The 72,089-nt window shown below is 38.5% G+C and overlaps 1 long non-coding RNA gene and 1 pseudogene across 1 annotated transcript in view; both read right to left on the bottom strand.

Annotated features, from left to right (window-relative positions):
* The window catches only part of LOC119770378, a 6,097-nt gene extending 1,168 nt beyond the window's left edge, over nucleotides 1–4,929 (bottom strand). Inside the window, exons 1-2 of the long non-coding RNA XR_005278796.1 lie at nucleotides 1,842–4,929; nucleotides 1–1,774 (exon numbers count right to left, since the gene is read on the bottom strand). The exon at nucleotides 1–1,774 is cut by the window's left edge and continues 1,168 nt beyond it. This is a non-coding gene — a long non-coding RNA (uncharacterized LOC119770378). The remainder of the gene's footprint in view (nucleotides 1,775–1,841) is intronic.
* A 20,069-nt stretch (nucleotides 4,930–24,998) lies between these two features.
* On the bottom strand, nucleotides 24,999–27,690 carry LOC6036790 (annotated as a pseudogene).
* Between the last annotated feature and the right edge of the window lie 44,399 nt (nucleotides 27,691–72,089).

The following is a 72,089-nucleotide window of genomic DNA, read 5'->3' on the forward strand; positions in this document are numbered from 1 at the left end:
TCAGCATTCTGCGGCACTGGATATTTAACCAGTGATTCATATTTAGAATCATCTGGGAGTATTCCTTTATCTGTGACTTTGTGCCCCAGATAAGTTACTTCAGATTTAAAATTTACATTTTGAAGGATTAAGCTTCAAATTGTAATGTCGCAATCTTTCAAAAACAGTAGTTAAATTTTTAATGTGATGTCTCATTGAGCATCCTATGACAATAATATCGTCAATATAAATAAAAGCTACTTCAGGAGTGAGACCTGCCATTGCAATGGTCATCATCCTTTGAAAACTATTTGGGCTAATGTTCAAACCAAACGCCCGGATAAACGAAAACTATATCGATTCTGGTGAGGAACTTAAAAAAACCTTATGAGATAAGGTCACCATTTGTAATAATGTTATTTGGCGGACCTCGATAACTATTTGTTAAATGGTTACCATACGTAATAGAGTTATTTTATAGTTAGTAATGGTGATTTTTTTTCTTGACGACTTTGAAAAACTATTTAAGTATATTTGCTGAAATGGTTATCGTATATCAAAAGATTATTCTAAAGTTCAAATAGTCATCTCGATACGCAAGAAGCATATGGAAACATAAAATAATTATTTGAAAAATAGTTACGATTTGCAAAGTTTTTTTTTACACAAAACAAAGAGTAAATTTTAATATTATACTTTTTTTCTACAATGATTGTTTTCAACGAATTCTTTAAAATTTATTTAGATTTAAAATAGTTTAAAACATACATCCGAGCAGATGGGCACAAAACATTATTTATTTATAAAATTTTAATTTGCAAAATTGGCACTTATAAACACATTTTCGAAAACCCTGCATCATGAGATGATACTTTGATTTTATTTTGTTTAATTGGAGCAAGTTTTCTTTTTTTGGTAAAATATCAATTTTCCGACACTTTTTTTTACTAATATGTAATTTTTATCAATGTTATGTATTTGTTTTAAATTTACTTTAAAGACAATTTTATTGAGCCTTTTATCATCATTTCAATTGATATGCAAGTATTCATCATAAGCATAAAGAATTGGTTATTAAATTAAGCTTAAATTTGTGTTTGTTCGTAACGATAAAGAATATTTTTCTTAGTACAATGATGCTTTGTACAACCAAAGATTTAAAATGGATTGCCCTGAAATGTCGTTTAATTGATCAACACCATTCGTATACAGATCCGTACTGCAGATACGGATGCGGAACAGTGTGAATGGCTGCATATGAAATGCATTGGAGAAATCGCGTCCGCACTGTGCGTCCGTACTGTCAAATTTTATATGGATGCGGCTGCGGCTGCGGATGCGGTATAATGTGAATACACCTTTACACAACGTATATCAGCACGAAGTGGACACCCTGAGAAGGCTCCTCTAAAAAGTTTTCACTCGATGATCACTCTACGGGTTCCGCTGAACCGGGACGGTTTTCAACAAAAAACATCATGCTGATTCAGGAGGCACGTGAATAGACCGGAATCTTGAGGGACGAGTTCTTCATGAGGTGCAGTCGATTCCCTCTGAGAATTTTGGCTCGAGCCTCGAATTGATCTGGCTCGAGATGCTCGAGATCGAGCCTGAATCGAGTCGAAGTTCGAGCCAAAATTCTTAGTGGGTTGTGGAGCATCTTTGTTACGACGTAGTACAAAACGACGGCTTCGTGCCTTGTGAGGATTGTGGATGAAGTTAGAAGTGGCCACCGGCACAGGATCCAGAATGCAGCCAGAAACCATATTTGATGGGAAAATCGCAGTTTTACAACCTGCCACCAAAGAGAAAAACACTCGTAAATTTTATCGATGTTCAGAAAAGAAAACTCTCACACTTACATAATATGCATTTGTTCAAGTTCCGCTAAGTGATTCTGATGATTTTCAACCCATTTCATTTATTTTTGGGTAAAAACTTCGCGACAACGATGATGTGAAATCTCTTCGATTTCTTTTTAAGACGTTTTATTTTTGTTTGCACTGTTAACCGAATCAACGTAAATTTATTTTATATATTTATAATCTGACACGTTATACACTGTAACTTGAAATCGCACTTCACTGAGTTCAATTACTCCCTCCCCATACTAATTGTTTAGTTCAACAGTTACACTTTTTTGGTAATCGTAGTCGAGCTGAAAAATTCGTATGAAAAAGTGCGAAAACGAACTCAGCAAAGTGCCATTTTAAGTACCAGTTAGCGTGATTTTGCATCACGTAATATAAGAACGTTCCCTTTCCTGTACTGATCGACTTGCATCCAACTTTCCATAATATCGGAGAGTCGACATCGATTTTATCATCGATCGACAAAAATGGCCAAACCCCCTCCTGAAAATCTGTCAACATAAACAGCTGAGTTGTTGCTGTCGTGGTCGACGCGTTGTAAATGGTGTGTTGCTCGATGCGCTCTCTCTTTCCTTCTCACTAATAAATATCTCGCGCAACGACGCCTGCTGCGCTGAACTGAAACAGAAACGTCAAAACATTGTTTTGAGTAATTCCGTCGTGAGTCGCGTTTTTTCGTTCGTTTTGTCCGCGATTTGCTGCTGATTTTGTGCATTTGGTTCCCGGTTGAATCTGGGGCATACGCTGCTAAGCCAGTCCAGCTCGTCGGAAGACTGAGGTTCCGGCAAAACAAGTGCGAAAGATTCGGCAGACATTGGCTTCCAGACGCGCATCCCGGAGACGACGCACAAATCGCTGCGCAAAATTATTGGCCGCGGTCAACTGGCTCGCAACGTTCCGACGATCGGAACGAGTGGGTTGGTCTTGTTCGAGTCGGGCAAGTATCGTTTCGTCGAACCTGGCCGTGGTCGGTCGCAGTTTTGTTCAGGGACTGTTGAATCAGCCGCTTGAGTCAGGCCGATCGGTTCCGACGTTGGCAGATGATTTGGCACCGGCCTTGTCAATTCCTGGTGCAGGGTGTGGCCGATTTATGCAGCAGCTGATGAACACTTGAGGAGCAACGAAAATAAGATTCAGCTGACGGAACAGATGTCGCAAATTACGACCGCGATTAGTTTCAGACCGGTCAAGCGGATGGGAACAAATGGTACGCCAGCTCAGCTCATGTAATACATTAGGATTGCGTGAGATCCAGATCGTGTACGAGGTGCGCTTCAATCCGGAAGTGGACTCGAAGTTGGCTCTATCAAAGTACATCAACCAGCATCGATGGGTGATTGGAAATGCCGAGACGTTTGCCGGTGTTAAACTGTTCCTGCCGATTCGATATTTGGAAGGTATTTTTTTCAAGCGCAAATTACAGTGCTTCCAAGACAACATGGATGATTATTTTGGTAGGGATTCTCTTTAAAAATGACCCTTCGTTTGCGGTAGCGGCTGCGTCCCCCTCGCCAAAATTGTAAGCTTTTCCGTGAACCTGTCGGCTTGGCAATTTCGTTCGGACTGGTGAAGAGTGCCGGTGGTACGTGCTTCTGATGATCCACACTGGTCTCGCGGTGTATGAACTAGCGCGAAACTTGACGGTTTTCGATTCGCGGTGTTTTTTGCGAGTGATCGTATCACTTAGGGTAATGGACTTTTAGGCCGTCATGGAGCTTGCACGAATTGAGGATGGCGCCCAATTTTTGAGTACTTAGGGGCCGAAAAAGAACGGAGTGGGCAAAGGCAGTTTTTCAATACTCTTCGAAATGTTTGCTTCACAATGTTTATATTATTGATGTACCGATACATTATGGCCGGAACATAACAGTTTTATTTAAACTGATTGTTCGTACTAATTGGTGTCTTGGCACCTGTGTCGACGCGATTTCGACTTTCAGCTTGGCAAGCACCGAATGTCTTGAGTATGATGAGCGGAAACTCGACGGTGCATCTCGGTCGGAGAGCTGATCCGGCTGGGAATGCTCTTGTTACACACGGTGATGGTGCCACCGCCTTGTGACATTTTAAAGCTCTGCTGTCCGGTCCTGTTCCGTCGTTGTGCGACGTGTTTATGTACGGCTAATAGGAAAGAAAAATCGCTTCGCCGTTGACGATCAGTTTAAAGTCGATAAACTCGTTTGAGTTGGTAAAAAATAGGGTTTTTACCCCGACGAAGTGAAGTTTCAGGACCCCCGCGAAAGTAATATTTCGCAGAATCTACAACAACCATCAAAGGAAACGCGCTAATCTCGTTGCGATCTTTAAACTTTGTTGCTCGTCTGGTAATAGCCCCTAATTGGAATCGTTTGGACTTTTTTGGGGGACACGGTCAAAACAATCGAGATCGTCAGATTGCAGACTCTCATGTCTTAAATAATTGTTTATTAATTTCACACACACATTTCGCACAAATATTTCTGAATCAATTTATATATTTTGGATTAAGCGCAAAATAATATTTGTTTGTGCGCTCTCTCTTTTCTGCTACGCTCGTTACCTACTCACAGCGCCAATCAACCTGCTCTCATGCAGGCAGGCAGGCGCAGGCAGAAACAGTCTGAAGTGAAACGTTTGTGCGGCTGGTTGTTGTTTACGCTTTGTGCGCAGGTATAATTTTCAAACAAATCTTTTGATTTACCAGATACTTTGTTTAATTTTTTCTTGTTAATCATTTCAGCGCCATGGAGAACTTGAAATAACGAAACAGCTGGTACTGGAGGATTCGATCGAAAATCTTGGCGGCAGCCGACCGACAAAACAAAATCGAAGCGAACGCACGAATGGCATTAATCAAGGAAATCATTTGAATCATTAGATAAGTACATGATTTTTGAATGTTACATTCTACTCGATACTTTGTGATTTTTTTCTTCTTACATTTTCAGGTATGGACGATTTTGGTAGTATGATAAACTAAACAGAATCAACATTCAACTAGAATTTAAGCCGCTAAAGTTAAAATATTATAGTATTATAGTTGTGAACCATCCGTCAAAAAGTGAACAATTCTTTAAAAAATAGGTAGGTAAAAATTGTAGAAAACTTTTAAAAACTGTTTCAAAACTATTTCTCAAAAAGTAGTAAATTTGTATGATAAACTTTAATTTACCATTTGAAAACTATTTCTCAAATAGTGAAACTGGGAAAAAATGTAGGATTAACCTTAAACAACCATATGAAAACTATTTCCAAAATAGTAGCGCTAGGTAAAAATAGCAAGAAAAACCCTAAAAAAACATTTACAAACCCTTTCTTAAATAGTAGACGCAAGGTTAAAATTTTTAAGAAAAACCTTAAAATACCATTTAAAAACCATTTCTGAAACAGTAAAAACCGAGAGAAAAAGGTCGCTTTTTCGCGAAAATTTACTTTATTTTTACCATTACACAAATGGTAATTTGACGAAACGTTGTTCGAGGATTTTTAAGGTTACCGTTGCTAACCACCCTCAATTCAGATGGTCGAACTTTATGATAAATGGTAGGGTACCATTTCCGATATGGTATTTTTAAGGTTTTCCTACCATTTTTTAAATAGTGGTTACGATCTCTGAAATGGTGAGTAAACCATTTAACAAAAAGTTTTTTTAAGGTTCTCGTTTATGCGGGCGGTAATCTTAAAAATTGGAAGTGCCCAGTATCCGTGGAGAATGCAGTAAATTTTCTACATTCCTCCTCTAAAGGAATCTGGTGAAATCCAGATGTCAAGTCTAGGGTGCTAAAATATTTAGCTCTTCCTAGCTGGTCTAAAATCGTATCTATTCTCGGCAATGGAAATTTATCTGCCAATATTTTTTTATTTAACTGACGGAAATCAACGACTAATCTCCATTTCTTAGAACCATCAATTGATTTTTTGGGCACCAATAAAATTGGTGAATTATAATTCGATACAGATGGTTCAATAATTTTGTCATTTATCATTTTTTTAACTTGTTCCTCAATTACGGGTTTTTGTGAATGTATAGTTTTATAATTAGGGATGTATACTGGACTAGGGTCAGTGAGGTTAATTTTTTGTTCATAGAAATTATTTGTGGTTAGTTTTTCGTCGGGTAAGCAGAAAATATCCGAAAATTTTGTGATTAATTGCTTTAAAGGGTCGTGTGTATAGTTTGGAATTTCATCAAAATTTATTTTTTCAATTATGTCTTCTACTCTGTTTTGGTTGTTTAGGATCAATAATTCAAAATTCCTTAATGGTTCAATTTTCGGTTTAAATTTCTTCAGTAAAATTGGTGAATTCGTTGTATTTATTAATTTCACACAACTTGTGTTAGGGGATATTATTGTGTTTCCGCAGAATAATCCTCGTTGGATTTCCTCAGAAAACACAACAGAATCCTCATCGACACTAAGTTGTGGAATTCTTCTAATTATTTCGCACCTGGGCGGTACTACTATTGAGTTATTTAAATTATCCTCAATTGGTACCTCAACGGTGTTCTCTTGAAAATTAAATGTCAATAACCAATTTTCATAGTTAATTGAACATTTGTATTTAATAAAGAAATCGCGTCCTAGGAGTCCATCTGTTATTATGGGAAAATCGCTAGGGACGACTTGGAACATATGACTGACGATCAATCCATTATCAAATTTCAATTGAGTTTCAGTTTCGGCCAATGTACGTATTGATCCATCTGTAACTCCTGTTAAATTGTACTGCTTTGCGGTATTTACTTTTTGCTCGGGTTTCAATTTACCGGCTTTAAATATTGAAATATCCCCAAGTAACCACAAGCATTTAATCAAAACTCTATACTCACTCTTAATAAACATTCTCAATGCTATGACACTTTAAATAGACTTTCCAAATGTTTTGAAACATTTGTAGCTTGAAACATTATTACCAACTGTATAATGACATATAGAACAGCCAATTAAAGTTTCAAAGCATTTAGCACAATAATGTTTTGAAGCATTAATGGTAAGCTTTATATATCACTGTAAAGTAAGCCATTAATGTTACATCACACTTTGACATTTCTTAAATGTTTCAAAACACTAACTCAACTCTAGTGAGGGCAATAAAAGTTTAGTAGTATTTCGTGGTATTTTTATGTTTATGGTTGGAAAAATCGATCCGCGTCTATAAAAAAGGTGAGTTTATTACATTAAATTTAACTAGGTTTTGTTTAAAATTATTCTTATTTCTAGCTGCGATGGCAAAAACAAAATCCGGAAAGGAGGAGGTCCAGGTTTTGCTGTGTGCTCGAACCGTAGGTCCGCGAGGGCGAGCCGCTTCGTTGGCCGCTCAGGGCGTCGCTGAAAAGTCGCTCAGAATCACCACGGCGCGCACACCGGCGGAAGCTGCATGCCATCGGCGGAGACCGCTCCAAGACGCCAGGACCGGGTGCCTAGTCGGCACTCTGAGCCCTGGCCGCATCGAAGACGTGATGCCGATCCCGTCCGATTTGCCTCGCCGAAGGGAGGTCGCCGCGAGAGAGAGTGCTGACATTTTTGTGGTGGCTTTTTTTGTGACGCTGTGCATGTTTCCTTTTACAAACTCAGGAAATGTAATTAATGAGGAATAAAGGATGAAAAAAGTAAATATACAAGTGCGTTATATCGTGATTAACCTTTGTAGCTAAGTGAAGAATAAATGCTCCTTTTTAACCTGCCAGGTGTTTTTATTTTCCCTGAGTAAAATAAAGTTGTTCTGACTGACAGTATTGAAAAACATCAACTGTTCATACATATTTCAGAACGGACGAGACGGTTGGCGCAGCGCATCAAGGAGAAACATCTCATAAAAATTCAATTCAACACGCCGTTTAAAATCTCCAATCTAGAGGAACTCAACAAAAAATCACAAATAAGCTTTCAAAAACATAATCTCAGCGTGAAAAGCACTCTCCCCAGAAAGAGAGAGCTGCGCAAAGCTTTTTGAATGTTTCTATTTTTATTACTGTCGGTAAAGCAGTATTTTGACATTTTACAACGGTTGAACTTTATATCAACTCTACCCGTCGCCACTTAATTTTACCTCTATGCGTATAAAGTGAATATAAAGTTTTGAGACTCTATTGGAATACTTTATATGTTGATATAGAGGGGACTTAAAGCTACCTTATACAGTCCCGCGGTTACTTGGGTCAGCACCTGTGTCAATTATAAAACTGCATTTTGAGTTGGCCATGCCTGCAGTGATAAATACAAAATTCGCTGAGGCATTGTTTACGGAAAAAATGGATTTTGCGTCTAGTCTAAAAAATGTTGGTTTTCTCTGTTTGACCCGGTTTGGTTGTTATTAACGTTCTGAGTTTGAACGTTTTGTTGATTGTTGGGATCAGTATTTAGTTGAAAAATTTGGTGAGGGTTTCTGTTATTCCCATGACCATTACCTCTATTTGATTGATTATTGCTATTTCTATTATTATAATTATTGTTATTGTTATAGTTATTGTTATTATTTCGATTGTTGTTTCTGTTATTGTTACGATTGCGATTATTATTGTTATGGTTACGATTATTATTGTTATAATTATTATTATAATTATTGTTATAATTGCCATGATAACGGTTGTTACCATTACGATTACGGTAATTATTACCGTTTGTGTTATTATTGTTACCATTATTGTTGCGGTAATTTTTATTTGATTTAGATTGTTGGAATAATAGTATTTCGGCAGGAGTATCAATTGATTCTTCCAATGCAATGTTAATTGCATCAGAAAGCTTCAATATTTTTCCAGCTCCGGCACTGGCTTTTATAATGGTTTTCGCTTCTTTATTTTTTAAACCATTTGCCAGTGCCTTTATGCCAGCTTTACTGGCATATTTATTTGCCGTATCACCGGGCATATCGTCATCACGATACGCTTGCTCGAGAGCAAACGCGTGTTTCTCGATTTCCCGAGTGAAGGTTTTTATATCGCCAGTTTGTTTAGTGGCGTTTAACGTTACTAGGGCAGCTTCTGGGCTGGTTTTTATTTTGCACCCACCCAGTGCTGCCATAATTGTATCTATAGTTGTTGCATTGTCAATTTCTGGCACGAACTGACGCGCTCTACCAGAAAATCTGGACACAATAGATTGCAGGGTAGCTGCTTTATTTGCCTCCGTTACCAGAGGTTTAATGGTCTTGAGTGCATCTAATGTGCACTCAAGTTTGCTCGACTCCCCGTTGTTGCAAAAAAGAGACTCTTCCACACAAAAAAAGCACTACATTTAGTAATTATTAATCATTTATTCGCCCAACGTATTTTTGCCCTTGACCTCGACCGTGCTTCTTCCCTTTCTCACATTGTTCTTCTTCCAACCGTAGCAGCACTTTTCGTGATTGTTCTTCTTTTCTTCCTCGCACACCGTCGCTCCAGCGCTTCTCCGTCACCATCCTGCGCCGCGGCCTCCGAACCAGGTCCGGCCACCGCGCGCCAGTTCCTCGCGGCCTCCCGCCGCGTGTCTTCCCCCCGTCCGTGGATTTTCGGGTGCGCGTGCGGGCCGTGTTGAATCTGCTCCAGAAGATCGTCCTCGCCCGGAGGGTTAAAGTTGGCTTTGCTCGAACGAACGACGTTGAACGTCATCAAACGCGGCAGAACGTTTAAACGGGTTGCTTGGATGGCAGCGAATGACCGAGCTTGACGAGCCGAGCACACGTCGACCCGATTTTCTCTCCTCCCTTTGTGCTGCTCTGCTCTCCCGCGTGCTTGCTCTCGCGCTCTATTTCTGCCGACGGCCTTGCCGGAAGCGCTCTGATGGTATTGGTGCGATCTTTCCAAAGGGCGCCGTGTGTGTGTTTGGTTTAAAGTGGTCAAATTGACGTGGGGTTCTTATAATATTAAGGTTGGAAAATTTATCTTTGATCTTATTCTCACACAAAATACAGCCAAATTTTACTAACGCTACACCGTCGTAAGGAGCGACAAGGGAGGAGACCAATTTTATCATTTCCAACGGTGAAGTCATTTCTTTGCTTCTTTTATCAAAGATTGACCGTTGGAAAATTATTGTAATTTTTACGATTGTCTTCAAGGACAATCGTTTTGTTTGCTTTTGATTTAATCGAAGTGTAATAAAGTCTTCGATTTTTTGAAAAGTGTTTCTAGAAGCTTTTATATAAAAATTAAGTTTACTTGATTCGATCTTCTCTTCGTTAATAAGAAGATATTTTTCTATGTTCGAGTAACTTTTTTGTGCTACTTCCCTTTTGAGTAGTAGTGTGTGTGCTAGAAAATTCCTATAAGGATTTTTTTTCAAGGGTTTCTAAGATCTTATGCAAGGTTTTTATGTTTAAATCTAGTTCTTCCATGGCATTCGTCGGCCATTTTTCATTTAAAAAAAAATATTACTAACTATTTGCTTCAAAAATTTTCATCAATTGTTACTTCTTGTTACTTGTTGTCTCGATACTGATGTTGCTGCGGGTCTGCGGTCCGGGTTGTGGTGGAACCGTCCGTTCCCACAACCGACGCTCCCCTTCTAGATGATTACCGATGTTGAGTCCGTGTAGAAACACCGCGTAAGGATATGCGTCCGCTAAAAGCGCGCTCCCCTTTACGGTTGTTTGTTGTTTTTTTTTTTGATCTGGCTGCATCTGGGTGCTGCTACTGCTGCTGTTGTTGGTGACCTCATTCGATTCCAACTCGTTGCTTGTTGCGATCGCGTCTTAGTAGATGATCGCCAAGATGATTCCACCGGTTTGGTCCTGGATGGCCTGATGGTGGGTCATCAGTCCTCTCGTTGTTGACATGAGTACATGCCCGGTAATGGTTGGGAGAATTCTGCTACTTTTCAGGAAATCCACAATTTTTATTTTTTTTATATATACGTTGGCTTCACCATCACTATTTTTTGTACTTCACTATTTATTATTATTTCACCGTTGGCAGCGTTTTTTGCTAGTTTTTCCGCTATTAAACAACTTTTTAGTTGGTTGTTGTCCAACTGTATTGGTTTCTTTGATTTTAGCGTTGATTGAAGTTTCCGTAAATCGTTTGTTAGATTGTTTTTCGTCATTTTCTGCGCGCACTTTCTATAACACTTTTCACTGAACTTTTTGCATTTTTCGCTTTCGGTGTCTCGGTTGGTTATTGGTCTTCAATTGGCTGTTAACCGAAAGGTTGGTGGTCTTCAATTTTTGTACCACAGTTCGTCTCACTAGTTCGAGTTTCCACAACAGGTCATAATCTGCCACTTTCACGTTCGATACATATTCCTTTTTCATTTTAACTGTGTACTAACTACGCGGACAACATCGCAGCTCATTACGCGGCGTGAAAACTTCCAAACGCGCATCGGGTCGGCGTGGCGCGAAAATTCTGACGCGAAGTCCTGTCACGGTCGCCATGTAATATCTTATAAAACGTTCGGCACTACCGCGGGGAAACCAGCAGGGACTTTCTTTGCATTAAGAGCTATCCAAGGTGTGGTAGACTGCGAGGAGCAGTAACCAGCTCGGAGCTCGAAATAAAGTAGACAAGTCGCCTTGATGTTCCAGCCGAAAAGACTCACTTTTGTTTATTTGAACTCGGGTATTTATACTAGTCAAATTTGTTGCATCACATGTAATTTGAGTGGTGACACTTACGTGCTACAGTATGGACTTCTGGAGTTGGCTTGTACTGGGTTGAACCTTTGCGCTGGCTCAGCAGGAGTCAGCGTCCCGGTAATTGTCGATGAACCGAATTATGGTTCGAAAAAGGCTATACGCAAGCATCAGCAATTATGCTTGCGCCAAGTGGTTCTAACTGTGTGTGGGCTCTACAGCCAGGCAGGGTTTGTGTTTTGAAAGACAAAACCTGGTCTTGTTGTGCGAGGTCCGGGCATGGTAATAAAAATGGAAATTAAGTGTGAATGGGTATGTTGGGAATGCAGTGGTGTTCAGACTATTACATGTGGCTGGGGGGCGAAGAAAAAGTTTCGCTCCGTGTTGACGGGTGCAAGGAAAGTTTCGGCCAAGCCGCTGCACCAGAAAAGTAATTCTCTTGCCCAAGATGCTGCTGTGGATTAACGAGGAAAGGATTTTGGCGGATTCGCCAGGACAAGGGACAAGGGTTTGTTTACGTTTTTGGTGCAGTAGTTTTCCACTGATTAACAACAGCCCGCGAATCGCCGCGGGTTGTAAGTGCGTATTTTGGCCGTGGGAATGTGCGTTCGTTGGTGTCGTTTTATGTGAGAGTTGCGAAATGTTGTTATTTATGTGAAAGTTGATGTTTTTGTGGCTCGTTGGAGAAGAAAAAGTTACGTTAGCGGGTGCATGACAAAGCCGCAGTTCGCAGAATCGAAATCCTCCTGCCTGCATGTCGCTGGTCATCATTCCTCCTCCTCCTCCAGCAGGTGCTATCAAGACGCGGATCAACGTCGGAATGATTTTGGCGAATTTGACAGTTCTCGGTGGAGGAAAACAGCAGTTTCGATTTGTTTTGGTTTGTGTCGTCGCGTCATCAGAATCGCGATTTGTGGAGGAACCGTATTTGGTCCGTGCGTGTGATTGTTTACGTTTCTGAACCTTCCTCTTGTGATTCCGGAGGAGATGATTAAATTGTGTGACTCGCAAGCAGTTTCACGGAGGAAGATGAGTCCACCTAAAGTGGCTACAGATGTTGGTTCTACTAGTCAACCGACAAATATTTTTCGACGATTTTTAAAACTCAGATAAGTATTGCTTGTTTTCTTTTTCTTTGTTTACTATTGAATTTTTAATTATTCCATAAATTTTGTTTGAGAATTGATGCTTTGTGTTTTATTTTCTCTTACAGATCTACCAACGGGCATTTTGTGGACATTCGGCTTCTAGAATTTTGTTTACTTTGACCAATCAGCTGCAAAAATGTATTGTGCTGCAATCATATGCTCTCTGGATGCATTTGAAGAGGATTAACAAGGTAAGTACGAGAATTATTATTTCAAAGTGAACCTATCACTTCAGTTTAGAAATTCTTTCAAACATTTCGATGTTTGTTTAGCAAAGTTCAGTTTTTCATTCTGTTATTTATGCTGATTTTGAATACACATGATTGACTTTTGACAGATTGATATAAAATTCTTAAAATAAATTATTTATTGATAAGAATTGCACATATTTTTTAGTTTCTTTCCTTGAAAGACCATATTTTTGTTTTTTTTAATGTTTGGGAATTTTATAAATTTAAATGTTTGTATAAGACCGAGCCACGTAGCCCAGTTGTAACGCTTCCGCCTTGACAATATTTACAAATTTCTACACTTTCAAATAGAATTGCTAGAATTCAGGAAAATTTTCAGCGGCCAATGCAAATAAATTAGTACATTATTGTACTACTTGTTTAGTTCAATTGTACAGATTTTCGAAGCTTTTACAAAAAGAAGCTTTACAAAAAGTTTGATTTGTTTTAATATTGTTAGTAGTATACAATTTTGGATGTAATTTTTTGTTGCCCCCTGATTTTTCGGGCAAACTTCGAAGGGAGGAGTGACAAAAACTTTAAATAAAATGTGTACCAGCCTTACTTATTCACACTAAACTTTGAATTAATTCGAATTATACGGCAAATGATACAGTCATCCCACATATTCGGAACACTTTTGTGATAATTTGTCAAAAGCATGCCAAATGCATCTTTTCTGTGTACCCTACTATTTTTAGGACCTTTATTTGGACATTCTTTTGCTATTTCATTAATATAAGTAGTACTTTTAATCTAATCTAATCTAATCAGACCCTAGCGCAGCCAATCTTTCGAAGGGATCCTGGAGAGTGCCTTAGGTTAGATGACGCCTAGCACTCTTCTTGTCATTTATTAACATTTGTAGTGCGCCATTGCATCGAAATGCATTGAAACATCACAAGTGTTAAAGCGGCCAGGCCTACTGCGTAAAGCCGTATCGCAGAGATGACTCGTAATTGGGTTGAGTTTGAGCACTGAGTGTTCGAACAACAACACAATTCTGAATCGACAGGGGAGGAAGAAGCGTGGGGACACACCACCATACGCTCCGAGATTTTGGTTGTATTCGTTGGGAGCACCATGCTAAGAAGGTTTGGTACTCCGGGACCCTCTGGGATGGGACATTGTATTTCCACGAATGCCCTGGACACTATTTGCCGTGGTTATAGCGCCACAACTCGCTCTCTGTAACAGTAGTCCTAATTCCAGTCCACGCTCACCAAGTCGTCATGGCCTAGTGGTTAGCATTTTTGCTTACCAATCCAAAGGACGGAGGATCGAACCCCGCCTCGAGCGACTTAGATTTTTCGTTCATATTCATGATTTCAAATTTCTGTGTTATTAACTTTCTCGTTGGGAGCAGGTGGGAATCGAACCCAGAACCATTCGCTTACAAAGCGAACACCGTAACCAGTCAGCCACGGCCGCTCCTTATTAATATAAGTAGTACTTTTAAAACAAAAAACTGCATTTCGAGACTATTTTATTCAGAGCAGCAAATCGCTGCTACCAAATTGCCTGTTCCATAATTGTGGGATGTTATTGTGCCTCCCACAATTGTGGAACACCTGAATTTAACTGATATTTTCACAAAAAAGTTAGCAGACCATTCATAAAACATTACTAAGCATGAGGAGCAATTCTCTACGAAATCGGTCTTTTTTCTTCAATTTTAATTTTTGTATTTTTTAATCCGTCTGAAACTTTTTTGGTGCCTTCGGTATGCCTAAAGAAGCCATTTTGCATCATTAGTTTGTCCATATAATTTTCCATACAAAGTTGGCAGCTGTCCATACAAAAATGATGTATGAAAATTCAAAAATCGGTATCTTTTGAAGGAATTTTTTGATCGATTTGGTGTCTTCGGCGAAGTTGTAGGTATGGATACGGACTACACTGAAAAAAAATGATACACGGTAAAAAAAATTTGGTGATTTTTTTATTTAACTTTTTATCACTAAAACTTGATTTGCAAAAAAACACTATTTTTAATTTTTTTCATTTTTTGATATGTTTTAGAGGACATAAAATGCCAACTTTTCAGAAATTTCCAGGTTGTGCAAAAAATCATTGACCGAGTTATGAATTTTTTAATCAATACCGATTTTTTCAAAAAATCGAAATTTTGGTCGCAAAAAATTTTCAATTTCATTTTTCGATGTAAAATCAAATTTGCAATCAAAAAGTACTTTAGTGAAATTTTGATAAAGTGCACCGTTTACAAGTTATAGCCATTTTTAGGTGACTTTTTTGAAAATAGTCGCAGTTTTTCATTTTTTAAAATTAGTGCACATGTTTGCCCACTTTTGAAAAAAATATTTTTGAAAAGCTGAGAAAATTCTCTATATTTTGCTTCTTCAGACTTTGTTGATACGACCTTTAGTTGCTGAGATATTGCAATGCAAAGGTTTAAAAACAGGAAAATTGATGTTTTCTAAGTCTCACCCAAACAGCCCACCATTTTTTATTGTCAATATCTCAGCAACTAATGGTCCGATTTTCAATGTTAATATATGAAACATTTGTGAAATTTTCCGATCTTTTCGAATACAATATTTTCAAAATTTTCAAATCAAGACTAACATTTCAAAAGGGCCAAACATTCAATATTACGCCCTTTTAAAATGTTTGTCTTGGTTTAAAAATTTTGAAAATATTGTTTTCGAAAAGATCGGAAAATTTCACAAATGTTTCATATATTAACATTGAAAATCGGACCATTAGTTGCTGAGATATTGACAATAAAAAATGGTGGGCTGTTTGGGTGAGACTTAAAAACATCAATTTTCCTGTTTTTAAACCTTTGCATTGCAATATCTCAGCAACTAAAGGTCGTATCAACAAAGTCTGAAGAAGCAAAATATAGAGAATTTTCTCAGCTTTTCAAAAATATTTTTTTCAAAAGTGGGCAAACATGTGCACTAATTTTAAAAAATGAAAAACTGCGACTATTTTCAAAAAAGTCACCTAAAAATGGCTATAACTTGTAAACGGTGCACTTTATCAAAATTTCACTAAAGTACTTTTTGATTGCAAATTTGATTTTACATCGAAAAATGAAGTTGAAAAATTTTTGCGACCAAAATTTCGATTTTTGAAAAATCGGTATTGATTAAAAATTCATAACTCGGTCAATGATTTTGCAACCTGAAATTTCTGAAAAGTTGGCATTTTATGTCCTCTAAAACATATCAAAAATAAAAAAATAAAAATAGTGTTTTTTGCAAATCAAGTTTTAGTGATAAAAGTTAAATAAAAAATCACCAAATTATTTTACCGTGTATCATTTTTTCAGTGTAGTCCGTATCCATACCTACAACTTTGCCGAAGACACCAAATCGATCAAAAATTCCTTCAAAGATACCGATTTTGAATTTTCATACATCATTTTGTATGGACAGCTGCCAACTTTGTATGGAAAATTATGGACAAACTAATGATGCAAAATGGCTTTAGGCATACCGAAGGCACCAAAAGTTTCAGTCGGATTAAAAATACAAAAAATCGAATGACCGAAATCCTAGAGAACTGCTCTGAGTTTTACTGGTTTCAGAATGTGAAGTCATTATTTTTATAAAAATATGTACCCCTGGAGCGATAAAAAAGATTGTTTACATCGTTAGAAAAAAGTGTCCCGAATTTGTAGATTTCAAGGGTCGAAGTTTTTCTTCAAAAACTTGATATAAAACGATAAAATTTGCAGTTGTTCGATACAGCATTCGAAAGATCGCAAAAACAGCTTTCAAATGAAGGTAAAAGCGAATCATTTCAATGTTCAATTATCGATTTTCTATGATTTTTTAATTGTTTGCTATAGTTTTTAATTTTAGGCTTATTTAATAAAAATAAATTTTACTAGAAAATCACATTATATCATTAAATTAATTTGTTTTATTAAAATACAATTGAAAAACAGTCTATATAAAACTTATATCTTCGTACTGTGTATAACGCTTTCTAAAGCAACCAAATTATTACAGAAAAAAATATCTGGAAACATCACAACTTGTTATAATACTTTTATGTTTTTGAATGATACCCGAATAAAATTATATGATGATTTGTATTGTCAAAACCATGAAGTTACAATAGATATTATAATATTTATGGTAAGTTTATGGTTGATTTTTTTTTACTTCATTGGAATGACGATAAAGTTATCGTAGATTTCATGGTTACAGCAAATTTCATGGTTTTGTTATTGGCAATGTTATAAATTGAAACAATAAAACTACTGTACATTCCATGAATACAGCAAATATTATGGTTTTGTTATTGGAAATCTCATAACGCATTTTTTTCCAATTTTTTGTTACAGTAAGTTTCATTGTAATGTTATAGTTGCATAGTGTAAACTTTTTTTGAACGATTTTTTTAAATAATGCGAATCATGTAATAAAAGTATTGAAAATATAAAAATATTAAAATATTAAAATATTAAAATATTAAAATATTAAAATATTAAAATATTAAAATATTAAAATATTAAAATATTAAAATATTAAAATATTAAAATATTAAAATATTAAAATATTAAAATATTAAAATATTAAAATATTAAAATATTAAAATTGTTTAATTGTTTAATTGTTTAATTGTTTAATTGTTTATTTACATTCATCTGACAATGTTTGTCTTAATGAATAAAAGTTTGAGTACGGTTGATTTTATCACGAAAACGGACAGACGATTCACCAAATTCAAACAAATCTTCTACTGCTGTGAAGGCTCGGATCATGCTGGAAACTGTTTCGTTGAAACCATAGGCTGTACGGTGGAATCTGCGGGCTAGTAGCGTTGAGTCACGAAGCGTTCTTTGCGGTGTGCGGAAGTTGATAAGAGAGAGCAGATTCGGAGAGTCAACTTTACCGTTCAACAACTTAGCAACAAAGTTGCCTGCTGCGTTGTACGCCTGGACTGAAGGGGTTGGATGTTCAGCAGCCGACATCGAGCTGGATACGGAGGCAAATTAACTGGATCCCTCCAGGGCAAGCTTCTCAGGGCCCTCCGGATGAACCGCTTCTGCACACGTTAGATTCGCAAAATCCACGTTAGCTGGTAGGGCAACCACACAATGGCAGCGTACTCTAGGATGGGCCGAACGAGGGAGCAGTACAGTGATTTCAAGCAGTACGGATCTCGAAAATCCTTCGAAATTTTGGAAATGAATCCAAGCTGCCGATTGGCCTTGGAAATCACCGAAACTCGTTGGAGGTCAAATGTCAGCTTAGGATCCATCAAAACTCCAAGATCTCTCACTTGGTCAACCTTTTGCAGGACGACTCCATCGATGCTGTAGTCAAAATACTAAAATATTAAAATATTAATGTATTAAAATATTAAAATATTAAAAAATAAATAAAAATATTTAAACATTTAAACTTTTAAACATTTAAACATTTAAACATTTAAACATTTAAACATTTAAACATTTAAACATTTAAACATTTAAACATTTAAACATTTAAACATTTAAACATTTAAACATTTAAACATTTAAACATTTAAATATTTAAACATTTAAACATTTAAACATTTAAACATTTAAACATTTAAACATTTAAACATTTAAACATTTAAACATTTAAACATTTAAACATTTAAACATTTAAACATTTAAACATTTAAACATTTAAACATTTAAACATTTAAACATTTAAACATTTAAACATTTAAACATTTAAACATTTAAACATTTAAACATTTAAACATTTAAACATTTAAACATTTAAACATTTAAACATTTAAACATTTAAACATTTAAACATTTAAACATTTAAACATTTAAACATTTAAACATTTAAACATTTAAACATTTAAACATTTAAACATTTAAACTTTTAAACATTAAAACATTTAAACATTTAAACATTTAAACATTTAAACATTTAAACATTTAAACATTTAAACATTTAAACATTTAAACATTTAAACATTTAAACATTTAAACATTTAAACATTTAAACATTTAAACATTTAAACATTTAAACATTTAAACATTTAAACATTTAAACATTTAAACATTTAAACATTTAAACATTTAAACATTTAAACATTTAAACATTTAAACATTTAAACATTTAAACATTTAAACATTTAAACATTTAAACATTTAAACATTTAAACATTTAAACATTTAAACATTTAAACATTTAAACATTTAAACATTTTTATTCAATAATTGAAACGGCAAAAAATATTAAAGATCACAAAACGAACACACCATGACACCTAAATTGGGCGACGCTCCCTAACGAACGCACCATGACACCTAAACTGGGCGACGCTCCCTAATGAACGTACCATGGCGAGCTCTCATTTGTTTTCAATCGCGCGCGTGTTCGATCATGTTTGTGTCGATCGTGTTTGGCCGCTGTTTAATCGAAAAAGTGTTAGTGAAATCGCGTGTGTTCGTGAAAAAGGCAACATCCGGCGTTTGTCCAACACGGTCTTGGACAAATTTGCCGGGTGACCGAACCGGAACGGCTCTGGGATGGCGGAACTTTTTCATATTTGGGTGAGTATAAGGAGTTTTGTTGAACTTGGAGAGGGCGGAATCGCCCCGCAACAGCAGCAGGCAAATTTCCCAAGCTATTGGTTGATGCACAAAGTGATTTGTTTACCTTTTTTTGGTACTCTCCGCAAACTTCAAGCCATACAAAATTGTTGCCGGATCTTTTACGGGAGAGATCCGGAGAAAGATCCGGCAGCAATTTGTTTTGATTTGACGTTTGCTGAGGGTGCGGACAAGTTTGGTTATGTTCAAAAGAGAATGGTCAAGGTCAAGTTTGCGAGAGCAATGGTCTGAACAAACTGTGTGTGTTCCTCTTTTTAGGGACTTCTTCTACCAGGCCCGGCGCCTGCTGCGGACACTTCCGGCCGGATTTGTTCAGGATGGTCGTTTCGTCTGGAGGCGAAAATCGTTAGGTAAGTTGTGTGTTGATGCTCAACGGTGAACGTCAAGGAAAAGGTCACGAAAAGAATTTTGTTGAGTGGTACGCAACTGAAAAATAATAGAAACAGAAAGTAGCGTTTGACGTTTATTGGCACGGTGCCTGTGTGTGTGTGTGTGTGTTTTTTAAATAGAATTTGCAAATTTGAATGCTACTGATTATTACAAATGTTCATATAATTTTGTTTGGAAATTCGGAAATTCGGAAATTAGGAAATTAGGAATTAGGAAATAAGGAAATTAGGAAATTAGGAAATCAGGAAATTCGGAAATTCGGAAATTAGGAAATTAGGAAATTAGGAAATTAGGAAATTAGGAAATTAGGAAATTAGGAAATTAGGAAATTAGGAAATTAGGAAATTAGGAAATTAGGAAATTAGGAAATTAGGAGATTAGGAAATTAGGAAATTAGGAGATTAGGAAATTAGGAAATTAGGAAATTAGGAAATAAGGAAATAAGGCAATTAGGAAATAAGGAAATTGGGCAATTAGGAAATTAGGAAATTAAGAAATTGGGCTATTAGGAAATTAGGAAATTAGGAAATTGGGAAATAGGGAAATTAGGAAATTAGGAAATTAGGAAATTAGGAATTTAGGAAATTAGGATATTATGAAATTCGGAAATTCGGAAATTAGAAAAATTCGGAAATTCGGAAATTAGGAAATTTAGAAATTAGAAAATTAGGAAATTAGGAAATTGGGCAATTAGGAAATTAGGAAATAAGGAAATTAGGAAATTAGGAAATTAGGAAATTAGGAAATTAGGAAATTTGGAAATTAGGCAATTTGGAAATTAGGCAATTAGGAAATTCGGAAATTAGGAAATTTAGAAATGAGAAAATTAGAAAATTAAAAAATTAGGAAATTAGGAAATTAGGAAATTAGGAAATTAGGAAATTAGGAAATTAGGAAATTATGAAATTAGGAAATTAGGAAATTAGGAGATTAGGAAATTGAGATATTAGGAAATTGGGCAATTAGGAAATTAGGAAATAAGGAAATTAGGAAATTGGGCAATTAGGAAATTAGGAAATAAGGAAATTAGAAAATTAGGAAATTAGGAAATTGGGCTATTAGGAAATTAGGAAATAAGGAAATAAGGAAATAAGGAAATTAGGAAATTAGGAAATTAGGAAATTAGGAAATTAGGAAATTGGGCAATTAGGAAATTAGGAAATAAGGAAATTAGGAAATTAGGAAATTAGGAAATTAGGAAATTAGGATATTAGGAAATTCGGAAATAAGAAAAATTCGGAAATTCGGAAATTAGGAAATTTAGAAATTAGAAAATAGGAAATAAGAAAATTAGGAAATTAGGAAATTTGGAAATTGGGAAATTAAGAAATTAAAAATTTAACATTTAAAAATTACAAAATTAGGAAATTCGGATATTTGGAAATTCGGAAATTAGGAAATTAATAAATTAAGAAATTTAGAAATTTATAAATTTAGAAATTAAGAAATTAAGAAATTTAGAAATTAAGAAATAACTAAATTAGAAAATTAGGGAATAAGGAAATTAGGAAATTAGGAAATCAGGAAATCAGGAAATTAGGAAATCAGGAAATCAGGAAATCAGGAAATTAGTAAATTAGGAAATTAGGAAGTTAGGAATTCAGCCAATTAGGAAATTGGGAAATTAGAAAATTAGAAAATTAGAAAATTAGAAAATAAAAAAATTAGAACATTAGAAAATAAGAAAATTAGAAAATTAGGAAATCAGGAAATTGAGTTATTAAGAATTTAGTAATTTTAGAATTTTAGAATTTAAGAATTTAAGAATTTTAGAATTTTAGAATTTTAGAATTTTAGAATTTTAGAATTTTAGAATTTTAGAATTTTAGAATTTTAGAATTTTAGAATTTTAGAATTTTAGAATTTTAGAATTTTAGAATTTTAGAATTTTAGAATTTTAGAATTTTAGAATTTTAGAATTTTAGAATTTTAGAATTTTAGAATTTTAGAATTTTAGAATTTTAGAATTTTAGAATTTTAGAATTTTAGAATTTTAGAATTTTAGAATTTTAGAATTTTAGAATTTTAGAATTTTAGAATTTTAAATTTTAGAATTTTAGAATTTTAGAATTTTAGAATTTTAGAATTTTAGAATTTTAGAATTTTAGAATTTTAGAATTTTAGAATTTTAGAATTTTAGAATTTAGAATTTTAGAATTTTAAATTTTAGAATTTTAGAATTTTAGAATTTTAGAATTTTAGAATTTTAGAATTTTAGAATTTTAGAATTTTAGAATTTTAGAATTTTAGAATTTTAGAATTTTAGAATTTTAGAATTTTAAATTTTAGAATTTTAGAATTTTAGAATTTTAGAATTTTAAATTTTAAATTTTAGAATTTTAGAATTTTAGAATTTTAGAATTTAGAATTTTAGAATTTTAAATTTTAGAATTTTAGAATTTTAAATTTTAAATTTTAGAATTTTAGAATTTTAGAATTTTAGAATTTTAGAATTTTAGAATTTTAGAATTTTAGAATTTTAGAATTTTAGAATTTTAGAATTTTAGAATTTTAGAATTTTAAATTTTAGAATTTTAGAATTTTAGAATTTTAGAATTTTAAATTTTAAATTTTAGAATTTTAGAATTTTAGAATTTTAGAATTTTAGAATTTTAGAATTTTAGAATTTTAGAATTTTAGAATTTTAGAATTTTAAATTTTAGAATTTTAGAATTTTAGAATTTTAGAATTTTAGAATTTTAGAATTTTAGAATTTTAGAATTTTAGAATTTTAGAATTTTAGAATTTTAGAATTTTAGAATTTTAGAATTTTAGAATTTTAGAATTTTAGAATTTTAGAATTTTAGAATTTTAGAATTTTAGAATTTTAGAATTTTAGAATTTTAGAATTTTAGAATTTTAGAATTTTAGAATTTTAGAATTTTAGAATTTTAGAATTTTAGAATTTAGAATTTTAGAATTTTAGAATTTTAGAATTTAGAATTTTAAATTTTAAATTTTAAATTTTAGAATTTTAGAATTTTAAATTTTAGAATTTTAGAATTTTAGAATTTTAGAATTTTAGAATTTTAGAATTTTAGAATTTTAGAATTTTAGAATTTTAGAATTTTAGAATTTTAGAATTTTAGAATTTTAGAATTTTAGAATTTTAGAATTTTAGAATTTTAGAATTTTAGAATTTTAGAATTTTAGAATTTTAGAATTTTAGAATTTTAGAATTTGAGAATTTTAGAATTTTGGAATTTTGGAATTTTGGAATTTTGGAATTTTGGAATTTTGGAATTTTGGAATTTTGGAATTTTGGAATTTTAGAATTTTAGAATTTTAGAATTTTAGAATTTTAGAATTTTAGAATTTTAGAATTTTAGAATTTTAGAATTTTAGAATTTTAGAATTTTAGAATTTTAGAATTTTAGAATTTTAGAATTTTAGAATTTTAGAATTTTAGAATTTTAGAATTTTAGTAACAGCTAATTTAATAGCATTTGTACCGAAACAAACATATGAAAATATTTCCTATGTCTAATTTAGTGTGTTTCTCTTTTACAGGGGCCTATTCCACTGAGGATTGTGCTTCATAAATACTCGAGTTCATCCCAAGTACGAAGCAGTAGTTCCGGCACCGGCTACAAACATTTCGAACAACGTCAGAAAGTTCGGATTGAAGCAGAATATTAAAAGAAAACGACGCGGAAAAAAAGAACTAATTTTTTTAAATCTACGAAAAAACTATAAAAATACAATAAAACATACCGTATTGACCATTAATTTTAATGTGTAAATATATGTTTTACAGTACAATTTAGTGGAGAGAAAAAAATAAATACAATGCAAATACAATGAATCATACTGTAGTTATTATTTATTTCAATGTACGAATATAGTTTAAACCGTACTATTTAGTATGGAAATCCATGAAAAACTGTGAATTTACTGTGCAAACCATTATAATGGTTACTGTTTTTATTATAAATGTATGATGTTTTCTATGGTCAGGGTAATTTTTTGGACGGAAAAGGCATCAATGAAAATACGATAGAATGTATAGTTTTTGGTTTTTTTTTGTATGGGGAAAAGTCGAAATTTTTATGGTGACTGTGCCTAACAATACCCCTTTTTTATAGTAAATTCCCGAAATAGGATATATTCTATGGTGAAAAAACATAAAGGCTACTGTAGAATCATGGTAAAAATAACCATAGAATTTATCGTGTGATAACCATAAAATCTACTGTAGGTTTATAGTAAATCTTTATGCGGGTATTTTTCGCCCATATTTTCTTTAAATTATCATGCTATGGTGCGGAAAAATATCATCCATAAACATAAAATTATCCCGACCAGTTCATTTTTTTCCTGGAAAAATATGGGGCGAAAAATATCATACAAAAACATAAAAGTTTCATAAAAAGTTGTGATGTTTCCAGATATTTTTTTTTTCTGTAATATTTTGGTTGCTTTAGAAAGCGTAATACACAGTAAGAAAATATAAGTTTCATATAGACTGTTTTTCAATTGTATTTCAATAAAACCAATTAATTTAATGATATAATGTGATTTTGTGGTAAAATTTATGTTTATTGAACAAGCCTAAAATTAAAAACTCTAGCAAACAAACTGCTGGAAGACTAAACATAATGACAATCTAATTTTTTTTAAATATTTGTATACAGTCCCGGGCGGAAAGTGAGTTGGTGGATATAACTTCAAACTATCTTGGCTTGTTTGTTCGCATCTTGCTGTAAACTCCTCGAGTTATGACGACTTTTGAAACCGACTGCGTATCATGGAAAGTATATTCCATGATCCTACTGCATTATCTACAGTTGATATTGAGCTCTTAGTGGTAGTTTTTTTGGACTTAGCAAAAATTTCGAAAATTTTATTTTTTCCAAAATTTTACCCGAACATCATGAAATGATTATTTTGACTTTATTTCAAATTTATGCTGGACTTAGAAAAATTAGCAGTCACCCGGATAAACGAAAACTATATGAATTCTAGTGAGGACCTTAAAACAACCTTATGAGTTATGGTCACCATTTGTAATAATGTTATTTGGCGGACCTTGATAACTATTTGTCAAATGGTCACCATAAGTAATAGAGTTATTTTAATGTTTGTAATGGTAAACAATTTTCTTGATGACTTTAAAAAACTATTTGAGGATGTTTACTCAAATGGTTACCCTAAATCATAAGGTAATTTTGAAGTTCAAATGGTTCATATTGATTCACGAGTACCATATAGAAACATTAAATAACCATTTAAAAATAGTTTGCAATTTGCAAAAGCGTTTACCAAATTTGAATAAATTCTGTTTTCAAATGAAATAATTAAACTTTTTTGTCTATAGCTTAATAAGGGGTTGGGTTGGTACTGGAGTAGGATTTGGGCAACTTCCGGAACAAGATTTTGTCTGACTAAGTTGCCGGAAAAGTGTACGATCTACTCAACGATGGTGGGGCTGATAAAAGCAAAGAATTACAAATAAATATCTTTGATAAATAAATAAATAACTTACTCGATTAATAATTCATTGCATGTTGTCATCAGCCGACGCGAAAAAACGCCGTGAGGTTACCTTCCTGGTCCACTTTTTTTGAGTTGCTGAATGTGCCCGATTTTGTAGTTTGGTGTTCCTTGTTGGTCCTCTTGGCGTACGTCCTTCTTGAGGTTACTTCCATTGGCATTCAGCAGCATCGATCTGCTGTTTCTGCGCCAGCATCATCTGGCATGTCTGATCGTCAGCCGAAAAAAAATCGAGTTGAATGAATGATTTTGCGCACCTTTGGAGAAAGCTCAAAGTAACCAGACTTACCGCGTAAACGTCCTTGTTTTTGGCGCGCGCTATTTTCCAGATTCCGGTAAGCGGCCTCGTACGCTGCGAGGCAGCGCAGCCGACGAATCGGCAGGGCCTTGGTGGCGTTGCTGGTAGTACCGGAGCGTGTCGCCGAGCATGAGGTCCTGGCCGCTGGCGACGCGGCCTTCTATGTTCTGGAAATTAAAGCGGGATTAGAGCGAGCTGAAAGGTTGTTGCTGCTACGAACTTACTCGAATCTTTTCGAAAATATCCTACGTCTTGGCCAGGAACATCTCCAAGGTGCCGTGCTCGGCCGTGGACAGCGTCGTCAGCACCGACGAGAAGCGGATGTGCGCGTTGGCCACCTCCTTGTATTTTTTGGTTATTTTTTCCGTGCGCAGTGCCGGTTCCTTGAGGGTCGCGTGGTACTCGCCGAGGAATTGTAGCTCGTGCTCGAAGAAGTCGTTCACGTATTTCACGGTTGCGCTCAGGAGAATTTCGTCAGTGGTTTTGCCTATGCGGCGCATCAGCCCGCCAAACACGTCAATCTTCTTCTTCAGATTGGCGCACAGATCCTGGTCGAATTCGAGAAAAACTTTTAAGTGGGAATCGTTCCGGAACACCGGATGGGTGGTCATTTGCGTGAGGAACACTTCGTGTATGGCCACCGGCTTCGTGAATGTCGCCAGATATTCCGCCTCGAGGTCCTCCTTCATCTTTTTAACTCCTTAATCATGTTGCCTCAGCCCTCGCCCAGCCGCTCTCGATACTTGCCACGCTGCGCCAGCAATCACATTTCCTTTGGGAACCCGAGTCACTCCTGCAGGTTTCGATCCGGGTACAGAATGTCCAGGTACGCCGGTCTGTAGTTCCGGATGGAGGCGGCACTCCCGATTATAATCAATTTTGTCGCAACCGTCGCAACACATGAACAGTTGAATGTTTTGATCTGTTTTGTATTTGGGTAAATGACGTTTGAAGCCCTGCGACTGAGGGTACAGTAAGCTGGTAAAATACTGAACTAGATAAGTTAAAAGGTTTGAGTCTTGGCAAAAATCACAAACAAGGTTAATAGATCAGATAAGGTGAGGGAGAAACCGCCTTGAGTCTGGGGTATTAAAAACACCCAAAAAGCAAAAACTGAAAATTTTGTTTATTGGACCTTTTTTTAAAAAAAAACTCCAGATTTTCCTTTACGCACACCAAAACTTGGCATTGTTGGCCAGTGTTGACCAGTCTCCCAATTTAGGGTCTCTAGTCCACACCCCCTCTCCCCCTAAATAGCAGACTGCCGCTTTTCAAAATATTTCAAAATAAAATGTGAGCAGGAGCGGAGTGATTATTCGTTTATTTTATTTGGAAAGATCACGATATGTCCGTATTAACTTTTCAATAGGGCGAATCCGTAGATGTAAACAAGCGGCCTATCCTATTTATTACTCAACGTGAACTGTCACTAGAGCTAGTGGGATGATTATTTGTTTACATCTACAGATTCGCCCTATTGAAAAGTAAATACGGAAGTTTTGTTTAACTTTCGTCTAAAACATGTTAATGGGCTTTTGAGGACTTGTGAACCATCAGTATATCCACAAGTAAGTGAATTCATGCATTAGTAATAAGCAGAAAAGGCTGCTTGTTTACAATTCTACATTGGCCCATTTACATAGTTTCGCTTGAATTAATTTTCCCATTTCCCCCAAAATTTCGTTACCTTCAATAAAACCTCCTTCATAATTTAAAACAGTGACTTTTTCAGTCACAGGGATTCTCACCTGACCTGCAGGTTAAACTCGCTGGCTGTCAAAGCTGTCAAACAAGTTTAGAAAACTTAGCTGAAACAAGTTGCTATTTACTTTTATTTTAAATTTGAACAAAAATTTACACCTCAATTTTACCTTTTTCAACGATATGCTGCGAACTAACAGTATTCTGCTCAAACTTACAAAAACCGGAAAGGTTCTGGTTCAAATATACCGACGCCGAGTGAAGCACCAGTCGAGGTTGTAGTGGGCAGTCAAGGGAAAGCCATCTCATCAGGAAGAAAATGCAGAAAGCCGTACGCATTGGCACATCTGGTTGCCGTACCGCCGGAAATCTTCGGAGAGCTTGCAAAACTTTTCTATCTGTGCCCTGTCGGCGAGGAAGGGTCAGATCCGGTTAAAAGCGAGCTGCGCACCTTAGTCGAAGACATTGTCCAACTTGAAGCCGCTGCGAATTAGAAATAGCTTGGAATTCCCGTTGGCGTAAAAGTGCCGTCGAAGCTGGCAAGCATAAAATTCTGCTTAACACCAAGAATGGCCAGCAGATCACTGGTGGCATTGGGCGCCGCTGGCCAGGCACGTCCCGGTTCCTCACTAAAAACGGACAGCAATTATTAAAACGTGAAGTTTGATTAAGTTTTTTGGGTTTCATTTCATGTTGTTTTTATACTCATATTTTACGGTTTTCTGAGCATCAGCCGAAACTAGCAAGTTCCAGTTTGAATCCATGATTGTTTTGCCGAAATCGACGTGATTTTTGTAGCAAAATTCCGAATTTATCTTAAAAACGTTACTTAATCCACCTTTAGGTGGTTGGTGCCTTCCTCATATTCATAAAGTCAATACATTCAGTAAAAAAAGCAACATTCCCCTGGACATGTTTAACAAATCAACTTTATTACTCATTTCTTTTGATATGGTTCGCAGACTATCAATATTTCTGGCTCATCGGCAAGGTCTGATAAAAACCTATCCAACGATAGTTCGCATGGAAGATTCAGACAATATTTTTATCACAATATCTGAAATCAAACCTCTAAAAGTGTATAAATAACACTTAAGTGCCAATAACTTTTAATAGGGTTGTCAGATCCTTGATGTTTTAGGCTCATTTGAAAGGTCTTTCGATTATCTAACTAACGATGGGTCGCATGATGGACCCGGACATCATTTTTACTGAAATATCTGAGATCCGGCCTCCAAAAAGTGTATAAATAACACTTAAGTGCCAATAACTTTTGATAGGATTGTCAGATCCTTGATGTTTTAGGCTCATTTGAAAGGTCTTTCGATTATCTAACTAACAATGGGTCGCATGATGGACCCGGACATCATTTTTACTGAAATATCTGAGATCCGGCCTCCAAAAAGTGTATAAATAACACTTAAGTGCCAATAACTTTTGATAGGATTGTCAGATCCTTGATGTTTTAGGCTCATTTGAAAGGTCTTTCGATTATCTAACTAACGATGGGTCGCATGATGGACCCGGACATCATTTTTACTGAAATATCTGAGATCCGGCCTCCAAAAAGTGTATAAATAACACTTAAGTGCCAATAACTTTTGATAGGATTGTCAGATCCTTGATGTTTTAGGCTCATTTGAAAGGTCTTTCGATTATCTAACTAACGATGGGTCGCATGATGGACCCGGACATCATTTTCATTGAAATATCTGAGATCCGGCCTCCAAAAAGTGTATAAATAACACTTAAGTGCTAATAACTTTTGATAGGGTTATCAGATCTTCAATGTTTTGGGCTCATTGGAAAGGTCTTTTTAATACCTTTCTGAAAATGTATAACATAACTGGGTTTCTTACAAAAACCACCCTTTTTACAATCTTCCGGACATACACCAAAATCGTTTTTTTAGCATAACTTTTGAAGTACTTTACTAAACTTCATAATTTTCAATAGGGACTTATGGGACCCCAAGACAAATCGAATGAAACCAAAACGGTCCAAATCGGTTAAGCCAGTGCTGAGATAATCGAGTGCATATTATTTGGTGCACAGACCCACATCCCTACATACACACACACACACACACACACACACACACACACACACACACACACACACACACACACACACACACACACACACACACACACACACACACACACACACACACACACACACACACACACACAGACATTTGCTCAGAATTTGATTCTGAGTCGATAGGTATACGTGAAGGTGGGTCTACGAGGTCAAATTAAGAAGTTCATTTTTCGAGTGATTTTATAGCCTTTCCTCAGTAAGGTGAGGAAGGCAAAACACTTCCACTTCAATGCACAACAAACATCAGACCATCAACCTGATTTGTTTTTGTCTTCAGCTTGAGGTGTGATTTCGCAGAACAAACTTTTATTGAAATAAGTTTACATTTAGAAAATTTTACGTTACAAATACAATTACATGCCTTTCAACTTTTCAAATTTACGATTTACCAAGTTAGGTGGACATCATTTGGCTTACTTGACCCTGGATTTCACCCACATTTGAGCTGCCAAAGAAAGCCAATCTGGAGTTTACCAATTTTAATTGACAGAATCTATACCAACAAAAGCGAAAACAAACGGAGGAGCTCAAGAACAAAAAGGCTCGAAAATTACGGTTCCTTTTGATGCGCTACAATTCCTTTGAGTTTCGTTAACGATTCAATTTTAAGCATATCATGTTTGTGATAATTGTTACTTTATTTCAATTGTATGAGCGAATTATTTTTCAACAGTTGATAATTTTGGATTTACGGCATATTTGCGAGAGCAGGTAACGAACGTAGCGAGAGAAGAGAAAAGAAAGAGTGCGCCAGGCAGAGTATTATTACTTTGCTTTGCGCGCTCTCTCGTTTCTGTTCTCTCGCTATGCTCGTTACCTGCACTCGTTGCAGGCTGGCGCAGGCAAAAACAGTCTGAAGTGAAATGTTTGTGCGGCTGGTTGTTGTCTACGTTTTGTGCGCAGGTATAATTTTCAAACAAATCATTTGATTTCCCAGATACTTTGTTTACTTTTTTCTTGTTGATCATTTCAGCGCCGTGGAGAACTTGAAACAACGGAACAGATGGTGCTGGAGGATTCGGCGGCAGCCGACCGACAAAACAAAATCGAAGCGAACGCACGATTGGCATTAATCAAGGAAATCATTTGAATCATCAGATAAGTACACATATTTGAATGTTACATTCTACTCGATACTTTGTGATTTTTTCTTATTTTTTCAGGTTTGGACGACTTTGGCAGTATGATCAAACGAACAGAATCGGCAATCAACTAGAATTAGAGCCGAAAAAGTTCAAATATTATTGTTGTGAACCATCCGTCAAAAAGTGAACAAATTTGTATGATAAACTTTAATTTATCGTTTGATAACCATGTATCAAAAAGTAAAAACTGGTCGGCATTGTTCGACAAACCTTAAATAACCATTTGAAAACTATTTCTCAAATAGTGAAACTGGGAAAAAATGTAGGATTAACCTTAAATAACCATATAAAAATTTTTTCCAAAATAGTAGCGCTAGGTAAAAATAGCAAGAAACACCCTAAAAAACCATTTACAAACCCTTTCTAAAATAGTAGACGCAAGGTTAAAATTTGTAAGAAAAACCTTAAAATACCTTTTAAAAACCATTTCTCAAACAGTAAAAACCGAGAGAAAAAGGTCGCTTTTTCGCGGAAATTTACTTTATTTTTACCATTACACAAATGGTAATCTTACGAAACGTTGTTCGGAGATTTTTAAAGTTACCGTTGCTAACCACCCTCAATTCAGATGGTCGAACTTTATGAAAAATGGTAGGGTACCATTTCCGATATGGTATCCCGGATGAACGGGGATGATTTAGTGACCATAAAGAAACATTAAATTACTTTTTGGGAAATGTTGACGATTTGTCAAATTGTTGGTTCGAAAATATGGAGTTATGTTTTCACAAATAGTCAGTATTTGGAAAATTGTTATTTAAATTTTAAATGCTGCAAGACTTTGATCATATTCCTGATTATGAATTAATTATTTGACAGATCTTATGTTTTTAGGGTAAAATGCAAACATGTAAAATTTTAGTGTAACACGTTGTTTGTGTACGTAGGACCTTTTCAGATAAACTCTATTTATATATATATTTTTAAATTTTAATCAAAATTCTATTAAAGAAGCTGTTTTTACAAAATTAGAAATTAATATATTGTTTCTACAAAATAAGAAATATTTATGTTTTTTATTTAATCTACATGAAGTATAAAAATAATTTTAGTTGTAACACATAGTTTCATAGCATCCAACTCGGGCAAAAATTTGTTGGTGACATCAACATTCAATTAGATGGCCTTTTAGTTTAATTATTGCACAAAGTGCAAAAAAAAACTATATAAGACACACACCCTAGTTTGAAATTCTAGAGTTTTTTTTATTAGGTCCTATAAACATATGAAAGACAATAGTTTATTCGTCCTTTAAAAAAACTCTGCAAAGTTTGCAATATTTCTAACTAAACCGATTCCCAACTATTTGCACTGCATTTTCAAAAAAGTTTCATGCGTTTCAATGTCGTTGGTTGCATCCAAGTTTTAATGCATTCCACTTGTATCCAACATTGCATAATATAGATCGACTTAATTAATCAATCGACATGATCGACATAAATGGCCAAACCCCTTTTGAACGTCTGTCAAAACACAAAGTTCGCGAACAACCAAACATTCAGCACAGTTCGTGGAGGAGGAAAAACCTTGTGCGCTCCGTATCCTTGTTCCGGTGGGACCTTTGCGTTCCGTTCCGACCGTGGATCCGCGCGGAATTTGCGACGAGTGAAGATCCCTTTGGGTACTTGCCAAAGTGCACATTTTTGTGATTGTTTTGTGCGAAAATTTTCTCTCCCCACTTAGGGTCAAGGTTGACTTGGCAAGATTGTCCGTATTTTGGTCGGAGTGTCTCGCGTAGACCGGAATTGGACTGTCGGCAGGACAGCGATGGCAAAAGGGGGTGCCGCAGGCGGAATGGGTGCCTGCGCTGAAGGACAACGAGCAGGCTGAGGTGCTGTACAATCTGTTTCAACGGCCGTAAGTTGGAACATGTTTCGTTTAATTATTTTGAGATGATCACAATCTTTCGTTTTCAGCGTAATCAAGTGCGAATCCTGGAGCACTGCGAAGCGTCCATTGTGCTGATCGCTGACGGCGTGATGCTGCTGTACGAAGATTTTGCATCGCTTCGATCTACCTGGTGTTGAACAAGTAATTGATCGAGCGGGTCAACGTGGACACGACCTACAGCCAAACTGCAAAGCACATGAGCCAGTTGCTGGAGCTGGGAATGCTCGCTCCGAAGCTTATCATTCCACATTTGTCCACGATGAGCGACGAACTGAGGAACCTGGAATCTTACGTGATGCGCAACTGTGTCCTGCATATCATGGGCGAAGCCATCGTGACCGAGCTGACCTAGGAGGAACTGGCCGATGAGCTGAAGGAAACACGCGATGACTTCCTGCATGATTTGTTCAACCACACGATGGACGTTTCGGCCCATGTCCGCTCGAAGGTGCTTCAGATTAGGCACTACATTCAGGGCCAGAACGCGGTTCCACTTAGCAGCTGGCAGCACCAGGTGCTGAAAGGTTCTGTCGAACGGCTCGAGGACAAGTCACTGCTGGTGCGCAAGAACTCGATCGCGTTGATCCTCGAGCATAATCCGTTCTCCGCTAAGCTCTCCCTGGCGAAACTTCGCAATGAAGAACGGGACGGAAGACGGTCAGCTGCAGGAAATTCGCAACAAGATGTTCGAGCAGGACCCGGCGCTCAAGAAAACCCAACAGCAGTGGGTGTACTACATGATGTTCTCGAAAGCGTATTACGTCAAGACCCAGCACGGCCCGAACCTGAACGAGGAGTTCCAGAAAAGGAAAACGAGGTCAACTTCCTGAAGGATTCGATCCGTTTCGCGGAAATCGTCTATGCTGCAGGACATGGTGATGTCCAAGTCTCAAACGGATGTGTATGAAGCGATTGATTTCTTCACCTCGGCTTACCTTTTTGGGATCAAGGGAACCGAAAGTGGAATGCAGCAGAATGAGCAGTTCCAGTGCCGAGCGATGGAACTGTAAGACGCGCTGACGCGGCAGGACATGGTGCAGCATTTACGCGGGGTCACGTCAAGCTGGACCTGCCCAAAGAGAGAGTGAGTCGATTTTTTATGATGTCCCGTTTTTGATAAACTCACGGTTTGAAATTTGTCGCAATTTGTTCTTGCTGTTTGGTGGCAACGTAACCGGCCAGAACATTGAAACGATGTGATTTTGTTATATCTAAGTAACTTTAAAAAATGGTACTGAATTAACCCACCGGAGGTCGCGTACGTGTACTTTGTACACAGTTTGTAAGGGCACTTGTAAGAAAGGCGAAAACACGCGACTTCCCGAAGGTTAAAAATGCGGAATTTAGAATTTTGCTTTGTATTTTACACCAAAAACTTGTATGTGGTGAAAGGCTATTCCACAAAGCGCGCGCTCTCTCTCCCTTGTGTTTATATTTCTGTTTTCGCCCGTCGCGCGCAGCGACAGTCAAAAGAGGTCTGCGCTGAAAGTTGACAAGTCCAAACTCCTCTTGTTTTGGTGCGTTTCGTCGTGGTCGTCACGGTTCGTGGTTGTTTATAAGCATCTTCACTATTTTCGCGTTCGTGTTTTGTTTTCAAAAGTGAGTGTAAAAGAACTGCCTTCCATCCTCACAGCAAGTATTGGCTGCGTTTGTTTACTTCCGTGAGCAGCTAGAAAAAAAAAAAAGTTCCATCCTTCCGTCCAGCGGGATCGAAGTCGCCGAGGAGGAAAAACAATACAAAGGTGACAATTGAGTGGTTTTCCGGATCGTTTGTTTACAGAAGTGTTTGCTTCTAGAGTGCTACGTGAAAATCCACCAGGTTTGTTTACTTCCAAGAACCAACCAAAACAAATCAACCGGATAACCACGCAAATTTTTATTAAATTTTAATGCAAACAATCATGTTGTTTCAGATTTCGACGAAAAGTACCTTTTCAGATTTGTGATTCCGACCCCGGCTGCCACCAACAAGGACGCGTTTTTAGCGACAGATTCTCTCGGTGAATCCCGAATTGTGTGGACCTGTTCTTGTGCATTCTAGTCGACATTGTCGAGGATGGTCGTGGGCAAAGTTCGTCGCGGCCATTTAGATAGGTATATTTAGCTTATCTTCCCTCCTCCTCTTCGTCCTCCTCTTGAGTAAAAAGTCTTTTCGAGCGGCCAAGCAGCAGTTGATATTCTGTTGACGGAGCTGGCAATAGAACCAATGCAGCCCGAGAGTTTTCGGCCTAAATGGAAACATCACAAAGAATGTACTGGTATGTATGTCGAGAAGTTTCATTTCTTATTCCCATTTGCTTTTTTTTATGTGAATCTCGTTGTTTGCCCATCAAACATAATTCGAATAAATCAGAAGTACTCTGTTTGATTTGCACTTTCTCTAAATTCTCTCATTTCAAATGTGCAACTCGATTTATTTGCAGATTTTGTATTCAACGTAGAGTGGAATATCACCATGGGACTTGAATATTATATTGTAAATAAATACATTGTGGTTTATTTTGTTTTATTTTTCTAGGTTTGTACCTGAAGCATGCTTTGATCTTAAAATGAATTTCGTCAAGTGCGACAGGTCATCAGGGTGCGACACGCTCTCATCAACCAGCGGTGCCACTTTTATCTAAACTCGAAGCTTCCAAACTACGAATAACCGGCGTTTCCTATCGCAAGCGATTTCAAGTCAAGCAGAGTACCTAATTGACGACGTCCACAGGATGGCGAAGATGGAGCTGGCATCGAAAATGCTACAGTTGTGCTGGATGGGGCGTACGACTTTGATCAACATCCTGCTGTAGCGAAAGTTTCCTTCAGATTTGTTTAACTTAGAATTAGAAATGTATTTTTTTTTGACAAGTCAAACCTTTAGACACACGCAATACGTCTTCCTCCCTAAATTAAACACCAGTTAAAAGGAACCCCCTTTTTTAGCTTAGGATTTTTCGATCATTGTACTACTAAAATGACAAAATAAATTAAAACATTTGGACAAAGTAAAACTGCACTGTTTTTTTGCTCAAAATCCCGAAAACCCTTAAAAAATTGATGTTAATTCGAATTGTTACAACTATTTCTCAAAATGTAACGCGCCATGGAAAATCCCGCATAAAAAAGTACCATATAAAAACTTTTTTTCATATGGTAATTGAACTTTAAACTATATTGTTACTACCATTTCCAAAAATGTTTGACTACTATTTTAAAAATGGTATTTATATGGTTGGCATGAATTTTACTATCTCACAAATGGTTTAACCATCTGGCATAAGGGTGGTTAGCAATGGTAACCTTAAAAACTCAGTACTATTTTCGTCAAAAACTGTTTGTTGTATGGTAAATAAATGGTTTAAGTACTATTTGGCAAAAAGTAACCTTAAATCAAACAGTTCACAAATAGTTTAATATAGTTAAATTTTAATTTTAGGAAATTGAAAAACGATTTCACAAATAGTTACCATTTCTCAAAGTGTCATTGTATGATCCAATATGGTAATCAAATGGTATTTTTTTATCCGGGATCACTCAAATAACTATTTAAAACCATAAAAATACCGTTTGAGAAATGGTGAAATCCCTAAAATATATACGCAAAAATGAACTTTCAAAAAGAATTTGACAAAGTGTCGCTAGAAGAAAAAATCAAATAGTGAATATTGCTAACAACATATATGGGGAATAGTTCACTATTTGAGAGACAGTGAGGAATTAAAAAAAATATTTACCAAATAGTTGCTATACAATTTGGTAAAAGGTTGATTGAATATTTAACAAATGATTTTCAAACGGTTTTTTTCTATGCGATTTTTAAGGTTTTCCTACCATTTTTCAAATAGTGGTTACGATCTCTGAAATGGTGAGAAAACCATTTAACAAAAAGTTTTTTTAAAGTTCTCGTTTATGCGGGCACTGACATAATTTTCAATTTCCGACACTTAGAATAATGTTCATGAGCTGATATTTTAAAGTTTGATTTTATTTATGCTGGACTTTGACATTTTTGCGTATATTTTTCAATTCTTTACTTTTACAGAAAAAGCATTTTTTTTTTGGGACTTAGAAAATTTTTGGGAGTTTGGAAACATGATAAATTATTTTGATGTTTATTTTTGCTTTGAACCAAAATTTCGGAAAAATCGACGAAATTACAGGAAATTTTTGTCCGATTTTTACAAAAACATCAGTTTGTTTCTAAAATAATGTCCCTAACAAAACGTCTTCATTGAAATTTTGAAATTCGAAAGTCGGTTTTTAATAATTATTGATATACCCCTAGAAAAATCGTTCCGGCACTTAGAAAATTTACGGGATCCGTATCACGACAAAATTTTTGGTACAATTTATTTGATTTTTGGACTTAGCAAAATTTTGGCTTTCGACCAGTAAAATATTTTCAACACTTAAAATTTTTCGAGAACAGGAAACTGAAAAAAAATTGGGACTTAGAAATTTTTTGGGAGTTTAGAAACATGATAAATTATGTTGATGTTTATTTTTGCTTTGAACCAAGATTTCGGAAAAATCGTCGAAATTTCAGGAAATGTTCGTCCGATTTTTACAAAAACATCAGTTTGTTCCTAAAATAATGTCCCTAACAAAACGTTTTCATTGAAATTTTGAAATTCGAAAGTTGGTTTTTAATAATTATTGATATACCCCCTACAAAAATCGTTCCGGCACTTAGAAAATTTACGGGATCCGTATCACGACAAGATTTTTGGTAGAATTTATTTGATTTTTTGGACTTAGCAAAATTTTGGCTTTCGGCTAGTAAAATATTTTCAACACTTAGAAATTTTTAGAGATGAGGAAACCGAAAAAATTGGGACCTTGAAAATTTTGGGAATTTGGAAACATGATAAAATATTTTGATGTTTATTTTTGCTTTGAACCAAAATTTCGGAAAATTCGTCGAAATTACAGGAAATTTTCGTCCGATTTTTGAAAAAACATCAGTTTGTTCCTAAAATAATGTCCCTAACAAAACGTCTTCATTGAAATTTTGAAATTCGAAAGTCGGTTTTTAATAATTATTGACATACCCCCTCAAAAATCGTTCCGGCACTTAGAAAATTTACGGGATCCGTATCACGACAAGATTTTTGGTAGAATTTATTAGATTTTCAGGACTTTGCGAAATTTTTGCTCTCATCCAGTTGAAAATTTTTCAACATTTTGAAAAATTATTTTGATAAGAAACATTACCAGGCTTTTTGAAATTTTACTGTGGATTTTTGGACTTATGCAATTTTAGGAATATTTTCATAAACTTTTATTTTTAATTTAAAAAAAATGGAATATAGAGACTTTGGATTTTTCGTGATTTGGAAAATTATTGTGACATTTTGGCGATTAAACGCTTTCTCCACAATTTTTTAATGAGTTTTTAAAGTAAAATAATTTTTCAACTTTGAAAAATCTTGTTTTGATGTAAGTGCGTATATTCCTGCAATATTACTCATATTTGTGAACAGGAAGAAGGGGGTCTGAATTGTGGCGGGGTGCATTAAAACCAATAAAATTATTTTTGGGATCAAAATCTACTTTATGAACTTGATATGATTTTGGAAGATTTCATTTGTTTGCTACTATAAACTCAACTTGATGTGGCATTGTTGGTCAAATAAACTCAACAAGATTTTTCGCAGATACGCCTCGAACAATTTATGTTCGTGGCCATGTTCGGTTATCTCTTAACCATACCCTGGGGTGAACTTGACTTGTTCGTGTTTTTACGAACATGGGTAGATTTTTCCAAGATGCAACTTTCTGCCCGGGGTCATTCCTCATATTCGGAACAGTTTACAGATCGGCCAATATTTAAAAAATCATAGAAAATCGATAATTGAACATAATGATTCGCTTTTACCTTCATTTGCCGTATAATTCGAATTATGTTATTGCAATAACAGAGCAATAACAATTTGAGTTATTTTTCGAACAAATCTTTGTTATGGAAATTTGTTATTTTAACAACTAATCCGATCATCCCAATAACGGATTTTGATCTTCTCACAATATCAAAAACTGACCTTCCCCAGTTATTTCCGTCTGCTCGGGATAGTACGTTGTCGGTAATAATAAGAGCAAAATTTGCAGATTTTAAACTCTGTGTACCGTCATCTTGGGCGAATCGGGACTACAGTCTGAATAGGGACAGCAGTTTTTAGAGAGCGATGCACTATTCTAGATGTTCTGTGTCTGTTCTATCCGAAATTAATCAAAAATATCCAAATATTATACAGTATCAAGGCTTAAACAGCTCTCCCAATTCGTCCCATGTGTCCCATTTCGCCCCAGATGACAGTACAACATCCGGTCGAAAATGTCGATATTATTATACTTACAAGTACAAGTAATTAAGATACTCCACACCTTTACTGTATTCCAACCACACTTCATGGTAACGATGCAACAAATCATTCCCTAGATTGCTTTCTGTTGTACATAACGACGATGGCGTCACCTTAGTGTTTAGCAAGTTTTTGACATGCTCTTCCAAAAACGATTTCGTTACAGCGTATAACTTGTCAGCCAATGGCTCAGGATGAGCGACACATATTGTGTAAATATCACTGAAATACAATTGAAGTCTGGATTAATACGTATTTATGGTCTTATGGGACGTGAGCGTACTGTGAGCCAAAGTTGTTTTACGGTATCGATAATATCTCAAAATGTTTTAATGATTACGGATTTTGCCCTAATCAGAGTAGTAAAAAAGTTGTTGTTAATTCTTTTATTTCTGGTGGCTTGGTCATTCGCTTCCCTACGGAGTTATTGTGGATTGAGGCCAAAATGGAACAAAAAATCAAAAATAATATTACTATAATGACAAAAGAACCCTTCACCAACTTGTTGTCGTTTATTTATTACGGGTACTTGTTGCCCAAATGAACTTAAAACTAATGAAAAAGTTCAATTTGTAGAACAATTATGGATTAAAATTTTCGTTTTTAACCTTCCTACGGTATTTGGGTCCTTTTCGGCCTTTATGAAAATTAAATTTGCCATTACTATTGCTATACAGCAATTCCATTTGAAAAGAGCCTAAACCAAAAAAAAAGTTCTCCGATCGGGCTCAAATTTTTTCTGGGCGTTCCTTGGCCAAAACAATTAGACCCGTATTTTTTTGTTTGGCCATTAGGGTGAACTACATCGTGCTAGGGTGGTCCGAAAAATGGCAATTTTCGTCATTTTTCGCAAAAACCACTTTTTTCGAAAAATCATATCTCCGCGCCAATTCATCCGATTTTAGCTGTCTTAGACGCAAAAGAAAGGTGATGAGTTTGATTTGAGAAAAATAGTAAGAAGTTCCAGAAATCTAGCTTAACTATTGAAAAAGTCGTATGAAAACTTAAAATGGCGTTTTGACCGTGTCTGGACCAAAGAGCCTATGTCTGAAAATATTTTTATCGGATTCCTCGGAAAATTTCACATAAAATATAAAAAAATTGGCGATGTCGAACCGTACGTTTACAAGATATGATTTTTTGAAAATAAAAAACTGAGTTTTTCGACGCGCCATGCGCAAAAACAGGAAAATGACGAAATCGGCAAAAAATCAACTTTTTTCACTAAAACTGCGATAACTTAAAAATTTCAGCGATGACCTATACATGTCTGGGTATCCAAATTTTTGTAATTGAAAGACGCAAAAATTTTGAGCCCGATCGGAGAACTTTTTTTTCGGTTTAGGCTCTTTTCAAATGGAATTGCTGTTATATATATTTTAGAGCATTGAAATTTTCTGACGTTAAATTTATAGTATAAATGCACATTTCACAACACAAATAAACCTCGGACGACCCCCAGAGGAGCGTCCATAACAAAAGTTACTTTAAAGGTATTGGGGGCGTTTTCGACCCCAAACTTTTAAACAGGGCTGTGGAGTCGGAGCCGGAGTCGGTGGAGTCGGGTCTTTTTGGGGACCTGGAGTCGGAGTCGGAGTCGGAGTCGTAAAAACTCGAACAGCTGGAGTCGGAGTCGGAACCGGAGTCGGCTAAATTTTTATGAGCTTGAGTCGGAGTCGGAGCCGAATATTTCTGATAAACCGGAGCACAGTGGATCCTCTTCGAACAAAGGTGTGACAAAATTAAAAAATGTCAGGTATTCTACCAAATATGTCATATTAGGGTAATATAAAATGAAAATGAAAACAGGAAAATTGATGTTTTTTGAGTCTAACCCAAACAGCCCACCATTTTTCAATGTCGATATCTCAGCAACGAATGGTCCGATTTTCAATGTTAATATATGAAACATTTGTAAAATTTTCCGATCTTTTCAAAAACAATATTTTCAAAATTTTCAAATCAAGACTAACATTTTAAAAGGGCGTACTATTGAATGTTAAGCCAAATGTTTCATATATTAACATTGAAAATCGGACCATTAGTTGATGAGATATCGACATTGAAAAATAGTGGGCTGTTTGGGTGAGACTTAAAAAACATCAATTTTCCTGTTTTTAAACCTTTGCATTGCAATATCTCAGCAACTAAAGGTCGTATCAACAAAGTCCGAAGAAGCAAAATATAGAGAATTTTCTCAGCTTTTCAAAAATATTTTTTTCAAAAGTGGGCAAACATGTGCACAAATTAAAAAAAATGAAAAACTGCGACTATTTTCAAAAAAGTCACCTAAAAATGGATTTAACATGAAAACGGTGCACTTTATCAAAAATTCACTAAAGTACTTTTTGATTGCAAATTCGATTTTACATCGAAAAATGAAATTGAAAAATTTTTGCGACCAATATTTCGATTTTTTGAAAAAATCAGTGCTGATTCAAAAATTCATAACTCGCTCAATGATTTTTTGCACAACCTGGAAATTTCTGAAAAGTTGACATTTTATGTCCTCTAAAACATATCAAAAAATAAAAAAAAATAAAAATAGTGTTTTTTTGCAAATCAAGTTTTAGTGATAAAAAGTTAAATAAAAAAATCACCAAATTTTTTTTACCGTGTATCATTTTTTTCCAGTGTAGTCCGTATCCATACCTGCAACTTTGCCGAAGACACCAAATCGATCAAAAAATTCCTTCAAAAGATACAGATTATTGAATTTGCATACATCATTTTTGTATGGACAGCTGCCAAATTTGTATGGAAAATTATATGGACAAACTAATGATGCAAAATGGCTTCTTTGGGCATACCGAAGGCACCAAAAAAGTTTCAGCCGGATTAAAAAATACAAAAAAAATCGAATGACCGAAATCCTAGAGAACTGCTCATCTTCCCTCTTCTCTTCATCCACGACTAGAGCCAAGGTCTGCTCTGCTTTTTATGTACTAAGCTGCACATAAAAATATGTTAGGTAAAAACTGCTTTTAGGAAGACTTTTTGGAAGATTTTTTGGGACAGTTGAAAAAAAATCTTGCATGGTTAGGATTCCCACAAGAAAATCTATCGTACCAAAAAAAAGTATGTACCGTCATCAAGGGTGAGATTGGGTCATAGAAATTTTAGAAATTTTGTATGACTGTATCTCACCCACCAGACCCAATGTCACCCTGATGACGGTATTCATTAAAATGTTTGCAATTGCTCATTAACTATGTTTATCACTGCCCGCATCACTTTGTTCCAATAATTCTCCACGCAGATACACATCGTAGCTTGTGTGCTATCTTGTGACACGTCCTTTCTTTTTCAGCAGACGGGTCAAAAGATAGAACACAAGCCCATGTGAAATTTTACAATAAAAAGTATTTTCGCCGTTGAAGTTTTCAGTGATTCCAAGAGGAATATTTAACCAAGTCATAAAATAGACGCGGGAGAGGGGGTTGGAACACTAAGAAATCCAAAATCCAGTATAATATGAATAAAGATCATAAGGCAAGTGCCATATCTGACTTTTTGATCCGATTCGTGAATAGAGTAGAGTAGATCCACTTTGACTTTTTTTAGAAACGTGCTAATTTTGATCTTTCGAGCAAGTATGCTATACACAGTCTGAAAGTACATTAAATTTCACGCCAGAAACTGCATACGCGACTTTGGTCACACCCGTACAAAATTGTTCCTGAAGGGTTGAAATTCGAAAAAATCTTGAAAATAGTTAATGCTTTCTTTTGTTTGAAAAGCTAAACAGGGGGGAGGGGTCAATCGAAATTTCAAGAACAGTAAAATTAACAACTTTCAAACACCTTTCGAATGCAGCCAGAAGAATCAAATTTGGTTGTAAATTGGCTGAGTTATGCAAGTTTTAAGAAAAAATATTTTTGGCGAATTTTAAAGTTTCAGCTACTAGAAATAACAAAAATGTTTGCACTCTCAAAGCCGCCAAAAATTCAAATTCCATCCAATCTTGCTCAAAATTTGGGAAAGAGTTTTTGAAGGTATGAGAAAAAAAATAGAAAAATATTAACACTACTGAAATTTAACTTTAATTTTTTGATTTTTGTCACACTTGGATCCACTGTGCGGAGTCGGAGTCGGAGTTAGCTAAAATTCAACAAAAATTTTTTTTTTATTGTTTGTTGTTGTTATTGTTATAATGCAGGTTAATTCACAAACCTTCGTATATTTTCAATTGTTCTTTGAGTCGCATGCACTATTATTTATTTTATGAAAGAGATTTATCAATGCTATTATGTTTTGAAGCAATTTTATTATGATTGGAATGCTTCAATTCGTCCCGCCCGTGTGGATCAATCGGACCGCGCACTGGACTCACAATCCAGAGGTCGCCGGTTCGAATCCCGCGGCGGGCGCTCTAAAATTCTTTGTGTAAATATGGGTATTCGGCGCCGTCGCTCCGTGCCATACTTTCATACACTTAGGAGCCCAGGGCGGCGAAGTCCTTGTAGATAAAAAGGAAGACACTAGTGGTTGGTACTAGCAATGGTGGCCGACAGTTATAAAGTCAACTTCGTTTTCATGCTTCAATTGTGTTATTTCACTATGATCATTGAATGATAACCTGTTAATTCTCTCATACCCAAGTATGTAGTATCATAACTAAAATAATAAACAATATTGGTTTTGTAGTCAGAAATATTCAATTGATTCTTGATTACTTCTTTTTGCTTATATTTATGTACCCTTTCAATTCAAATTTAACAAAATTTAAAAGTTTTTTTTTCTGAAAAAAAATCACACACAATCATTTTTTAGGAAAAAAGTTGTGAGGTACATAAAAAGATGGAAAATAATAATCACTATTTGTAACTGTATGTATGTATGTATGTATGGTCCCCATACCCGCAGGCAACTTGGTCCCGAAACACATGTGAGCGCTAGGTGAACAATTCGATCATCTTTTACTCCGTAATCTGTACACCCACGTGCATAAGTTTTTTTGCACGAATTTTAATGCTACAAATACCGGCGCATAGAACAAAATGGTTTCCCGCTTCCCTCCCCAAGCGCCGGAAATTTGTAGCGGGTGTAGGGAGACTTTTCATAGACGCCCTTGTTCCCATCACGTCACTGAGGGTATGGAGCGACGAGAAATTAATAAGCATGCCCCCCCAGTCGAACCTTCATTAGAGAAGCAGGCAATCCACAACTCACAGCGAACGACCAAGGGAACACCCTACCGCGTATTTAGTGGAAATTGGCGTAGTTAGTCTTGAGTGGAAAGAGTGAATGTTAGCGTATAAGTGAAAGTTTTTTTTTTTTGTATTATAACAAGAACGGGCTCACCAAATTATGTATCTTCAATACCAGCTTCATCTTCAGTATCAGGAGTGGTCCGATTTGATAAACTTGAGATCCGTGGACAAACTTGAAACAGCCAGATGATTGATGATACGAATTTTCGACGAGTTGAAATCCGGAAAGCAGCTCAATTTTTTGCAACAGGCTCGGAAAATCCAGAAAGATGTGCTTTGTTTTGTTTGTTTTGTTTGGAGGGAAAAGCCCGTTTGAGTGGATCGCCTACCGATGGGTCCTTCTCAAATAGGCACAAAACCTCTTTTTTTATTGTCAACAGATTTACAGTCCAAATGACAAAAGGCTTTTACATAATTACTTAAACTAACTTATTGGGCCAACGAAAATTACATACAATATAAATAAATAAATAAATAAATAAATAAATAAGCTACAATTGTAAACCTAAACTAGAGGGTTAAGGGGTGGGGGATTTTCTTCTCGGAGAAACGTCAAGAATTTAAGTTTTTGAACAGGACGAGACAAATTAAAATCGAAGGACGAGTAGCACCGATTGAAGACTCTGCACATACTGGAGAATGGTTCATTGAAGGCGTAATTGGTGCGAGCAAAGGGTAGGGTCAGAAAAGCAAACGAGCGAAGTGTTCGCCGGCGAATGTTGATGTTGAGTTGTCCGACCAAGTAAGGACAATCAATGTTGGATCTCAACATATCAGAAACAAACACGGTTTTCGCTAAATCTCTCCTGACAGACAAAAATCAAGATGAAGGTAATCACATCGACTGGCATAATCCAAAGATTGATTGGGAGAGTACCGCAATGCGAATCGAGTGAATTTGCGTTGGACAGCTTCAATTCGATTTATCTCGTTTGCATAAAATGGCGCCCAGACGATAGAACCGTATTCCAAGGTGGATCTGACTAGTGAACAATATAAAGTTTTTATACAATGAATATCTCGGAAGTACTTAGTCATTCTGAAGATCATACCGAGCAGTTTGGATGCCTTAGAAGTCATGTAAGCCACATGATCCTTAAATGAAAGTTCTGCGTCAAGCATGACACCCAAATCTTTGACACAACGATCACGTTTTAACGAGTTTTCAAATAGTGTGTAGTCGAAGCAGACCGGCGACCTCTTCCGTGAAAACGTGATAACTGAACATTTAGTGGGGTTTAACACCATTTGGTTCAGCTGACACCAATCGGAGAAAACATTGATTTGCTGTTGAAGGAAGCGACAGTCTGAGGGTTTCTTGATGATAGTGAACAGTTTGAAATCGTCAGCATAAGAAAGTTTCGAGCACCGAAGTTGATAGCTGACATCGTTGATATAGAGCAGGAATATAAATGGACCTAAGTGGCTGCCCTGAGGTACCCCGGATGTCACAAGGAATGGTGATGAAAGGCAATCCGCGATTTTTACCTGCATCGATCTTCCGGTTAGGTAGGAGTAAACCCAGTCAAGAAAAGTCCCGTGTAAGCCAATACGACGAAGTTTTGCGATTGCGATTCGATGATCGATCTTGTCCAAAGCTGCAGAGAGGTCGGTGTAGACTGCATCGACCTGGTACCCACTTTGGATTGCTCGTTGTATTGTGGAAACATAAGACACAAGGTTTGTGTTAGTTGACCGTTTGGGGAGAAATCCGTGCTGGTCGTACTCAATGCCCGAAGAATAGTTATGCAGAAAAAAAGTTAAGCACGATAACCTCGAAAAGTTTAGACATGGCACAGAGGGCTGCAATTCCGCGGTAGTTGCAAATGTCTCGTTTACAGCCTTTTTTGAATACCGGAAAAACAAATGACTCCTTCCATCGGTCAGGAAACACCCCGGAGCTAAGAGACATGTTATAAATTTTTGTTAGAGGAAGGCAGATGCTGTTAGAACAACTTTTCAAGACAACCGAGGGGATACAATCAGGTCCGGCGGAGTGGGAGCATTTTAGCTTGGCACTTGCAGTTCTGAAGTCTTCGTGCGAGATGACGACGTTCGAAGGGATGGGTAGCGATTCAGGAACTCGAGCCGCAGCGTTGGATATTACTTGTTCAGAAAGATTGTTATATGTGAACACGCTAGAGAATTGGGCAAGGAACGCATCACAAATTTCTCTCGTATTTGTTGCATCGACGCCGTCGCGAACCATGGAATTTGGAAGGCCGGACTCACTCCGCTGTTTTTTCACGTAGTTCCAAAACCCTTTAGGATTTTTCTTCAGGTGTTTTTGAACTCTAATCTGATGCGCGAGAAACAATTTCTTGTTAAGGTGCTTGTACCGATTGTTGATGTTGTTGACCTGGAGACGGTAGAAGCTAGAATGGCTCTTCGAGAAGCATTTCAACGCCGAACGTTTGGAAGATTTTAGTCGTTTGAGAGCAGGAGTGGACCATTCCGGAGTGACAGGAGGTTTCCGACACTTCTTGGGAACGAACTGGTCAATTGCGTACAATAGAACGTGAGAAAAAACCTCAGCAGCAGAATGGACATTCCGTGATGCAAGCAGTTCCTCCCAATTCATGTTGTTCAGGAAGTTGTTCATTCCAATGTAGTCAGCTTTTTTGAAGTTGTAGTATACAGCAGTCTTACTATCGGCGAACTTACAGGGAGCGCTATCGGAAATACTCAGGTGCAACGGAGGATGATGCCGGACATCTTTACCAGAGGTGCAGGCGCGCGGGAAACTCGGTAATATTCCGTAACATCGTTGCTGACAAAACAAAGATCAAGCAAAGCGTTGTTTTCGTTTGTGATTTCACTAATTTGAGCAAGATTTGCCAGATGGTGGTCATCCAAAAGCGCGCTGTCACTGTGCTAACGGTAGACCTGCTAACGTCGACGAAAAGGGAACCATCTTTGTCGGAAGTCCATTTGAGGCAGCTGAGATTAAAGTCTCCCAGGACGCAGATACTGTCATTAGCTTTCAATTTTGAGACGACCCACAAGAGGGACTGGGTATAACGCTTGACAAGCTCAGAATCGTTGACACGGTCCGGTGGAAGATAAACGACGCAAATGTGAACGGATTTTTCAGTCAAAGGGAGAATTACCCAGACGAGTTCGACTTCGGAAGTGTCTGGGACCTTCATTTCACGTGGTTTAAGTTCTTTGCGTACAGCAAGAAGAACACCGCCCCCACTGGATTTCGAACTAGTAGAACTTGACCTATCCTTCCGGTAAACTTCATAAGTGTCATCAAATAGCTGGCTGGATAGGGTATGGGACTGTAACCAAGTTTCGGTAAAGGCATAAAGGTCATAAGAAGCAGCGGAGCACGCGAGCTTGTATTCAGCTAAGGAACTATTCATGCCGCCAAGATTTTGGTAGTAAACAGAAAGAATGTGTCGTCTGGTATTAGATGTTACGGAAGCGGGAGCTGAGCAGGGCTTTGATTGCTATGAACGACGCCTTGAAGTGAACGAATCGACGCTAACAAAGTCGGGCCAGAATGCTGAGTTGGTAATAACATTGGTAAAAGCTACCACATCGGGTACGGTAACTTTGAACGACACGAATGTTAGTGGTCGAGAGTCTGAACGAGACTCAGAAGTCAGTCGTTGACAGTTGAAGTTATCATCGCTGCAGCCGGTACGGCTTTGGATGTAATTAGCGATTTGCTCGGCCGTTGTTGCGGGGTCAAACGGTTTAACATATAAATGCTTGCAGGTAAAAGCCGGGGCAGTTTGCTGAAGAGGAGGAGCCAAATTGTGTTGAGCTATTGGTGGTTGTAGGAAGGGCTGTACGTGGGGCTGTAGCTGCTTCCGGTTCCGGGGACGAGCAGCTTTTTGTTGTTGCACAGATTGTGGATTGTTGTTGAGTGGTTGCACTGTAGTGTTGGCAGCAAGCGAGAATGCCGTACTTCTGTTGGCTACAGGAAGATGGAACCCAGCCAATGTTGATTGTGATGTTTGGAAGGCATTGTAAGCTTGTGGTTGTCCAGACGCTGATCGGGAGCTGGATTGCCGGTTGGTAGTTGATCCGAAACGAAAAACTGGAACGGTTGGAAATCCGAATGAGGGGGCGGCAGCACCTGCGGCTTCGGCCGGACATATACCCGAACGAGCATTACCTGTACGGAAGGTTAAAGATGCGGAAGGCGCGACTAGGTTCGGCGTCGGTAATCCAGGTAGGGTGGTGACAATTGCGGCGCTGGATGAGCAGTGGGTCCCGAAAGCACCGGGTTGCGTCGAATAGTTTGCTGGAACGGTTGGGAATCCGAATGAGGGGGCGGCAGCACCTGCGGCTTCGGCCGGACATATACCCGAACGAGCATTACCTGCACGGAAGGTTAAAGATGCGGAGGGCGCGACTAGGTTCGGCGTCGGTAATCCAGGTAGGGTGGTGACAATTGCGGCGCTGGATGAGCAGCGGGTCCCGAAAGCACCGGGTTGCGTCGAATAGTTTGCTCGAACGGTTTGGAAACCGAATGAGGGGACGGCAGCACCTGCGGCTTCGGCCGGACATATACCCGAACGAGCATTACCTGCACGGAAGGTTAAAGATGTGGAGGGCGCGACTAGGTTCGGCGTCGGTAATCCAGGTAGGGTGGTGACAATTGCGGCGCTGGATGAGCAGCGGGTCCCGAAAGCACCGGGTTGCGTCGAATAATTTGCTGGAATGGTTTGGAAACCGAATGAGGGGGCGGCAGCACCTGCGGCTTCGGCCGGACATATACCCGAACGAGCATTACCTGCACGGAAGGTTAAAGATGTGGAAGGCGCGACTAGGTTCGGCGTCGGTAATCCAGGTAGGGTGGTGACAGTTGCGGCGCTGGATGAGCAGCGGGTCCCGAAAGCACCGGGTTGCGTCGAATAGTTTGCTGGAACATTTTGGAAACCGAATGAGGGGGCGGCAGCACCTGCGGCTTCGGCTGGACATATACCCGAACGAGCATTACCTGCACGGAAGGTTAAAGATGTGGAAGGCGCGACTAGGTTCGGCGTCGGTAATCCAGGTAGGGTGGTGACAGGTGCGGCGCTGGATGAGCAGCGGGTCCCGAAAGCACCGGGTTGCGTCGAATAGTTTGCTGGAACGTTTTGGAAACCGAATGAGGGGGCGGCAGCACCTGCGGCTTCGGCCGGACATATACCCGAACGAGCATTACCTGCACGGAAGGTTAAAGATGTGGAAGGCGCGACTAGGTTCGGCGTCGGTAATCCAGGTAGGGTGGTGACAGGTGCGGCGCTGGATGAACAGCGGATCCCGAAAGCACCGGGTTGCGTCGAGTAGTTTGCTGATCGGAAGGTTGAAGATGCGGAATGCCTGGCTCGTTTAGACGTTGGTTGTCCGAAGGAGTTTGGTGTCTCACCAGACAAATGGCTAGCGTCGGCCTCGAGAGATGAAGGTGTGTTCGAGGCTGTGGGAGGTGCGGAATTTCCTTGAGGCAGTGCGGTATCTTGTCCAGCTTCGGCTGGACATATACAATTTGTGCAATTACCTGTGACAAAATGTTGAGCTGCAGGCAAAGGTGCGCAGGATGAGATTCCACCATCAGCGGAAGCAGCGGGCAGAACAGATTCAGCTTCCAGTGGATGCTCGGCGCTGGTCTGTAGATTGCTCACAGGGCTTGTCGAAACATCCATAGCGAGCTCGATGGTAGGTGAATTCGGAGTGGTGGAGGTCGTTTGGGTCGGTGGGTCGTATGATCGACGAATCACTTTGCCGTTGTCGTCGAATTGAACGTAGTACTGGTGAAATTCGGGATAACTTATTTGTGGTGCAGTATCACGTCCTGCTTCGGCTGGACATATACTTGTTGTGTAATTACCCGTGGAAACTGAGGGTTCTTCAACCACAGGGTCGGTAGCTTGAACAGGTAGTCCAGGTTCAGGTTGAACGGGGGGAGCAGCGAGCGGAGGTACAGCGCTCTGGGCAGGCTGTTCAGGAAGCTCAGTAGGTGAGGTTACACCAGCAACTACAGAAGCGAAGGTAGGAGTGGGAAGGTCGGCAAGATCTTCAGCGGCAGGAGAAGGGCTGTTCCTTTTACGCTTCGAAGGGCATTCTTGAACAGCAACGTCGTCACCGGCAGCAACTTCGGCGTCAACATCAACGCTGCCCTCGCTGAGTTTGCGTTTCCCATTTGCGTCAGCAGCTGATTCGACGGCCTTATCGCCAACCGAACGAATAGAGAGATCCAGGGCAGCAGTGTTGTGTAAGTCACCATGGCAGGCTTCCAGAGTAGCGAACGATAGCTGGTTCAGCTTGGAGAGGTTTCCAATTATGTTGTAGCAAGTTTCGATTTTCGACTCGAGGTTGGTTTCCACACGTCTCAGGAGAATGCGGGTGGCCTCAACTGTTTCATAAATATATCCCACCTTGCGGTGAAGTCGAAACAGAGAGTTGTTCTTGCAATTTTCACAGAACCAAAACATTCCTGGGTTGTCTTTCAGCGCTGAAGAGCCGGCAGCTGTGAGTCCAATACACTTCCAGTGGAAGCTTTTGTCGCAACCGCCGTAGCACTGAATGAGTTTGTTGTTTTGCCTCACGCCAGGGTTACTGCAGACATCGGCCACGCAAAGCTGCGGACGCGTCATGTTTTGCCTGTATCGCCGAGCCCAAGGCTGGCAGCCAGATGATAGAGCAGCCAAGCGATAGGTGACGAGCAGGACAGAAGGTAACAACAGCAGAAATTTCTCCAAAATAAACTTAACTAAATTAACTTAATTGTCACTAATAGTAAAAAAAAACTTCACTTCGCCGAGACGGACTAGAACGCGATAATCACGATAATCACGTCGCGGGTGAAAATGATCGGTTTAAAACACGAAAAAGTTCTTCAAAAGTGTTAGCTAAATTGACACGATGTAAACAGACTTGCTATAAAGTCACGCTGGAAACCACCGTCAGGACGCCTTTTCCGCAACCACCATCTTCTCCACTGGATATCGGAAGAAATAACGGCAATTTTTCGCACTTTTTGAAACGAAATTGTAGGAGGAAATTGACAGCGAATTTTTTTTTTCGATCCTCACACACGCGAGGCTTACTTCGATAATAATCACTATTTGTAACTTAATACAAAAAAATCAAAGTGTCCCATTAAAAATATTTGAAACTGACAAAAAATATCATACAAAGTTGCAACTGATTTTGAAATAATAATTGAATATGGTAAATAAACCGATTATCTTAATGTTTACTATTTCTCTAGAAAAATTGAAACTATTTATCCTTCGGCAAACTATTTTGGTATTGTTGCAAATTATCATTGAACAAATCTCAAAATTTAATTACCGAAAAAGAACCAATAAAATGTATGACAAAAATGATAAAATTTTAATTTATCTATCAAATGTTATTCAACCGTTAAGAATTTTCTCATAATGTATATGTCCCACGCCCACGTCAAGGTGGAAGGTGATAAACATTGCAAATCAATGCACCTAAAAAAAATCTTCTTGGAAAGGTAGCTTCTTTTGAAATAACAGTGACCTTGAAAATATTTTACTGGTGGATTTTAGTTTTTTGTTTTTTAAGTTTTGCATATACTTTGATGGAGGCGCACGATCGTTCATGAAGCTTCGTTTAAGGTGAAGATTAAAAATTTATTGCGCGCCTCTTTTTAAATATATAGAAAATTTTAAAATTAAAAGTAAATTGAAAAAATCCTAGGTAACATATTTTCAAGGTCACGTATATTTCAAAAGGACCCCTTAAGCGTCCATTCCACGAAGAAAATTTGTAAGTATACATTACGTAACTTTTCCCATACAATCTGCAGATTTACCGGAATCGGTTCCTGAGTGGCCAAAGTGTCAATTAGTTAGCGTATAAACCTTACTTGGGCTTATTCGAACTCAACGCAACAAAAAGCACCTCGATCCGACGCTCCGTATTGAACTGATTCGCGTTCGAACAAAACCATCGAAATTTTTTATGCATTGGCATCGATAATAAAATCTGGAGATATTTTTTGAATTTTGTTTCAATAACGTATAAAACTTATATCCTAGAAACTTTTTTCCCTTTTTTGATTCGAACTATCTTTCCTTGAGAAAAACATGACACTTAGAGAGTATATAAATAATTCTATTTATCATGGTTTTCAAAATAATAGTTAACTAACTTTTGAAATATTTAGAAATATGTGGAGTCGGAGTCGGAGCCAACAATTAATTGAAAGCTGGAGTCGGAGTCGGAGTCGGCTAGAGTTGTTAGGCCGGAGTTGGAGTCGGAGTCGGTTGGAGCTGAAAGCCGGAGCCGGAGTCGGAGTCGGCTTATTCAAAAAAGACGGAGTCGGAGTGGGAGTCGTTTGAAACTTGACCCGACTCCGCAGCCCTGCGTCAAAAATCCAGTTTTTGACCGATTTCGGTTCTTTTCGCCACAAATGAAAGCATAGAACGTCCCCTTTCTGAAACCGACCTTGAAAACCGGATTTGGTCAATGTGGCCACCGTGAATCGGCTACATCTAAAAAAAGACCTTTTTGAGACCAAAACTTTGATGACCTGTATCTCCGGCAAATTTCAACCAATCAGGATGCTCCGGGATGCATTCGACAGGTATTTACCTGTAATTTGACCACAAATATTAACCCTCTACAACCTAACCCCGCCTTTAGACGGGCTTCGATCTAAAAAATCGCCAAAAAACAATTGTCTAACCGATTTTTGATCTTTAAAAAGCATTGGAAAGAAGAACTATTAAAATTTTAGAAAAATTCAGTGTTGGAAATTAAGATTGTTTTATGTAACTTTGCCAATGTTTTTTAAAATGTCATTTTTTGGGGGTCATCTTTGGGTGTGTTTTTCCCTAACATTTCCTATATTTTCAGTAAAAAGAAGTATGCAGTAATTTTTGTAGTGTCCCAGACTATGCCTCTACGCATTTTTTTGCAATTTAAATGATGATGGTGCGATTCTATAGCAGAAAATGTGAATAACATGCAAAAAATTGTAAAAGTGACTGTAAAAACATGAAAAAATTAGATAGGCGAAATGTAATTATATTAGGTGGTAGAGTAGGCCAAATACTACCAAAAACAAACATAAACTAAACAAGATAAATGCAAATTAAAATACTAAAAATGAAACAAGAAAAACATAAAACAAGAGAAGTAAAGTTTTTCGTAGAGCAAAAGTTGCTCAAAATGACCTCCTAAACACGGGAAAAATAAATACTTTTGAAAAAAAAATTTGGGCAGTAGAGGGTTAATATCAGGGCCAGGTGACCTACGTGTTCCGGAAATCCGGAACATCCGAAAAGTTCATGTTTTACTGTTTTTTACGTAAATGTGATACCAGTACTCTCATGATTGTTGAAATTGATCCATAAAACTTACTTAAAACACAATAAACGATTGCCAGAACCACTTTGGAGTATTAGTGGCCACTTCAGGGTAACCTGGAACCGGTTCCCGGGTACCCGATGAACGGCCAACTTGATTTTTTTTTGTTGAAAACCCGTCATGTTGCATATCAAACTTAATGAAATTGAAATATATGTCCTTCTTTGGTAATGCCATTGTTCGCTGATCCATACTGGCCAATCTGGAACCGGTTACCCGTGGCCCTTTGGGAACACTTCCGGAACATGAGAGAAACCCTATCATCCGACATACACTCAACTCCCGGTGGTTGGTCACTTTTTCGTTTGACACTATTTTAGTTTGTACCCCGTTGGTTGGTCAAAGTCAAACTAAAAAGTGACGAACTGTCACTTTTTACACGACGCTCACGCACACTATCAAAACAAACGTTTGGTAGTGTGTGTGAACTCCGTGTAAAAGGGGTGTCAAACTTAAAAGTGACCCCGTTCGTTTGACAACAGTTGGTGTCAAACCACCGGGGTTTGAGTGTATCAAACTTCATGAAATTGGAATATATGGTCATGCCGTTGTTTGCTGACCCATCCTGGCTAATCTGGAACCGGTTACCGGTAGCCCCTTGGAGACACTTCCGGAATATAAGAGAATCCCTATCTTCCGACATATCAAACTTTATGAAATTGAAATATATGTCAAGCTACGGTCATTCCATTGTTCGCTGATCCATCCTGGCCAATCTGGAACCGGTTACCGGTGGCCCCTTGGGGACACTCTCGAAATATGAGATAAACCCAATAATCCGACATATCAAACTTCATGGAACTTAAATATATGTCAATTTATGGTCATGCTATTGTCCGTTGACCCATTCTGGTCAATCTGGAACCGGTTACCGGTGGGAGTAGCTCTAATTACTCCAAGTTTCTCCCTTTACCTCTACTTTGCTCCCGTTTGCTCTGAAATTTTGTTTTTGACAGTTTATCTCGGTTGCTCTACATTTCTCCCGATTGCTCCCGTTTCTTCCCGGTTCCTTTGAGAAAAAGAGCAAAAATGAGAGAAGAGCGAAACAAGAAATTGACGTTTTGTTTATTTACAATTTGGATCGGGTTGTTTCGCATGGAAAACTTTTCTGATTTTAGAAAAAAAAAAATGCGATGTCCTTGTTCCTGTGGGTCTTTAGCGGTCCATTTCGGCCAAAAAAGTAACCAGGTGTCCGCATGGAGTATGCGCCAAGGTAAACTACCTTGTGGAATTCGCTTATCCCGGACAGACGGTAATAACAAAATTCATGCCATTTCAATAACAAATTCTGTTAAAATAACAGAAAGTGAATCTTCCTGAAAAATCCATTTTTGCATAAGGGTTTAATAACAGGTTATGTTATCATAACAAAATTTGTTATTGGTCTGATATTGGTTGAAAGTCAAAACAACTTTGGAATAACATTTTTTGTTATGGAAGAATAACTCCAACTGTTATTGGGATGATCGGATTAGTTGTTAAAATAACAAAAAATAATAACAAAGATTTGTTCGAAGAATAACTAAAAATGTTATTAGTCTGTTATTACAATAACAATCCAATAACAAAAAAAAACCATAACGACGAATAACAAATCTTGTTATAAATAACATAAAATGTAATTGGCCTAGTATTTTCAAATATCAAAAAATGTTATTCCCAAGTTATTTCCGTCTGCTCGGGTAGTAAAGAATTTTGTGACGGTTTTGTGCAAAAAATTGTCTCCCTCGGCAGGTTGGTTGACCGGCAGGATTGTCCGACCCCGAATGCGACCGCAGCCCGCGTTTTTCAGCTGTTAACCCAGGATGCGGAACTGTGCGATATTGACCGCTCGAAATTCCCAAACAAACGGCTTATCTGGGGGCACTTGTTCCTCGTCGTCAGGTCGGGAGGAAGTAACGGTGGAAATGTGTTCGTTTAATGATCGTCAGGGTCCATTTCCGGTTGGACTTCTCGACAGTTAGCAACGAGCCAACCTCCGTTGCCAACAGCAGTGCATGTCCGTTCTCATTACGCAACGCATGCACAGGATGCAGTCTGTTTGGATAGAACTTTTTTGATGACCGCGTGCCAACTAGGTCACGATGCTGATCCGTATTTATTGAAACGGCCGGGACGTAGCAGTGCCTTCTCAAAATTGTCCACCCAGTCAGTTGCTGCCAGAACCACGTCTGTGGTCGTGTTAAACCCGTCCATCTATACCAGCAGATGATTGAGCATGTTTCATGCTTGGATTGTCCACCAAAGCTCGGCATCGATTACGTCGATGAACAGGATGCATAACGCTTGCTTCCGGGCCAGCCCGACGAACATTCCAGGAACCGTGCCGAACACTAAAATAAAAGGGCACGTTGGCCTTCCCAACTGTCTTCTTCATCAATACCCGCTAACACATTTCGGAGGTCCCGTAGGCATGATTTTTTTTGGGAATCTGCCAGTTGAGCATCAAGCAGCCGAACTGGTTCACGGAGGTTTCGATCGACAAGAATTTAGGGGGTTTGAACCAACTAACGAGGTTGTATTCCGCTTTGGGCGCACTTGTTGGTAACGTTTGCGCTGGAGTCTCCCGCATTCACGCCGGTTATACGGTATCTGCAGCGGACCAGCTTCAAGCCAAAGTTTGTGTCAATGTTGAAGGTCCAGGAGATAACGGCGGCCAGGTTTAACAATTCAAACAATTCGGAGAGATCGACGGGACCGATCCTGCTGAGGACCAACAAAGGAACATTGGGGTGGACAACAGGGACAATCCCGCAGAACCTGTGCCAAGGGTTTGACGTTGGAACGGGCCAGGACGGCCCACCGCAGGGCTGATGGTCAGCAGCCGATGCCGGACAATTTATTGTACAAAGTCCAACACACTACTCTCGTTTTTGCTGCCGGGTGGAACCGTAGGCATGGTTTTCTTGGAAATCTTGGCACCCACGCGGGTTAATTTACTGCTGCAGGTTCTTCCGGGACGTCTCTGGGGGTAAAAAAGTCCAGTTTTATCAACCTTTATACAAACGAACCGCATTTTGAGCCAAACATTTTTTGTCGTCGTGCCAGATTGAAAAAATAACACTCGGAGAGAAACGTCATCGATGTCAAAAGTGACATTTCTAACGAGAATGGCATGATTTCTCTTATTTCTCCCAATTTCTCTCGATTCCTCCCGTTTGCTCCCGGAGTAACTCTAGTTTGTCCTGTTTTTTTTACTGTCCTGCCCCGTGGAGAAACCTTATCATCCAACATATAAAACTTCATGAAATTGAAAGATATGTCAATCTACGGTCAAGCCGTTGTTTGCTGACCCATCCTGGCTAATCTGGAACCGAATACCGGTAGCCCTTTAGGGACACTTCCGGAATATGAGATAAACCCTATTGTTCGGGTGATTATTAAAGAACCAAATTTTTGTCCAGCAGTCGTATCGTGACAGCTTCAAAACTAGAAGTAAGTATTCTTATTTTAGGTTTTTGTTTACAGGTTAATTGTTCTAACTTACTTAATCGGTCTTCCTTCCCTTCACAACTTCCCCTTCCTCTTCCTGACCTTCGTTCCTTCGTTTCTTTATTAACGTTTGTATTCTTATAATGTAGGTAAAAACTCACGCTTGATCGTTTTAATACAAGGCTGTACCAAGTGACGGGCGAATGGTAGCGCAAATTCAGATGCAAAACTGCAGGTAAGTGGTTCTAATTTTAGATAAACAATTTTACTTTTTTCTCCCTTTTATTTACAGGTTTTGCAGCAGAAACACTGTTTTACTCCACGGCACGGTCCTTCTCGGATTCTCAGGTGAACTCTATGGTAAGTATTTCGTATAAGTTTTTCATCTCACAACTGCTAATTTTTCTTATTTTCTACTTACAGGTGATCGCGGCTAGTGATTTTCAATAAATTCAACTACGTAAAACTTTCTCTAATTTACTCGAATAAATCCTAAACTCGGAGAAACGTTTTCTTCACAAATAAAATTCACAATGGTGACTTGCCCAGCGTGATTTGTTGTGGCTGGGTGTCACACACGCACATTGTTTTTGCTTGCTTCTCCTTCGCGCGTGTGTTGATAGCCAAGACGGTGTCGGACGATGGCACTTGAAGTCCTCGCATGTCCACAGTCGGTAATCCATGCTCTGGCACACCCTGCACAGCTTTTGTGCCTTCTGCTCTCGCCGCTCTGTACATTCCTCGGCTACGCTGTGGTTGAACAGTGCGGCTTTTTCCTTGTTTCGGCTTCGGCCGTTCGGTCCCGACGCCGCTCTGACGTCCGGCTGTAGTCCGCCTCGCACGCATCCTCGACGATCATTGAGAGAAAGTTTGGGAGCGTATATTGACATATCTTTCAATTTCATGAAGATTGATATGTCGGATGATAGGGTTTATCTCATATTCCGGAAGAGTCCCCAAAGGGCCACCAGGAACCAGTTCCAGATAGGGTCAGCGAACAACGGCATGACCATAAATTGACATATATTTCAATTTCATGAATTTCGATTTTTCGGATGATAGGGTTTCTCTCATATTCCGGTAGTGTCCCCAAGTGTTTCTCGACCTAAAACGTGCGTTTGAAACAATATCTCGGGAAAAGCTCGTAAAAGTCCTCGCCAAGTACGGTTTGAAGGAAAAAGCACTTGAATGGTTCTCGTCGTACCTGGAAACTAGAAGTCGAAAAACGAAATTCAACTCTGTGATATCTAGTCCGCTAGAAACCAAATTTGGTGTCCCACAAGGCAGTGTACTAGGGCCGATCCTGTTCATTCTGTACATCAATGACCTGAAAAGAGTGCTCAAATACTGTGATACCGTAATCTGGGGTGAATCGGGACTACAGTCTGAATAGGGACAGCAGTTTTTAGAGCACCAAAAGCTTTTAAATTTGGAAATGGATGTACACATATTGTTGGCCAGAGTCTGTTCTAACCGAAACCAACCAGAAAAATCAAAATATTGTGCTCTAACATGGTTAAAACTGCTGTCCCAATTCGCCCCATGTGTCCCGATTGACCCCAGTTTACGGTATAAACCTTTTTGCTGACGATACTGTGATATTTATTTCTTCCGACAATGCTTTTGCTGCTATTCAAAAACTCAACTGTGATCTGTGTAATCCGTCCAACTGGCTTAAACATAAGAAACTAAAACTAAACATCTCGAAAACAAAGTGCATGATAATAGCCAACAAAGCAGTGAATGATCAGTGTCTTGCGAACCTTCGTGGTGAACGGACACTAGAGCTGCGGTATTTTTTACTACCTAAGCTCAGAGTTATTTCAAAACAAAATTCACAGTCTTTTTAAAGACTACCTGAGTTATTTTCCAAAATTCTAAACAGTCTTTTCAAGACTAACCCCACCTGAAATTTTGTTGTATTTTACAAACGAAGCCATCTTTTTAAGAGAACTTTGCTTGCAAAATGCGTCAAAACAAAGGTAAACGCAAATCTTCTGAAGATTTGGTCGTTACGTCGGTGAAGCGTTTGAACGCTAAACCGGCTAACGGAAACAGAAAAAGAAAACAGCCTCTTCTGAGGTCTGATTCTGATTCTGAATGTGAGGTCAATCCTCCAATTCCATTGACAAACAGTTTCGGTGTTTTATCCGAAACTGATGACAAGGAACCTTCTCCTCGTACTGAGCCTTCTGCCGTCGAGAAACGAGTAAAGGCTCCGCCAATTGTAGTGACTTCCGTCTCCGATTTGGCCAGCTTTCGAACGCAACTGAAGAATTGCAAGGAAACTTGCAATTTGAAAGTTTCGTTCCAGCTTGGTCGAAGAGGAGAATGTCGCTTGTTGACGGAATCTTTACAAGATCACCAAACTTTTGTTGGTTATTTGAAAAACCACAAACACAATTTCTACACGTATGAGACCAAGAATGCTCGGCCATTCAAGGCGGTCTTGAAAGGTCTCTCCAACGACTTGTCGGTGGATGAGATCAAAAACGAACTTAAGGTGTTGCTTGGCTTTGCCCCATCCCAAGTAATACCAATGAAGAAAAAATCAAACGGGAATATTTCTCGCTTTGGTTTGACTTCACAATTTTATCTGATTCATTTCAACAGAAATGAAATCAACAATTTGAAACTTTTGGACAAAGTTCAGTTTTTGTTCCATGTACGGGTAAAGTGGGAGCATTTTAAGAAACATGGCGGTAATGGCCAGAATCTGACCCAGTGCCGGCGTTGCCAGGCATTCGGTCACGGTACTGATCATTGCGCCATGGTTCCAAAATGCATGGTTTGCGGGGATTCTTCTCACGACAAGGACAATTGTCCCGTGAAAGAAGTCACCCAATTTAAATGTGCAAATTGTGGTGGAAATCACAAATCAAATTTCTGGGATTGCCCCATCAGAAAAAGGTTTTGGATTCTCGTGCTAAGCATCAGCCGAAATCCAAACCGAAATTTTCTCAAAGTCAGGTTGTACCTGCATCTTTAAATCAAACGTTCGTGCTGTCTCACTCGAACAATTCTAGAAATACCCCTACCGTGGAAAAGTTAGGTAACAACAATGGCATTTCTTATGCTAACGTCGTTTCGGGTTCATCCACGAATTTTAAATCCTCTACCAATCTTTCTGAAATTGGGCAGGTACCTCAAATCTCATTTGAAAATTTTTCTGCTGGCAACGCTTTGGGATCTTCTGATCTCGGCGATGTTACGTTTGAAAAATGACTTTTTGCAAAACTCACTGTTTGGTTTGATTCAAACAATGAGTAATGCTACATCCATGATGGAAGCAATCCAGATTGGATTAAAATTTGCGAATGATGTTGTTCTTACCCTGAAGTTTAATCATGGATCTAAGTAATTCCATCAATATTATGAATTTTAATGCTCGCTCTTTAAAAGCGAAAGAAAATGAATTTTTCAACTTTTACGAGTTCATAACGTGCATGTTGCTGTTATAACCGAAACATTTTTAAAAACTGGCACTTATTTGAAAAGTGATCCAGATTATAAAGTTATAACTAATAACCGAATGAATCGAAATGGCGGTGGAGTTGCAATAGTTATCCACCGTAGTATGACTTATAGCACGTTACGTGACTTTAAGTTAAAAGTTATTGAAAGTTTGGGCATTGAACTTGAAACTTCTTTTGGGAAAATTATGATTGCAGCTGCATATTTGCCATTCCAATGCACTGGGGAAAATAAAAATTATTTCAAAGGGGATTTGAATAAACTTACTCGGCATAGATCTCGATTTTTGATCATCGGTGATTTTAATGCCAAACACCAATCTTGGAATAATTCAAAAGTAAATTCCAATGGTAAAATTCTGTTCAGAGATTGCACTTCTGGTCTTTATTCGGTTTTATACCCGAATGGGCCAACTTGCTTTTCTTCTGTTAGAAATCCATCAACAATTGATTTGGTGTTGACAAATCAAAGTCAGTATTGTGGTCCTTTAGTGACTCATGCTGATTTTGATTCTGATCATCTTCCAGTAACTTTTTCACTTTCTCATGAAGCAGTTACCAGACCCAATAGTTCTGTGTTTAATTACCACAAAGCTAATTGGGACAGGTATCAGCATCATATTGAGAATAATTTAAATCATGATTTTGTTTTAGAAACCAAAGCTGATATTGATTCAGCCTTGGAATCTTTAACTAATGCAATTTTGGATGCTAGGAATATTGCTATTCCTAAAGTCCAAGTCAAATTTGATTCTCCCATTATTGATGACGATCTTCAGCTTCTGATTCGTCTGAAAATGTTCGCCGAAGACAGTATCAACGTTCTCGTGATCCTGCACTGAAGCGAATTCAAAAGATTTGCAAAAGGTTATTGACCACAGATTCACTCTCCTGCGAAATGAAAAGTTCGCAAGAGATGTCGAACAAATTAAACCTTATTCCAAACCTTTTGGAAACTTTCAAAGGTTCTTAAGAAACCTCAAAACCCATCCCTTCTTTAAAAGATGGTGATAATATTCTATTAACTAATGGGGAAAAAGCTCAAAACTTGCTCAGCAGTTTGAGAGTGCTCATAATTTCAACTTGAATGTTTTGAGTCCTATTGAAAATCAAATTTCAATAGAATTTCAGAATATTGTTGAACAAGAATTTTCATCAGATGAAGTTTTTAATACGGATCTGAATGAAATAAAATCTATTATCAAAAATTTAAAAATATGAAAGCCCCTGGTGAGGATGGCATTTTTACATTTTAATTAAAAAATTACCAGAAGCAACTTTAAGTTGCTTGGTCAAAATTTTCAACAAATGTTTTGATTTGGCATATTTTCCCAGTAGTTGGAAAAATGCCAAAGTAATTCCGATTTTGAAACCGGATAAAAATCCTGCTGAAGCCTCAAGCTATCGGCCCATTAGTTTGCTTTCATCTATTAGTAAATTATTCGAAAGAATAATTCTTAATAGAATGATGACGCACATTAATGAAAATTCAATTTTCGCTGATGAGCAGTTTGGATTTCGCCTTGGGCATTCAACTACTCATCAGTTGTTGAGAGTTTCAAATTTAATTCGAAGCAACAAATCTGAGGGCTATTCTACTGGCGCTGCTCTTCTAGACATAGAAAAAGCATTTGACAGTGTTTGGCATAAAGGTTTGATTGCGAAATTGAAAAGGTTTAATTTTCCGATTTATATCGTGAAAATTATTCAAAATTATTTGACGGATCGTACTCTGCAGGTATGTTATCAGAATAGCAAATCTGATCAACTACCTGTACGTGCTGGCGTCCCTCAAGGAAGCATTTTGGGTCCAATTTTATACAATATTTTTACTTCTGACTTGCCTGATTTGCCCCCAGGATGTCAGAAATCACTTTTTGCTGATGACACAAGCATCTCCGCCAAAGGCAGAAGCCTTCGTGTCATCACAAGAAGATTACAAAAGCTTGGATATTTTCAATTCTTATTTGAAAGAATGGAAAATTACTCCAAATGCTGCAAAACTCAACTTATTATTTTCCTCACAAACCAAGGGCTGATTTTCTTAAACCAAAAGTCATCACATTATAAAGATGAATGAGGTAAATTTAAAGTGGGAGGATCAAGTGAAATATCTTGGACTTGGTTTTGACAAAAACCTTACTTACAAGGATCACATTGAAAGTATCCAGGTTAAATGTAACAAATATATTAAATGTTTGTATCCACTTATAAACAGGAATTCTAGACTTTGTCTCAAGAATAAACTGTTAATTTATAAACAAATTTTCAGACCTGCCATGCTTTATGCTGTGCCGATCTGGACAAGCTGTTGCTTAACCAGGAAGAAAAAACTTCAGAGGATTCAGAACAAAATTCTGAAAATGATTCTGAAACTTCCTCCCTGGTTCAGCACCAGTGAACTTCATCAATTAGCCGAAGTTGACACTTTGGATGTTATGTCCAATAAGATAATTGATGCATTTCGACAAAAATCATTGCAGTCTTCAGCTGCATTGATCCGCTCTTTATATAGTTTATAAGTTAGTTTTAAGGTATCCCTTTTCCCTTTTGTACATGTAGGACCTCCTACATTTGAAATCACTGAATAGCGAAAGCTACAATATTTCATGAATAAATGAAAGTTGCTAGTATTTAAAATTGAGGTGAAAAGTCATCGTTTGTGATTGGACACTCAATAATATTTTAACTGAATGAATGTACATGGAAAAGAAATTTGAATAAATATAAATTAAAAAAAAAAAAAAAAAAAAAAAGCAGTGAATGATCATTGGAATGATGTGAACATTTCTGGAGAAGTTGTAGAACGAGTCACGGAAATCAAATACCTTGGCGTTTTGATAGATGATAAACTGAGTTTTAAGCAGCATATTGACCATATAGTGAAGAAAATTGCGAAGAAGTTTGGTGTTTTGTGTAGATTGTCGAAGGAATTGTCACAGTGGAGCTTAATATTTTTGTACAAAGCGTTGATATCTCCCCACTTCGATTTTTGTCCCTCAATTTTGTATCTGGCAAATGAACAACAAATGAATAGACTGCAAAAACTACAAAACAAAGTGATGAGATTAATTCTCAAGTGCAACAGAAGGACACCTAGGCGAGTTATGCTGGATACACTGCAGTGGCTATCAGTGAGACAAAGAGTAACGTTTTTGACATTAATGTTGGTGCACAAAATTGCAAAAGGCCAAGCTCCAGAGTATTTTAATGAAAGGATATAAAGGGGACGAGACATACATTCACATAGAACTCGGTTTGCAGATGAAATAAGAGCTGCTTCGTTTTCACTTGCATCTTCACAGAACTCTTTATATTATAAGGGCATAAAATTATACAACAATTTGCCAAGTGAAGTAAAAAATGAGGACAGTTTTAATGTGTTTAAACGGCATTGTTTGTGTTTCGTTAAGAATAATGTTAATTTGTGAAGTTGTTAAATCCCTAGTGGGTTGCTGTGAAGGAGGCACGTTATGACAGTCGGCATCCGTATAACGGTACAAGTCTCTTTGGGTACACGAAAACAAACGTCTCTGGGCCTCATATGACAAATCGATCAAAAGCAACGCGACTCTGGGCGCGGTAAAACCCTTGAATGGACTCATATGTGTGTGAGATGGGGCGGGGGGAAATAATGTCAATACCCAGATGGTCCCTGTTCAATGCAATGTTAAAGAAATAAAGGTTTTTTGATGGACGCGCATGGTTTAAAACAAGAAAAAGAATACATAAATAATGAATCAAAAACACAGTTAAATTACAAAAATATCTAACAAGATAAATAAACTTCATGTAATCCCATGGGCGGGGGTTAGTGGAGGGCCATCATCATCCTCCAAGGGGCTACCGGTAACCGCTTCTAGTTTAGCCAGAATGGGCCAGCGAACAACGGAATGACCGTAGATTGACATATCTTTCAATTTCATGAAGTTTAATATGTCGGATGATAGGGTTTTCTCATATTCCGGAAGTGTCCCCAAGGGACCACCGTAACCGGTTCCAGATTGGACAGGATGTATTACATATACGTGAAAAACAATAAAACAGGAACTTTCCGGATGTTCCGGATTTCCGGAACCAGTAGGTCACCTGGCCCTGATATTAATATTTGTGGTCAAAGTACCTGTCGAATGTAACCCGGAGCATCATGATTGGTTGAAATTTTCCGGAGATATAGGTCGTCAAAGTTGAGGTCTCAAAAAGGTCTTTTTTCGGTTGTAGCTGATTCCCGGTGGCCTTAGTGGCCAAATCCGGTTTTCCAGGTCGGTTTCGGAAAGGGGACGTTCTATGCTTTCATTTGTGACTTAAAGAACCGGAATCAGTCAAAAACTAGATTTTTGCCGATTTTTTAAAGTTTGGGGTCGAAAAGGACCCCAATACCTTATGTGTGATTTTTTTTTAATATCAAGGGAAGACCGACATCAGGAATAATAGTTTGAACATGTTTGAAATTTTTTTATTCAGTCAGAAAAATATTATTTTTCTTGAAAAATCATTCATTTTGTCGTATCCGGTGCGCGGGACGTAAGGTCGCGTGAAGGCCCACGATGGGCACACGGAATTAGCTCACACGTTACTAAATTAAATGCAATTATTAGTAACAAGTATAAAACAACTGTGTATTCTTGACTTGACGGAAGTGGAATGGACGACGTATTACAATATTTGACAATACAACAATATTTGACAGACTACACAAAACAGCGATGCGCTGCTCTGCGTCACAAAGTTACAGACTGGCAGCCACTCGTGAGCCAGCGACGTGCGGAAGGTGGGAGCACTCCGCGCATTGGTTCTGTCCTCAACATCTCCCCTCTTAAAACAGCTGGTCGGCTCTTGCAAGCGCTGTCGGTGCGCCGAATAAGAGTGCCAGCTGCGAGGAATTCGTTGAAGACGACGACGCAGGGAATGGAGATGGTGTTGCACCGGGTTCTTGTAAAAAAAGCGATCCTGATCGGGTGCAGGTTGCGCGCGTGTTTGGTTCAGCTGGAATCGCAGGTAGAGAAGAGGGCGGACGCGGCGTCAAATGCATCGGGCTCAATGGTGGTAGCTCAGGAACCGACGCAAGCTTCCACTCACCGAGTAGGACATTCAACTGGAGCGCTTTCGGTTTGGTTGATGGTGAAGCAGCAGGTCCGGCCTTTAAGCGACTTCGCGGTTGGTTGATGTGCGAGAGGGTAACGCGATAGAATTCCTTCTGGTGCAGTTTGGAGTCAGGCAATGCAGGTGCGCAGCGGTACGCCGACAGAGAGATGTCCAAAGTTTCTGCGATAGTGCTTCTTCCCTCCGAAATTTGCTCGAGGGCACGCTTCGCTCGTTTCACTTGTCCATGCGGCTGGTCGCGGTGTGGTAAACACCCTTCGAAGAAAATTCGACTCTCGTGAACTGCGTTCGGTTGACGTTCACGATCAGGGTAGGCTTACCGAGTTGAGGAAACATCTGGAGGAGGATAGCGATAGTTGCGAGGGCAGAGATGCGATGCGTGTGGACTACGTAGTCGTCGTAGAGTGGTTCCGCAAAATCGGCCCTGACACAGGAAGTGAGTGCGATAGGGACCGTGCTACGGAGGCGCACGGCTGGCATGCTTCTCCGTCGTCGAAGTCGGCACGGGTCTGGTAGCACTGGATCTTCGGATCTGCGACTTTTGTTTTGGCCAACCCCCAACTAATTTTCCTTGAGAAAACTTAATACTTAGAGAGTGTTTAAATAATCCTATCGGAGTCGGTTGGAGCTGAAAGCCGGAGCCGGAGTCGGCTAATCTCAGAAAGCCGGAGTCGGAGTCGTTTGAAATATGACCCGACTTCACAGTCCTGCTCATAACTGTTGGAGTGCCCCAAGGGAGTAACTTGGGTCCGTTACTGTTCTTGCTCTTCATCAATGACATCGGCAAACTGCAGCTCAACGGGAAAACTCGACGGACATCGTCCTCCTGAACAACTTCTTCAGAACGAACGTGCTATCCCTTAACCTTGCTAAAACCAAATACATGATAATCCACTCGTCAAGGAGGAGAGTTCCAGATCACCCTCAACTTATTGTAAACGGACAGACTGTTGAAGAAGTTTCCAGTTATCCCTTTCTTGTCCTTGTTCTTGATAGTACCATGTCCTGGACTGCTCATATAAGGGCCCTCAAGAGCAAACTCAGCTCTCTGTGTGGAATATTTTTGAGAATCTCGTCGTTCATTCCTTACCGACAAATGAAAATGCTGTACTTTGCTTTGGTACATTCCAGAATCCAGTACCTAGTTGCAAACTGGGGTGCAGCCTGTAAAACGGATCAACACGACTTACAAGTTCTTCAAAATCGCTGCCTGAAAATTATTTCACGCAAGCCATTGCTGTTTCCTACAATTCAACTTTACTCGGATTGTACTGATTCGATCCTTCCGGTGAAAACATTGTATGAACTACAAACTATGATGCTGCACCACAAGATCTCAACGGACGCCAAGCAACACCACAACTTTGCACTGAGGAGAAGGGAGTCATCTCGCACATCCCGACAACTAGGAGATTTCAAAAAGTTGTGCAATGCATTGACAACTGACTGCAAAAAAAACGACTACCATCGCCGCCTTCAAACGGTTACTCACCATCAACATGAAGCAGAGAATCCACCTTTTTGTGTAGAAATCAAAACTAATGTTCTGTTACATCTCGTTTCATGCCACCACCGCCCGCCGCACAACGTCCGCCGCACAACGCCCGCCGCACAACGCCCGCCGCACAACGCCCACCAGCAACCGCCCATCGCCAAACGCCACTCATCTTAGTGCATCTCCAGCGCGGGTAGCAAACATCGAAGCAAATCAAATTTGCACCCGACCCGAAGTTAAAGAAAAATTAAAAAAAATGTAGAACAATCTAACACGAATAAAAAAAATAAGAAAAAAAGATTTTTTTTTAATTTAAAAAAAATTAAATAAAAAAATAAAAAGATATAAGAGAATTACAAATAAAAATATTTTATTTTTTTTTTAAATGATGAATAAAAAATCCGAAAAAAAATAAAAGAAAAATTAAAAAAAATAAGGGCGCTGCAAATTTTTTTTTCTGATGTTTATGTCGACTCTGGCCAAAGTCGAAGGGAGGGGGGGAAGCAAAAAAATATAAAAATTGAAATTACAAGCCACGGTATTGACATTTTAATGAAAAAAGTGTTTAAAATTTCATTTTACATCTGCCTAGTTGTTTTGGCAGTGCGTGGCCGAAAGGTTACGCTGTCCGCTTAGTAAGCGGATGATTCTGGGTTCGATTCCCATCTGCTCCAACCTTCCATCGGATGAGGAAGTAAAATGTCGGTCCCGGCCTTGGTTGTTAGGCCGTTAAGTCATTCCAGGTGTATGAGTCGTCTCCATGCCATAAGTACAAACAACACACCAAACCAAGCCTACTCCGGTGGAATCGCTGGCGGCGGTTGGACTCGCAATACAAAGGTCGTCAGTTCAAACACTGGGGTGGAAGGTTCCTTGGAGTAAAAAGAGGTTTGGGTGCTCTCCCCATTCAAGCCTTCGGACTCCTAGGTTCGAGCAGAAACTTGCAATAGAGACCACAAAAGACCCGGGGGTCGTTAATGTGGATGGTTTGATTTTTTTTGAGTTGTTTTGCAATCATTAGTTTTCGAAATATCTTTGTATTTACGAAAAATTTTGCGGTGCTGTACATTTTAGATTGTTTTCAGTTGATTAGACTTCTATTTTCATGGAAAGTTTTTTGGATAAATATGTTTTTCCCCTGATTTTTCAGGCCAATTTTGAAGAGGGGTGGCGACATAAACTTCAAAAAAAATTGCAACGCCGTAATTAAGAAAAAAAAATAATGAACCAAAAAAATCAAAAATAAATTTAATAAATAAAAAAAATCAAAAATAAATTTAAAGAAAATATAAAAAAAAAGAAATTTTAAGCTTTTTTAACGCATTTTAGAATTATTAAATTTTAGAATTTTTAATTTTTGAATTTCTGAAGACATACAAAAATCTCCGAAACACGCATTCAAAACTTTGCCCCCGGCTTGCCGGTACTTGTCGGGTATCAGAAAATGAGTACCCGACAGGTACCGACACACATTTTTCTTCTACAGATGAACTTGAGATCAAATTTGATACCTGCTTTGCTACGCGCGGTGGGAGACTCGGGGGCAAACTCGAGAGCAAATTTGGTGGGAATCAAATCGGGTAGCAAATGGTTTAACTTTCGACATTTTCAAAAAATAAAATTCTTTGAAATTTTCAATAGGATTAAAAAGTTTAATAAACTTTTAGCATTTCTAGGCATGAATCAACACATAATTATTGATTTTGAAGGTAAACGAGAGCAAAAATTGATAAAAACCCATATTTGCCTCCCGCGGTGGGCTTGTTTCGGTGGCAAATTTGCTACCCTAGCGGTGGGGATGACGGAGTTTTTTCAAGGTGGCAAATTTGATCTCGGTATTCATGAGCCGGGTGCAAATTTGATTTGCACCCCAGCGCTGGAGATGCCCTTAGTCAACAACTACCACAACCGCTCGTCATCATCACCAAATCATTACATAGAATGTAGTTAGAATATAAGAAATGCACTGCCTTAAAAGAGCTTAGGCCTAGGGGGGTGCCACTTCAGGGTTTCGAAGCGGATTCGGAGCCGCTCCAAAACCTTGAGACCCGCTCCCTCTGTTTAGCCGAATCTGTGTAATTTAATTCAGAGTGTTGGTTTTGACACATCGTTTTGTTTGTTTATGTTTTGGAAAAACGTGTTTTTCCAATCGTAAACTTTTGAGGTTGAGGTTGCGGGAGAATTGGTGGCCACGGAGCGACTGCCGGAGAAGTACACGAAGCGACCCTCCGGCGAAGTGCCTTGCACCAAAATTGAGTGATTCGTGGAAACGTGGAAGGATCAGTGGGCTTCTGTATCCGGTCAAGCAGCGAGCCACGGAGCGACCAACCGGCAAAGTATACGGCGTCCGGTGTTGCTGTCGGTCTGGAATCTGGCCGCTGCCCCAAGACCGAACTGACCAAGACGGGTTCTGCTGCTAAGAAGGGAACAGCGGAAAAGGCTGCTGATGCCGACGCCAAGACCAAGAAGACTGCGGTCGGCGCCAAGAAACCAACCCCGGTGCCACTGGAGCTGCTATTGCTAAGAATAAGGGCGCGACCGGAACGAAGAAGGCTGCCACGAAGAAGCCCAACCACCAAGAAGGTCACCGCCACCAAGGGGGGGCAACAAGAACGACGTCAAGGCCGCGGTCAAGAAGCTGTACGGCGTCAGTTTTTTTTCCTTTTTCGACAAGTTAGATGGTTTTAACAACGATTTTACTTACAGGACTTGAACAAAACATCTCCGGCACGTCCGCAGTCACCTCCTCTGTCGAAGGAACAACAATCTTTATACAATCCGGGTCTTTGCATTAACCGCTGGAGGATCAGGCCTCGCCAACAAGATGGCTCTTCTGACGGAGAACCCACCATGCAGCAGGCCGTCCCAGGAAACCAGGAAGGGTCCAAAAGCGCCCTGCCATAACCCCCCTCCCCACGACGTGGCCAACCCGGAAACCTGGAACCGCTTAAGTACAAGAAGTGGAAAGACGGCGAACGGTGCATGTCGTATAAGCAGGACGACCTCTACATCGAAACAACGAGCACCGACCGGAGGATTGGCCATCGGGAAACACGGGCAAGAACCGGCCGGAATATCTAAGCCAGTGGACGACCCGAGGAAGGCAGCAAGGCTTAGTTCAATGCGCCGATCAAAACTTCGAAGTGTAGAACAAAAAGTGTTAACTGCCGGACGACGGCCGGCAATGCCGAGGGTTCTACGATCCGGAGCTGGGACGAGCACGCGACGGAACGCGAATAGACGTTCGCAGAAACACAAGCTGGATCAACTAAAGCGTGAGCTGACCTCTAGAACTGGGAACCGGGAGCCCGCCTACACGGGTCAACTTTCGACGAAGATGCACAAAGAAGCTCTGGAGTTATGTGGATGTACATCCTCGATGGTATCAGACTTGGACAACATTTTCAGGCTTGCTGGCCTAGACCCGAAAAGTATTCAGAATCGTAATAATGCACTGATGTGAAAAACAACGTCCTGCGTCGTCTTGTGATGAACCGGTCCGACGAGGACCTCCTTCGACACGTAGTCGTGTTTCGGGACATCGGATCGGTGACCGGAGAGATGCGTCCACTGGTTCTGGTGGGGAGGTCTCGATGAAAACGGTGAGGATGACTTTGATCGAGATGGCGGTATAATCCGCAGGGATCGGATTGCGTTCATAAAATACAACCTTGGCACGTTCTACAGCAGTTGAAATTTGTGTACTTTTCTTACATTGAGTAGTTCTTAAAGCGGTATACGCACTTCGGAAGGAACCGGTCAAGGAAAATGTTAAATGGGCAGCAACTGCAGCGAAAGCAAGCCAGAGAGGATGACGAAAAGCCACAAGAAATCGCTCCCTCTCCCCTTTGTTCTGCTGTTTGCAAAGCTGTATCTTGACCCCTTTCCTTCCGATCTGCGTACTAGCCTTAGCATGAGCATGAGCATGAGAGATCACCCATGGTTGCCCCTCCGTTGCTGAACAGAACCGTAATATCCTTTCAGCACTACTGATCATAGGCTTCGACGATCTAGTGGTGTTTCCTTATCAACAGCATGTATGAATGCGCCGAAAAGATAAAACACCATGATTGCTAACCTTCCGATCTGCGTACTAGCCTTAAGCGAGAAACACCTGACCAACACCTGGGCTGACCAACGACATTTGAGGGATGGACCCCGAAGGAAGGACTATGGTCACTCTGATAGCCTCGATCCGTCCTTGATCCCAGTTCTATCGCGTGCAGCTCCTAGCCGCATAACTGTCTATCATCATCGCCGCGATACAGGAGTCCGACAGTCAGGAACTCGTTTATGACTGCAGTATTCAGGCCGTTGACCTGCCGACGAAATGGTCCATCGACCCGGCGAATGTTGGCACCGATCCTTCCAGGTTGTGATGCCACTGATTCCACGAAGCGAGGGGCGCGACAATAGTAAAAAATTAAATAAATTAATTAATTAACTGCCGAAATTAACAAATTAACGAAAAATTAATGATTGTTTACGATCAAAACATCGCCACCTCTTTTAACACCACATTGATTTGACAGTTCGACATTGCGCACGATTGTTGTTTTTGGAGTATTTTTTTTGTCGTCGAATAGTCGGTCTACGATTATGGCGGAGATCACTCCGGTGGACATTCCGGCGGCGGAGATTACTTCAATAGTTGAAGCGGCGACCGGTAGCCGGTTCATCGATCGCAAGAATAAACAAGGTGGTGGCTACAACAATCACGGAGCAGTGCGTGGCCGAATGGTTACGCTGTCCGCTTTGTAAGCGGATGATTCTGGGTTCGATTCCCATCTGCTCCAACCTTCCATCGGATGAGGAAGTAAAACGTCGGTCCCGGCCTTAGTTGTTGTTAGGCCGTTAAGTCATTCCAGGTGTAGGAGTCGTCTCCATGCCATAAGTACAAACAACACACCAAACCAAGCCTGCTCCGGTGGAATCGCTGGCGGCGGTTGGACTCGCAATCCGAAGGTCGTCAGTTCAAACACTGGGGTGGAAGGTTCCTTGGAGTAGAAAGAGGTTTGGGTGCTCTCCCATTCAAGCCTTCGGACTCCTAGGTTCGAGCAGTAACTTGTAGAGACCACAAAAGACCCGGGGGTCGTTAATGTGGATGGTTTGATTTTTTTTTTTGACAACAATCACGACGGCGATGGCGGTGGTGGACACTCAGATCAGCATCTGCAACTGAAGCAGGAGCTATCTTCCCAGGTGAGCGTTTGGTTGCAACAGGTGATTGTGTCACCAACTTCTGACTAACCAACTGAAACATAGCACAATCCGGCAGGTTAACCTCCTTTTTTGTGTACAAAATTGAAACTCGTTTCA

This window comes from Culex quinquefasciatus, chromosome 3 (assembly GCF_015732765.1).
Source record: "Culex quinquefasciatus strain JHB chromosome 3, VPISU_Cqui_1.0_pri_paternal, whole genome shotgun sequence".
Classification (NCBI taxonomy): Eukaryota; Metazoa; Arthropoda; class Insecta; order Diptera; family Culicidae; genus Culex; species Culex quinquefasciatus.